Source organism: Engystomops pustulosus, chromosome 9, assembly GCF_040894005.1.
Source record: "Engystomops pustulosus chromosome 9, aEngPut4.maternal, whole genome shotgun sequence".
Lineage (NCBI taxonomy): Eukaryota > Metazoa > Chordata > Amphibia > Anura > Leptodactylidae > Engystomops > Engystomops pustulosus.
In genome coordinates, this window is record NC_092419.1 from 30,135,175 (window position 1) to 30,207,263 (window position 72,089).

At 43.6% G+C, this 72,089-nt stretch overlaps 2 protein-coding genes and 1 non-coding gene across 3 annotated transcripts; 1 reads left to right on the forward strand and 2 right to left on the reverse strand.

Moving 5' to 3' along the window:
• Window positions 1-270: 270 nt before the first annotated feature.
• On the reverse strand, window positions 271-12,735 carry NSDHL (NAD(P) dependent 3-beta-hydroxysteroid dehydrogenase NSDHL). Its single transcript, XM_072125850.1, has 8 exons — window positions 12,554-12,735; window positions 10,508-10,555; window positions 9,014-9,175; window positions 8,769-8,915; window positions 3,713-3,841; window positions 2,772-2,914; window positions 2,408-2,510; window positions 271-1,004 (listed from the first exon to the last, which is right to left on the reverse strand). The coding sequence occupies exons 2-8, from the start codon at window positions 10,526-10,528 to the stop codon at window positions 672-674; spliced, it is 1,038 nt and encodes a 345-aa protein (XP_071981951.1). The 5' UTR covers window positions 10,529-10,555; window positions 12,554-12,735; the 3' UTR covers window positions 271-671.
• Window positions 12,736-12,817: 82 nt separating this feature from the next.
• Window positions 12,818-20,409, forward strand: CETN2 (centrin 2). The gene is made up of 5 exons (XM_072125851.1): window positions 12,818-12,965; window positions 15,879-16,037; window positions 16,388-16,516; window positions 17,952-18,089; window positions 20,232-20,409. Exons 1-5 carry the CDS (start codon window positions 12,963-12,965, stop codon window positions 20,319-20,321), a joined length of 519 nt encoding a protein of 172 aa, XP_071981952.1. The 5' UTR covers window positions 12,818-12,962; the 3' UTR covers window positions 20,322-20,409.
• A 21,588-nt stretch (window positions 20,410-41,997) lies between these two features.
• TRNAR-UCG (transfer RNA arginine (anticodon UCG)) lies at window positions 41,998-42,070 on the reverse strand. Its single transcript has one exon. It is a non-coding gene; the product is annotated as a tRNA-Arg (tRNA).
• Between the last annotated feature and the right edge of the window lie 30,019 nt (window positions 42,071-72,089).

Here is a 72,089-nt window from a genome sequence, read left to right on the forward strand (position 1 = left end):
CATACCTATTAGATTAGCCAATCCTCCAAAGTGCCCAGAACACATGCACCCTCGGCTCATTTATGGAAGCTCATAATCAATCTATATTGGCTGCTCTTTTGGCGCCTTATCTTTCACGTGAACGAATAATCAGCCTCCAAATTGGGGAAATCAGCAGCTTCCGCACCCATAAAATTTCCTGTCCATCTACTATGACGCTCAGCTAATATGTACAGGCACTTACATGGGGCGAAGGGTATTATTTTTGTAAAAAAATAAGTCAGTAATAAGTCTCTTTTTTCACTGTTTAATAGCAATTTCCCTTACAATATTTAGGAAGGTTACATTCAATATGAACATTTACAGGTAAAAATTAGTGTAAGCAACAACAAAAAAACAAACCTAATTGAAGACATGTGCTTAAATTAAAGTTAAGAAAAACGGATGTTGCCTATAGTAACCAATTATTGGTTCTTCAAATTAAATTAAATGGTCAGCCGCATTGCAGGGATTTTAACCTACCCAGAGGCCACCCCCAACCCCCCCAAGAAAATGTTATGTATAGTAACTGGAGCCAATGCAGGGCTTGTTCCAGCCATGGTTACTAATGGCAACATCAGCCCCTCTTTAATTACAGGTAAAAAATATATTACATCATTGTGTGTTCCCCATGGCGGCCGCTTCCAGGACCCCTAACTTGCTCTCCTGAGATGTGGGTAGCTCTGGACGGCCTTCTCTATAGCTTTGTCCAGGCTGACCACTGGCTTGTAGCCCATGTCCTTCTTGGCCCGCTCACAGCTGTAATAGTGGTACGTTCCGGCCAGCGCAACTCTCATCGGAGTAAACGTCGGCTTAATCGTGACAACCGGACTCAGGATAAAGACCAAGAAGGAGAGGAGCAGCGCCAGGTAATAAGCCAACCAATAGGGGATCTTGTACTTGGGAGCTTCATAATTCAGGCCAACCAGAACCCGGGAGATGAAAGTCCAGAAGGGAATGGGCTCGTCATTTGTGATGTGGTACGCCTGGAGAAAAAACAAAAAAAATAAACCATAAAGATACATATATAAACATGTTTAAAAAAATTTAAAAAGATATCCGATTCTAGTTTAAAGGGTTTGTCCAGAAATTAAATATTATACCTAAAGTGGCCTACAGTGGGCAGTACAACAATACTGGAAACACCAGGGAAGGCTGCTCAGCCAAATCACTGGTCTCACGCTAATCTGCCTCAGCCAATGATTGAAAGATCTTCTGTAGTTTCCCGACTTGTCAAGAGAACACCAGGAAGTGGACAGGAACCGCGGTAACACAGCAGAAAGCGGTGACCACTTTATTATTTTACAACCTTTCCCCGTTAAGAACATGTGTTAGCCTTATGTGTGAGGCTTATTAAAAGTGAATAAAATAGTGGGGCTTATTTACTAAGGATCCGCGGATCGCACTTTTGTCGGATTTTTGAAGTTTTCGGGATTTGCGTCGCTGTGACAGGTATTTAACTGGGGATTGTGTTGCAAGCGATTGGATTGTGGTGCAGCTGTGCTGCTTCCATGCGACAGAAAATCGAGGGGGCGAGCCATTGGACGATCCGACTGATTCGGACTGAGCGCGGGATTTAACATTCAATTTGTGTCACAAGCCAAGCACTTACGTGCACCGGGACGAAGGTGAACCCCGGCGGACCTGAGCGGGGAAGCCACACATGCAGGATATCGGGCGCACAATCTTAGTGAATCCGGTCAGACAATGCACTTTCGGGGATCGCGACAGGACAGGTAAGTAAATGTGCCCCAATAAGTCCTTTCTTGCCAATTTAAAACAACAATACCCCAAGTTAAAATGGCAAATCACTCATCAATTTCTGCCGAGGTCAGAGGCCTGGTCTGGGTTTCCACTGATGGGTCTGCATAAACGAAAGCCGTGCTCTATAGATTACTTAGGGCTACTAGAGGAAATCTACCATCAAAACGAAATCCTGATAAACTAGGGACACTTACTCATAGATCCAGGCAGTGTGACTGTGGTAATCTTCTTATATTATCTATGGCCTATTTCCTTCTGAAATCAACTTAAAATTACTAGTAAAATGATGCTAATGAGAAGTTGCCTCGGTGGGGATTTTACCAAAGCCTCTCCATTCTGTAGCTTCACAGGCTGTCATACTGTGCAGGATCACCCCCCCTCTCCCCACTGTGTGCTGAAACATCCTGCTTCTGTTAGATTACATCAGGTAGAGGGAGGGGGAAGTGCCAAGGGAGCCAGCTCAGTGTAACAGCCGTGAAGCAAAAAAAAGGAAGGAGGCCATGGATAACACATAGAACAAGATACCACACGGTGCCTGGGTTTATGAGCTAGTGTCCCTGGTCTATCAGGATGAATTTTGATGGTAGATTTCCTTTAAAAGCCATAAAAGAAATGGAAATATCACCTTTCCACAAAGAGGAGAGTCCTTCTGTAGATATTCAGCTGCCAGGATATGACCATGTACTACATTCTCCACATAAGTGAAATCCACCAAATTTTCTCCATTTCTAGGTAAAAAAACCACACATACAGAGTTATAAAAAGAACAAATACTAATTTTAATATTTAGCATTTCCAGAAAAGTGAGGCTTATTTACTATAGTAGACTTGCTGTCCATGATAACCAATCACTGTGAAGCTCTTATATTTCCCAGCCAGGAAATAAAGGGGACTTCTGATTGGTTGCTGGGAGCAATAGAGACAGATTTAACCATGTAGGAGTATGACAGGATGAAGATACTGAAGGGTTAGAAGATATCACCACTCACCCAATCATGATTTTCATCTTGCCGCTTTTTGCCGTCTCCACCATTATGGGAATGAGTTGTGGGTCTCTTGGGCCGAAAATGCCATGAGGGCGAATCGCCACCGTCAGGAAGTTATTTGCTGGGTCATTTGCTCCCAAAACTTCCTGTAAGAGATTATAGCAATAAACTGAGAATAGGTTAAGATATTGCAGGACACGTTGGACATCTTAGACCTCCCCCTTTACTTTTAGCCACTTTTACAATGGTAACTATGATCAAAAGTTGTGCTGTACTCCTAAATATATCAAGACATGGAAATTAAATGGTTAAAAAAACATGGCTGCTTTCTTCCCAAAAGCAGCCCCACCCCTGACCATGGTTTATGCCGATACTACAGCTCAGCTGTATAGAGATGAATGGAGCTTATTGGAGGTACAGTTGGTCCCCTACTTAAGAACACTCAACTTACATACGACCCCTAGTTACAAACGGACCTCTGGATGTTGGTAATTTACTCTACTTTAACCTGGAGTTCCAATAAACAGCTTAATAGTTACCAAAGGCGTCTGTAATGAAGCTTTATTGTTAATCCTGGTTCTTATGACAATCCAACATTTTTAAAATCCAATTGTCACAGAAACCAAAAAAAAAAAAAAAAATTGTAAAATATACAGTTCTGACTTACATACAAATTCAACTAGAACAACCCTATAGTACTTGTACATAACCCGGGGACTGTCTGTATTGGATGCAATACCACCTACTACCTATGGTCAGGAGAGGAGCCGTTTTCGGAAGAAGGCCGCCATGTTTTTCATACTGTGAAAGGCAGCCAGGTCAATGGATACCCAAAAGAGAAGGTCAATCTCCTTGTGACCTACCATGTATGGGAATAAGGTTTCTAGCTCACCTCTTGAGCAGAGATTATAGGAATGACCTTGGTCCATACTCAAAGGTTTTACCTTTTCTTGAAGGATCTTGGTCTCTGTATAATAGTCAATGGGGTTCTGGGCATAGGGAAGGTCCTCCGCTCCATTCTTGATGTCTTTGCCTTCAAACACCACGCTGGCACTGCTGGTCAACACCAGTTTCTAGGGAAAAAATAATTTAAAAAATATATATATTTAATGGCAATCAATAGCTGCACCCCCTTCATTCAGAGGAGCTCCGGGGTTTAGGCCTCAGACCCAGTAACATGAGAAATCCCCTTTAAATCAAGAGAGTTAGCGCAAAACAGACATTAAGGGTGTGTTCACACATGACGTTAAAGCATACGTTCAGAACGTGTACTTACCTTGCCCCCGTTCCCAGGTCACACTGGTACTTCTGGTCTTCAGCACCAGCATCGAAGTGGAAGTGCTGGGGGGTTATGGGACCTGCGTTGGCCAGTCTGGGGTCTTCTCAGACCACATGATCACTTCTACAAGTTCCACTTCTCAGCTGTTGTAATAGGGGGCGCTGTCCCTTGGACAGGCACAAAAAGAAAACCCTACTGGCTCCAAATGGGGACAGTACTTCCAATTTTGTAGAAGTGACATCCCATGGTCTGAGAAGACCCCAGACTGGCTGACACAGGTCCCACAACCCCCCAGGCCATTCCAGTCAGATGCTGGTGCTGAAGACCAGAACTACCAGCGTGACCTGGGAACCGGCACAGGGTAAGTACATGTTCTGTACTGGAAAACCCCTTTAAGCCTGAATTCCTATATATAAAAAAATCCAAATATTATATCCCGATTCTCATATAGACTGAGCTCTTTACAATCATGGACGTCTTGATACAATTTGAATTCAAATTGTAACATTTAATAAAAAAAATACATAAAAGTAGCTAAAGGCCTGACCCACGCAGCAGCCCTATAAATATACAAAACCTATTAAAGTAAAATAGCTTGAGCAGAGTTCAGACACCACCTGCCTAAAGGTGGCAATCACTGGTAAGAGTAGTGATGACGCAAAGAAAAGTTCCTGTATTTTCCACACTGCGCTCCTAACTTTTCTTTACAAACACTGGGTCATCTCCGGATTATGAAAAGGTTTTTCGCTCTGGTTTACAGTATAAGAGGGACAAGATTAGTGGCCAGAGTTATATGTGTAGTGATGTGTCACTACAAGAAGATCCATGAACGTGACACTGCTGTCCCTGAAAGTGATGAACTGCAATAGAAAACAATCCTCCTCCTATTAATCACCACACAATAGATCAATAAGCGCTCTCCAGTGTCACAGATAATCTCCTTTTAGTAATGACTTGCAACACACTGCCCTACCTTCTACCCTTAATCATCCCCCACACCTCTGCATGTCACTTCAGGAGGGAACTCCCAGCAGCCTCCACCCTAAGGTATTGGGTATTCAGAGAAAGGAACCACTGGGTGACATATCAACCCAAACTCCACCAGAAAACAGCGTACACGTGTCCGGCCATCATAATAACTTATACTGCAGTATGAAACTCAGCTCTGCTACAATAAGAATTAGACTGCATCAAGACAGAGAGTGGAGCAGTCTCCTATAGAGAGTCAATGAGGATCCAACCATTCTGCATTACAGGCACATCCCTTTAAGCTGTGACATCATCTATTGTCAGTAGTGATGTAATGATGGGTCAGTGTTATCTATATAGAGTTTATTGTACAGGGAGGGAGGAGGAGATAAGCTGTGACATCATCTATTGTCAGTAGTGATGTAATGATGGGTCAGTGGTATCTCTATAGAGGTCATTGTACAGGGAGGGGGAGGAGATAAGCTGTGACATCATCTATTGTCAGTAGTGATGTAATGATGGCTCAGTGTTATGTATATAGAGGTCTTTATACAGAAAGGGGGAGGAGATAAGCTGTGACATCATCTATTGTCAGTAGTGATGTAATGATGGCTCAGTGTTATCTATATAGAGGTCATTGTACAGGGAGGGGGAGGAGATAAGCTGTGACATCATCTATTGACAGTAGTGATGTAATGATGGGTCAGTGTTATCTATATAGAGGTCATTGTACAGGAGGGGGAGGAGATAAGCTGTGACATCATCTATTGTCAGTAGTGATGTAATGATGGGTCAGTGTTATCTATATAGAGGTCATTGTACAGGGAGGGGGAGGAGATAAGCTGTGACATCATCTATTGTCAGTAGTGATGTAATGATGGGTCAGTGTTATCTATATAGAGGTCAGTGTACAGGGAGGGGGGAGGAGATAAGATGTGACATCATCTATTGTCAGTAGTGATGTAATGATGGGTCGGTGTTATCTATATAGAGGTCATTGTACAGGGAGGGGGAGGAGATAAGCTGTGACATCATCTATTGTCAGTAGTGATGTAATGATGGGTCAGTGTTATCTATATAGAGAGGGGGAGGGGGAGGAGATAAGCTGTGACATCATCTATTGTCAGTAGTGATGTAGTGATGGGTCAGTGTTATCTATATAGAGGTCATTGTACAGGGGGAGGGGGAGGAGATGTTTGGTTGTTTAGTCCATAGATGAAACAGACAGTTTCTGCAGCACAGTAGGGATGGATAAGTACATGATATAATCCGGGGAGGGAAGGCTCCACCTTACAGGCTGGGACATGACCGCTTGCAACAATTACACAATATCATGTTCTATTAAGGGTTATAATATGTAATAGTAGAAATATTACAGATCACATCTGGAATCCAGGTGACTGTAGTCCTCAGGTATGTACAGCGGCCATGATGGGTAATTGCTCGTTATGTAAACTGAAACCTGTTTACTCCCACTTGTTATTGTGGTAACAGAAACAGAAGATGCTAATGGGATATAAGTGACGACCAGAAGAGGTTCTGTGCTGGTGTGGGCAGGTCTAGGGTTCTATCAAAGTTAAGGTCCAATTGGGGGTCTTAAAAGTACTGGTATAAAAATAAAGAAACAAATAAAATCACCTGTTGAGGATCACCTACAACGACTGCTCTGCTCCCTCACCTCGTGTCTCCATCCCCTTCCCCCATATAGATTGTTAGCCTTGTCTTTATATACGTTAACCCCTTATTGATTGTACAGAATTAACGCTGTTTTATAAATAATAATATTAATTATAATAATAATAGAGTATTGCCTAGATGAGCTGCAATGTGAGCAATTGCAATATCATTAAAGGGCACCTACCACCACAAATCTACCTATAAAGGTAGAAGGGGTGGTAGGTGGATGGATGGGACGTGAGGATAGCCCTTTTTTGGGCTAATCCTCACGTCCCGGGCGTCTTTTACAAAACTTTATTACATCTATATGCAAATTTTTTTATGCAGCTACTGGGGCGTGGAGTAGCCGGACATGAGGCTACTAGTCGCGGCTACTCCACGCCCCAGTAGCCGCGTTACTCCGCCTACCAGGAAATCGTCGCCGCGCAGCTACCAGGCCCTCCACGCCCTCGTCCGAGTCCCCCGGCTACTGCGCATGCGCAGTAGTTCCGGCCCCGGAGCTGCGGCTGCGCAGCTACCAGGAGCAGCGCGCCGAAGATTATCTGGTAGGCGGAGTAACGCGGCTACTGGGGCGTGGAGTAGCCGCGACTAGTAGCCTCATGTCCGGCTACTCCATGCCCCAGTAGCCGCATAAAAAAATTTGCATATAGATGTAATAAAGTTTTGTAAAAGACGCCCGGGACGTGAGGATTAGCCCAAAAAAGGGCTATCCTCACGTCCCATCCATCCACCTACCACCCCTTCTACCTTTATAGGTAGATTTGTGGTGGTAGGTGCCCTTTAAAGGGGTTTTCCCACTTAACAAGTTTGGCCCTATCCTGTGATGAGACCCACGCAGAACAGGAGTACGGCGTTCTGCAATCTCTGTCAGCTCTATAGGGATGAATGGGACAGCCCTCCTGCTCCGCTCATTTCTAGGAACGACACAGGGTTTGAAGGGGGTACATTGGACATTCTCTTGATCTGTGAGGGTCTCATCGTTGAGACACCCACATATCAGCACATCAGGCTCTATCCTGTGGATGGGGCCTAACTTGTTTCGTGGGAAAACCCCTTTAACCCCTTCACGCCAATGCCCTTTAACATAGTGCATTTTTTTTTTGCTCCTCTTTATTATTTACTATTTTATCCCCCCCCCCCTTTGTGCTCCTGTACGGCTGGAGGAGCTGTACAGCAGCACAAAGTTGGGGGCCAAGAGCCGAGGAGTGAACAGCTTAGAGAAGTCTTGTGTTGTTGTGTTTTGAAATGCATCCAAACCAAAACCCAACCCCTGGGACTACACATAGGATTCTGTCAGGGTGCAAGGTAAGTTATAACCCACAATTATATCGTAATGCAAATGCTCAGAGAAAGCAGAAAGGCAGATGTGCACTGCAGCTGTAACGGGCTTCTGTAACCTGTGACAATGAAGTCCCTGGTGACAGGTTCCCTTTATCGAAACACAGTTTTTTTTGCTTGTTGGGTATAGTCATGACCCTGAGAACAATGTCTCCTTATTCTCTTAAAGGGGTTTGCCACTCTTTTACATAAATAGGAAGGCCCTGCAGCAGGAGATCAGTAAGACAGACCAGGAGGGGAAAAAAAAAAAAAAACACACTGGAGGCTGCCATTAGGGAAAACTGAAGGAGCAGGAAGTTGTGTATATATGCTGAGTGCAGCATGGGGAGAACAGGGAAAGGCTGAAGTTCTCTCAGGAGGCAAAGACACATAGAGACCCCTTTTAAACCGGTTCAAAGCTGAATGTTTTACCACTTCTTGTAATACCCCCCTATTAAATTCTAGGCAGTTATAAAGTATCTATACGTTTTACAAATGTGCAGGTATGAAATTGAGTCGCAAACGGAGGGCAAAGCCATTCTTATAAATCTGACAGTAAGAGAGATGTCCCAAGGAGGCCTAATGCTAATTGTACCCCAATGGGTCTGTGACTTGGCAGTGAGAAACAGCGGTGACATTATTAAATTGTGATTATATCACTGCGACTACGCCAAAAAACTGGCGCAGCAGCTCTGATAACTCTCCCCCATACTGTGTAACGCCATGGAACATTACATGGCGACATCTTGTACAGTCACCTGGACGCCGGCCTCCTTGCAGGCCTGGATGATGGTCCTGGTCCCCGTGTAGTTGACTTTGTAGAACAGCTCCTTGTTGTTGCTATGAGGAGCCGGGGAGGCGCAATGGAAGACGATATTCACACCTTGGAGTGCGGGAAGCAAATCCTGCGAGTACAATGAAGATGTCGTAGGTTAGAATGCAGCCTGCATAGACTGTAGAGCCTCCATGTGTATAACATGTATCACTATCTATGGCTTCTCACCGATTTACTACACAGATCACCAAGGAAAAACTGCACCCGCTCATTCTCAAAGCCCTGGCGGATGTCAAACACGTTGACCGAGTATCCTTTATCCAGTAGGCGCTCCACCATGTGCTGCCCCAGGAATCCTGAGCCACCAATCACTGTGCATTTCTTGCTGGCCTAAAACACAAGGGTATGGCCTAATAGGTTATAAGGGTTCAAGGTTGAAGATAGAACAAGATAGCAGCTATTTTTAAAAAGGAACCTGTCAGCAGATTTAACCCCACTAAACTACCACGTCCTCTCAGTAAGGTTATAAGGTGTCCTTTCTAGAATACACTAGCATCAAAATCACAGATAATAAAGCACGGACACTTACTGATAGATCCAGGCAGCGTGACTGAGGTAAACCTCTTGTATTTGCTATCCATGGCCTTCTTCCGTCTAAAATCAACTTGTATAGTAAGGATCATTAGCATAAAGGGCTCTGGAGGTGTTACCAGACCCCCTTCATGCTGTAGCTTCACAGACTGTTACACTGTACCCCCTCTCCTGCACTCAAAGCACTTGCCCCTTCACTCTGCCTGCTGTAATCTTACACAGTGGGAGAGGAGAAGTGCTCCTGCACAGTGTAACAGCATGTGAAGCTGTAGCATGGAGCGGCTCTGGTAACAACCCCAGAGTCCTTCAGGCTCATTAGCATTATTTTAAAAGTTGATTTTTAGAAGGAAGGAAGGATAACAAATAAGAAGATTTCCACAGTCATGGTGCCTGGATCTATGAGTAAATGACCCCGGTTTATCATCATAGATTTGGATGGTAGATTTCCTTTAAGTTTGCCTATAAAATAAAAATCACCTCCAAAGTCTTATGCAAATGAAAAGTCATATTTGCTTGAGATGCATCAATCATAATGGTTGCAGGGATAGTATCACTTCAGATGCCCTATTTTCAGTTTAATAGCACCATGAAACATGCTTTCATATTAAAGATAAGAATCTCATCTTACAGATCACATCAGTATTGAGGTTTTATGAGCTATACAACCAGAGATCCAGGCACTTAAAGATATAGTTGGAAAGTTGGAAAGTTCTTCCTGTGTTTCTTGATCCTATAAATCTGAAGACAAGGGTGTTTGAAGTGACACTCCTCCTGCAGCCTCTAAACGTGACTCATCTCAGGTAAAATATGACTCTTCTCTGATCATTTTTACATGACTTTGGAGGAGATTTTATATAGGTAAACATAAACCTTTTTCACATAAGAGGGAATTTCAGAAAAAAACACTTCACCCCTTACCTGAGGGGCAGGTAGTTTAATGGGGTATAAGTTGTCAGGTTCCATTTACCTTTTAAAAAAAAAAAAAAAAAAAAAAAAAACAATTCCCATCATAGACAAAATGAAGGAGTTTCTAATTCATTTATATGGAATGGGTTTTCCTGGAGAGCCCCTTTACAGATGGGGACATGCGACCCCCCATATAATAAATCCAGCGCAGGTCGCTCTACTTACAGGTCGTATTCGTGTCGCCATTTCGGATGTGATTTATCCAAGATTCACCTGAAAATACATGAGATATAACTAGTGATGTAAGAACTGTCCATCAGTTGTATGACCCCACACTACATGAGAGGTATCACCCCCATCATCTATGGTCACACGCCTGCCGGCTTATGTGTAACCTGTGTAGACATTGGAGACAAGATGATCAGTTCTGGAATAATGCAAGCTGAGTTCTGATTGGTTGCTCTCAGACACTTCTGATCTCCCCTTAGGAATCTTCCCTAACACTAAGGAGCGGCAGAGCAGGATTCCTGGTTTTCTATGGAGAGGTCACATGACCACATTTACTGCCTCTGCTGAGGTCATTGACACCGACATGTGGAGTCACCTGTACAGAGGCCTGAGGGACCAGTGACAGTGCACTTCCAAAACGGCAAGTGCTTTTATTCAGGCAGAGGAGCTTTCTCAAGCCAAATAGAAGATGGATGGACAGATATGAGATGGATAGAGAGATAATGTTCAGTCCATAAAGCAGTTGTGCCAAGTGTTATTGTTCTCCCCTGTGGACAATCTCATTAGTGGAGGATCCTATTCTCCGAATTTTAATGATCCAGCAGGTGGCGCACGCATGTTGTAGCTCAATTCTAATCTATGGGAGCATTGACAATTGCAGAGCACAGCGCTGGGGTATCTCCAGCATTCTCATAGATTGTGAATAAGAGTGCTGGAGACACCCCAGCATTGTGTTTGGCAATTTTCATCAGCCCCATAGTGCTGAAGGGCGCTGCAGGAGACAAACTCAATTCATACAGTAAAATGAGATCAGGACCCCCACTGACCAGTTTGCCATCCCCTATGACAACACTTTACAGGGGTCTTTTCCCAAAATCCATCATGATAAACCTGGGACATTACTCATAGATCCAGGCACAGTGACTGTGGTAATTTTCTTATATGTGTTACCAATAGCCTTTTTCCTTCTAAAAGCAAATTTTATAGTTATGCTAATGAGTCCGAAGGGCTCTGCGGGAGTACCAGAGTCCCTCAGTGCTGCAGATTCAGAGGCTGTTACACTGTGCAGGAGCACTTCCCACTGTGCACTCACTACTGCAGGTATTACAGGAAGTGCAAGGGGAAAGGAAGTCAGAGATGTACAGAGAGCCCTTCTGGTTCATTAGCATAATTGTAAAAGTTGATATTAGAAGGAAGCATAACAAATATAAGGAGATTACCACAGTCACAGTGCCTGGATCTATCCAACACTGAGATCCTGATGTGCACCAAGTAGGTTTACCCCCCTGCAGCCTAGAGGTCAAGCTGGTATTTTTTGTTATATTTTTATGGTGTTACATACACCCTATACTATAGTATAGAGCAGTGATGGCAAACGTTTTAGAATCCGAGTGCCCAAACTACAACATAGACCCTCTTATTTATCGCAAAGTGCCAACACAGAAATCTAATTTATGATTTATACTCCCTTCTCTGTCACAGTTTTCATTGATACCAGCACCCTGAGGACACCAATAAAGCAGAAAATAGTCCCAGGTACAGCTGTCACTTTAAAATACCTCTGCACAGCAAGTCCTGGGCTGTCTGGGACTGCAGGAAGATACCTGGAGTCATCTCTGGTGATGGCCTGAGTGCCCACAGAAAGGGCTCTGAGTGCCACCTCTGGCACCAGTGCCATAGGTTAGCCATCACTGGTATAGAGGATGTCAAAGATCAGAAATAAGTGTGTCCACGTGTGTCCACGAGAAACAGCGCCACTCCTGTCCATTGATCATATCACATCTCCAATGGACAAAGCTGCAATACCACGTACAATCTGTAGACAGATGTGGCGCTGTTTGTAAAAGTAAAACTAATCCATGCCCAGATAACATGGGAATCTATTCAAAGCAATGGCAGAAGGTCAGACATTGAGATTGAAGCAAAATACACACAAACGCAGGGGGGAGTTCCTCTAGTGTGAACATGAGCTAAGAGATGTGGCAGTGATCTGACTATCATACATGACAAAGAGCCCTAGTACCCCCCGCTGCCCGCTCCTACCTGCCCTCCGCTCCTCTGCTGGTGGCTGCACACCGCCCGGTCCTCCCACTACATCACACACATAACATGCCGGGCAATGGGCTGAGAATCAGCAGAGCTCAGGCGCCCGCACACGATTGGTTCCTCTAACATGAAGTCAACCAATAGAAAAGCATAACGGCGTCTCCCATGGTAACCAGCGTGTTACGTCACTCTCCCCGCGACGCGAAACCGTTCTGCGTTTCAAGCCTCGTCCTGATATATAATATCTCACAGTTTATTGGCTCCACCGTTGACAGCAGGCCAATAGGAATCCGTTGGTCTGTTTGCTGAGCGGGGATTGGTCGTTTTTTTGTGTCTCGCGTTTGTGATTGGAGCAGGCGGTTGGGCCGTGTAGTGGTGTGTAGTAGAAGAGGAGCTCCAGCCCAACATGGTGAGTGAGTGGCCTGACACCTCATACACAACTATAGCTCTGCTCTAGGGGCGTTTATACATTGTATACATACATCATATATAGTGTGTATATGTAAATGTATATATACGTTCATATTACATAACACCATTCTGTTACAAGCCGTATATATATGTGTATATTATGTATGTTTATAGTGTATTGTGTATGTGTTTGTACATTGTATACATACATTATATATATTATGTGTGTATATATGTACATGTGTATATACATGTACATTACATAATACTATTCTGTTACAAGCCTTGTATCTATGTGTGTATAATGTATGTTTATATATGTATGTGTGTATAATGTATGTGTATATTATGTATGTATACATACAGTATATATATATATATATATATATATATATATATATATTACACATGCATATTACATAACACCATTCTACAAGCAGTCTATATATGTATCTATGTGTGTGTAACATATATTATAATAGATATTCTTATACCTGCATGGACTTCCTGTAGTTATGGGAAAGTATCTGAACTGGTGGTCAAACTACAGAATCCCCCTAGTACACGCACCCTCAGTGTTGTGTGTGTGCACTTCCAGGGTAGTTACTTTTGTGGGTCGGCTGATGACCGTCATGTAAAGTACCGGGCTGGTGTCAGTCATCTCATACAACACAATAGAGAGGTAGGAATCATGTGTGACCTCCTCCCCCATTCATATGGAGTGCAGTGGGTTGGGTTCTCAGTGGTAAGACTGACTTAAATCCAATCATTTCCCGTCATGTTAACCGAATATTTCCGATTTGCGCCAATTTTCCCTGTATTGCCCCGGGATTTTGGCGCACGTGATCGGATTGTGGCGCATCGGCGCTGGCATGCACACGACGGAAATCGGGGGCGTGGCCGAACGAAAACCCGACGGATTCGGAAAAACTGCCGCATTAAAAAAAAAGTGTTGCGGGACTCACGCTTACCTTCACCAGGTATAGGCCAGTGAACTTCAGTGCATTCCGGCGGGCCTCGGCGGACTTCAGGGCAGCAGCGCCACCTGGTGGACGTCGGAGGAACTACCTTAGTGAATCCCGGCTGGACCCGAATCCACCGCAGAGAACGCGCCGCTGGATCGCTAATGGACCGGGTAAGTAAATCTGCCCCAATAAAGGTAATTTTAACCCTTTAGTTTACAATTTTACTTAGTTGTATTGCTGTTTTAGCTCCTATCACTCACTAGGCTGCTCAGTGCAAAATCCCGGGTGTGGGCGGGGCCTCTCTAAGCATACACATTATGATCCATCTACTTCTGTGGGGGGACAATCTGTTAGATTATCAGGGCACAGGTGCATTAACTCTTTCATCTGGCTTCTGACATTGTACTACCACACTGACACATAGAGAGTTGACATATGCATGAGATTACACACAGGCATGACAGAAACAGGCTGACAAACTTGTACACTGTTACACTTTTAGCTCTGCTACATCTCACAGACATGTGCCTGCCTCCCCCTTGCAGCTTTCCTCTGCTCACAATCTCCTGGCAGGAAGTGATGAGTGAGTGTCTGTGAGCTTTGTGCAGGGGGCGTGGCTACAGGCTCAGAGAAGAAAGACACAGAAAGACTCATCTGCACGATCTCACACAGAAATCCAACATGGCGGCCCGACCCAAGTCAGAAGTTACAGGGTCGTGATTAGGGGCAACTGAAATTGTGTACAGCAGGACTGATAGAGACAAGTTGGAATTATATCTGTGAAATGCTGCATTTTTGTTAATAACAATTAATTAGAGAATGTGTTATTTTGTTATCCTGAGTACATATAAGAAATGTGTCTTTGTTGGAATACCCCTTTAAAGAGAACCTACCACCACGAATCTACCTATAAAGGTAGATCGGGTGGTAGGTGGATGTAAGGGACGTGAGGATAGGTCTTTTTAGAGCTAATCCTCACGTCCCCGCTAACTTTAGGTACACTTTATTCCCCTAATATGTAAATGTCGTTATGCGGCTAATGGGGCGTGGAGTAGCCGGCACGAGGCTACACAGCGCGGCTACTCCACGCCCCGGTAGCCACATTACTCCTCCTACCCTGTTGTGTACGGCGCGCAGCTCCTCGTAGCTGCGCACCCTCATCTGACAAGCCGGCTACTGCGCATGCGCAGTAACTCGGAGCTGGGACTGCTCAGCCGTCGGCCTGCGTTCTGCGCATGCGCAGAACGCCATCATGACGGACGAGGGCGCGCAGCTACGAGGAGCTGCGGGCCGCACACAACAGGGTAGGAGGAGTAATGTGGCTACTGGGGCGTGGAGTAGCCGCGCTGTGTAGCCTCGTGCCGGCTACTCCACGCCCCAGTAGCCGCATAACGAAATTTACATATTAGGGGAATAAAGTGTACCAAAAGCTAGCGGGGACGTGAGGATTAGCTCTAAAAAGACCTATCCTCACGTCCCTTACATCCACCTACCACCCGATCTACCTTTATAGGTAGATTTGTGGTGGTAGGTTCCCTTTAAAGGTTCCCTTTAAAGGGATTGTCTCGTGTCTTTCCATTTGAATACAGTGGCCGGTGCATGTGTCTGCTGCTACACGCTGTAGGTCAGTCCCTTCTAGTTGAATGGAGTAGTAGCAGATTGGTATGACTGCTTCTCTGTCCCAATGGGGGAAGACGCAGGTCTACCATTCTTATAATAATTAAGGGACAAACCCTTCACTGGCTTGAAAACATGTAAAAGTACTGATGTAAATGTTACAGAAAAATAAACAAAAAAAAAATACATAAAATCTATACAAATCACAAGACTTTTGTGGTAGGGGAAGGAATATGATATCAGAACTCGATACTGATCCGTGATACAATCTGATATGTGCTGGCACAAGAGATAATTGCCCATTCTTCTTCTTCATTTGCTCCTTTTAGGCAACTAACTACAAGAAGCCTTCATTAGGAGGAGCAACGCAAAGGAAAAAGACCTGTCCGAAACCTGAACTGACCGAGGAGCAGAAGCAGGAGATCAGAGAGGCCTTTGAACTTTTCGATACTGATGGAAGTGGGACCATAGACGTAAAGGAGCTGAAGGTGACCTTGTATATATGACCTGGCCATAATGTGACTGTAGAGGACCTGTCACCCCTGCAGTGTCTGTAGTAGTGACAGGTACCCTTGTTACCATTCATGTATATATGACCTGGCCATAATGTGACTGTAGAGGACCTGCAGTGTCTGTAGTAGTGACAGGTGTCCTTGTGTCAATGTCACTGTATTGTAACACAAATGTCTTAAATGATAGTTATTATTTTATAGGCGAAGGTGTAGTATACTTTTATGAAAGCCTAAATATAATATAAAAATCCCATACCGGTGCTATATGTACCGTGTGTATGTGAGTCCCTCACTTCATAAGTTGTACTTTTGCTCCTCATGCGCAGGTTGCTATGCGAGCTTTGGGGTTTGAACCCAAGAAGGAAGAGATCAAGAAGATGATTGCAGATATTGATAAAGAAGGGACGGGGAAAATCGGCTTCAGTGACTTCCTTTCAGCTATGACACAGAAGATGGTAAGTGCATATCCATGGAGCCCTCTGGAGTATTCCTCTACATACCAAAATATTATATAGAGCAGTGTTTATTATCAGACTCCTAGTACACATTATCATGGGAAAATATTGGACTTCAAGAGAAAGTTTCAGCGCACAATGGGAAGGGGGATGTGTACCTGTACACTCAACCTGTGAACCTGCAGCACTGAGGGGCTCCGGTAAGATCCCCAAGTGCCCTTCAGGCTCATTAGCATAACTTTTACGTTTCATAAAGAAGGAGGCAGTGATCATCGATCAGCCTCTTATTCCACAGAATAGGCGATAACAATCAAAGTTAAATCAGCAATCACCAAACCTTTGTTGAACAATCAAAATTGGTACAACCCCTTTAACAATTTTCTATACTTACTATACAACTTTAAAGTTTTTTTTAATAGCTCTTGGGATGTAAAACAACTTATTGTTGGTTATTCTAGGTAATAACAACTTATTACCTATATAGTGCAGTTTCTTTGCTATCCTCTTTAGGTTAGCCTGGCTCTTGCACTAGGTTTTCTCCTGGCTTTGCTGGTCTCTCTTATAAACCTATATTTGTAAACAAGATACATAGGGAAAGAGGGGAGGGACTGCCGCTTCCTGCTCACAGAGAACAAAGGAGGGGGAGGTCATGTGACTGTGCTCTGTGTGTAACAGAGTTGAATGTGTTAAGTTAAGTGAGGTACAAGATGTCCGCTGTTCCCTATCAACCCCTCCATCCCAGTCTATGATTCTACTGAACTTTCTCTGTCTCATGCTGCTCCCCTCCCTCACCTTGTATTCGGCAGTATCAACTCTTTGCAGAGAAACTATTAGCACAGGCTATAGACTGCATGTAACAGTTTTACTTATGATTTCTACCACTTATTACATGTTCCCTGCTCCTCCATGTGATGGAAGCTGCCAGGCTGTCACCATACACATCCTGTATGTGCACCATACATGTCCCCTGCTCCTCCATGTGGTGGAAGCTGCCAGGCTGGTTAGCATATACATCTTGTATGTGCACTGTGCAGTGTTCAGCGGATTAATTTGTAAAAATATTACTGGATTTGCTGCTAAATTTTAATGGGAGAACACAAGGCATCATGGGTTCTGTGGGCAGAGTGTATTGTACTCAACCTGAGGGCAAATACAGAAAGGCGTTAGTCTCCGCCCACTTCAGAAAAAGCCATAACTTTGGAATAAAAAGGGCGAGCGGCACAACATGGGCATCATTTGGTTTGTTTTCAAAGGGAAAATTTGGTAATACCATTATAACTTCAGAGTTATGCTTGAAGAGCAAGTTAGTGATTGGTGTAACAGGGCTATTGCCACCATCTATATAGGCCGCGTTATTTTTGTTTTTGTGTATTGGATTAATTCTAGAAATTTGACCAAAATGTTTTTGCTTTTCAATTTTTTAATTTATATTAAGGCTGAAAAAGATTCTAAAGAAGAAATAATGAAGGCCTTCCGGTTATTTGATGATGACGAAACTGGAAAAATATCTTTCAAAAATCTGAAACGAGTAGCAAAAGAGCTTGGAGAAAACCTTACAGATGAGGAGCTTCAGGTCTGTGAACATTCATATCTTGGGTTAACATAAGGATATGCTGGCCTAGAGCTGAGTATCGATAATGAGGAGCTGAGACCAGGCCCACTATTTGCACATACACAGCCAGTGATAGGTACCTATGGAGCCCTAATAACTAACTGACACCATTCTTATAGCTCAAAATAGTTTCACTTACATCTCCATAAATCAACTTTATGTTGTATAACCTGGCATTAGAGGGGGCGTGTCCTACTACCCATGTTTCCCATGACTTTTCTCAGCATGTCATGTGACCAGGATGAGATCATCACAGGTCCTTTAGCCTCCTAACATCCACAAATTGTACACCATGCATATATCTGATCACGTGAAATCACAACAGCCTCCATGGACTTTATTTCTCCCCATCCTCCATGTAGGCTGCTGTAATCTCATGTGATCAGATACATACATGGGGTAGATGTTGCAGATGTTACAAGACCTTAGATGATGTCATCCTGGTCACATGACTTTTAACTGCCCAATGAGCTCTTTCTCAATGTTCCATACAGCAAAATATCTTAGCCCTGAGACCAGTTAAACAGGAACACGGAGGCAGCACAATGCAGGTAAAGTTTAATATGTAGGACTCAATTAGTGTGATGGACTCACATTTGGTGAGTTGCATATAAGTTTACAAACTGATTTTTGCAACATTGCAGCCAGGGATAAGGGTGATGATTTTGATGAAGTCTTTATTTTTGGTGGGTTAATTATGCGTGACAGATCCACTTTAAATCCCCTGATCCTGGACATGCCCTTTAATGTGTGCACTGAGAACTTTCATGGTGCAAATGGAATGCAATGTGAAAGTAGCCCAATAGAATCCATTTAAAGGGAACCTGTCAGCAGGAGACCCATTTTTAGCACTCCCCCAGTCCCCACAGAGCATAGTACATACACTATTTGTGTATTTGTATAAGAAAAATAGGTTTTACAGAAAAAAAGATATGTTATATTGTACCTTTCATTAGCATCTGCTGTGGGACTAGGCAGTTGCCAATTGGGAGGGGCTGGAAAGGAGCAGTCCCCCCCCCACCCTTGGGAAACATGTGACCTTTTCAAATATATGAATAACTCCCAACACTCGGGATTGGCTGTAGAGGAGCAGGGGGCGTCGCTAAGCCAAGTGATGGGTGTTTTCATATATTTGAAAAGGTCACATGGAGGAGCTGTTCCCAAGGGTGGGGGGGGGGTGACTGCTCCTTTCCAGACCCTCCCATTTGGCAACTGCCTAGTCACACAGCAGATGCTAATGAAAGGTACAATATAACATATCTTTTTTTCTGTAAAACCAATTTTTAATACAAAAACACTTTGGCAGTGTATGTACTATGCTCTGTGGGGACTGGGGGAGTGCTAAAAATGGGTCTCCTGGTGACAGGTTCCCTTTAAGGTGATTTCTACTGCTTTATGGTCACATTATGAAAAGAGAAGTAAATATGTGAATACTCCACCAGGTGGCGGCAGTGCACACATTTTGAGTATAAGAAAGGCATCTTATTGGCATGTCACAGTCTAAATACAACTATATCCACAAATTACTGTAAATTGCTATCGGTATGTTTATAGGTGTTTGTCTTGTCACATAATCTATACGGAAAAGTCATTTACTATGGGTCTTCCCTCTGATTCATTCCACACTTTGTCACCAAGTTGTGGTTGGTTGTTTTTTTTTCTATTTAAATCTTATTCATTTCAGATTATTAAATAGGTTGTTGCACAGGAATCGTGGCATGTAAATTTGGCTTTTATAAACGTCATTTAAACTTATGTTTCAGCAAAAAATACAATTATGCCTGCAAAAAACAAGTCCTGATTGAGTTTTGGCAACTGAAATAAAAACAAACAAGGTCTGTACCACATGTTTTCCCTGAAATTTGTGGAACATTATAGTTGGTTGTGATGCAGGGAGCTCCTCAACATTGATGTGATACAGTGAGTGCAGATTACTTTGCTTGCAGCCAGTGGGCAGTCCAGGAAACTCAAAATGAGGGCTTGTTTTTTGTGGGGCTAAAGCTAAGTATGTAAGGTCTGTGATTGTGAAAATTGGCCATAACCTTAAAGAGGTTTTTAGGGACAGAAGTATAAATAGCCCCTTATCTTTTTTTATATTTAAAGGAAATGATTGATGAAGCCGACAGGGATGGAGATGGGGAAGTGAATGAGCAGGAGTTCCTTAGAATAATGAAGAAGACCAGTTTGTACTGAACGCTGCCGAGCTCCCTGGTCCTGGACAGAGAAAAGAAAGATAAAAAAAAAATCCTTGAAACACATTAAAGCACAACAGTGTCCTTTTCCAGTGTCTCCTCCTTCTCCAGAATTGGGTAATGGAGATGTCTTAAGAAACCACAAGAGGTGCCAACCTGACCATTTTAGGCAGCCCTTTGATTTTATGTGTCATTTTGGAAAGATGTGCCTATATCGGTGACGCGAGGGAGGGGGATATATTGTATAAAACGCATGTGGTGTGTGGTGACGTTGACCGTTGAAAGCCGTGGTCTCCATTGTGTGGCCCCCCCGCCTCACGTGAAACTACATATCCCATCATGCCCCGTGGAGATTACCAAGTTCGTCTACATGCACACAGTATACGGGATACACACGCAATGTATACCGGCCACAAACAACCGGCTGTGTAACGTTGTTTGCGGCCTGATTGACACGAGCTAGATGTGCCGGGCCACGCCCCAATACGGGCGGGGAAAAGTCTGCTTTATATTGTGTTGCGCAGCCGCCCGGCACGTTCATGGTGCGGTGAGATGCGACGGTCTTACCACACTGCGACTACGCGTAATTCAATGGCGGCCATGAGCTAGGGGTCCCAAAATACGGTTGTGTGCATGACGTCTTAAAGAGGACCTGTCATCTGTAAAAACGGCACTAGGAGCTGCTTACTAAAGTCACTGCCGGCCTGTGGAGTAGACGGGGTGATCCACAGTCACCGCCCCCTAATCCCGCCCCTCATGAATACTAATTTCTAGTGTACAGTGCGGCAATAGCGTTATTGAGGTTTCTGATAACGCTACCGGTGTAACACTGCTGCGTCTGTTGTAGCACTAGGAGCTGCTTACCGTTTTTACAGGTGACAGGTCCTCTTTAAAGATGAATTGGTGACATCATCTCAGTTTTATTGCAAAATGTTTAACCAAATTTTGTGTATGGTGTGTTTTTTGTATATTTCATGTATATGTATATTTTATCTTTTTAAACCGTACATAACACAGAAAAGGTTGAAAAAAACAATTTCCTCAGTGGGGTTTCCCTGACTATCTGTGGTGAAGGCTGAGGTAGTGGCGCTCCTTATTTTTATATGTAGTGGATATGCCGAAGCTCATAATCTTAAGCAAACCTTTTGGGGAATTAATGTTACCCTGTGGTAGAGCAGGATGTGATGGAGAGTCTGGGTTACATGAAATCTGGGTTACATAGGAGACATAGCAGGAGTTTTGAGTTAAAGCATAATTAATCCTGACAGGACTCCTAGAAGAGACAGTGAGAGTCCTTATTACCCCGCCCCACAGAGTGATTGACAGTGAGGGTGCGTTCACATGCAAAGTTTTTGAGATGCAGTTTTTGATGTCCAAACTAGGAGTGGAGTGAAAACAGATGAAGAACAACTTCTCTCAATTATATGTTCTGACCCATTATAATCCACACCTGCTTTTGGCCTCAAAAACTGCACCTTAAAAATTGAACGTGTGAATGCACCCTGAGTTTCCTTACTGCCCTGCCCACACATAGTGATTGACAGTGGGATTCCTGATTGCCCCGCCCACACACAGTGATTGACCGTGAGAGTCCTGATTGCCCCGCCCACACACAGTGATTGACAGTGGGAGTCCTGATTGCCCCGCCCACACACAGTGATTGACAGTGGGAGTCCTGATTGCCCCGCCCACACGCAGTGTTTCTCTTAGGAGTCCTGTCATCAATTATTCTATTTGTGATCAGAAATATTTCTCCATGCTATGTAAATCTATATATTGACAAGCTCTCTCATCCTCCCCTTATCCTGCTCCCTGATTGGTCACCAGACATCTCTATTTTAACGCTTTGCTTAAAAGATTTAACTTGGGAAATAACACTTAGCTGTTATTTTTCCATGAGACAATCCATTATTGATCTATATAATTAATTGAAATTATTGGCATATCCGTGGTCACTACTATTTCCTGTAAGGAGCCCATTTTTTGTGGCGTAAAAAATATACATTCTTAGATTTGCTATTTTTGCTTGCTACTTTTTATTTTATTAAAATGTGTGATTTTTTTTTTAAAGTATATTTTATCGAAGTGAATGTCCATCTTTTTCAAGTGCATCCAAATAATTTCATAATCTGTATTTAAGGGGGTCGCTCACCTCTAGGGCTGCCATGCATAGTGTCATTTGTGGGACAATCCCTTTAAATCTGTGGGGAGTCTTTGTGCCCCGTGTCTGTAACATGAGGCTCAGACCCCTATACAGATTATCGAGAAAATAATCGGAACCAATTCCAAAAAGTAGAGGATGGTAAAAAGTTGGACCTTCACTCTAAAGGTTGGACTTATCTCAGTCCTCAGGTCCCGATTCTTCTGACTCCTCCTCCAAGGTCACATCTGGCCGATGGTAAGATATTGTGGGACGTGTGCTCCAGCTGTAGCATTATGAATATGTAGCCTTTGTATGTGAATGTTTTGTCTTCAGATGTTGTGATATATATTTTTTTATTTTCTGTATTTCTGTGCACTGCCGACACGGAGAAGATCTACTGAGCACATTCACCATGTTCCAAAAATAGTCATATATAGTGTGTTTTATATATTTCTATTCAACTTTATTCTGAAATGCCTTCTGTGCTGAATAAATGTACAGTATCATCCACCCCCCACATTTCTTTTATGTTGTCTGAGTGTTTTTTTTTATTAGCTATACATTTTTGGTATACGTGAAGGATAGCGCCATCAGTATGTGCCACAGACTCAAGTTTTCTGGCCTACTTCAATTTTTTTTTATGATTCCTTATGTTACATGATTTTATGTTTCTCTTTTATGCAGATTAAGGTTGGCTGGGAACCATCAGTGGGCCGCCATGATCAATGTACGATTGGGTTGTGGTCATGGTTGTGACCGGGCTACACAAGGAGATTCACAGAGTTGTCCATAAGCCTCTCTTGTGTTGTCTTGACTATGCGCTTGTTGGAAGGTGAATCTTGGGCCAATCCGTGGTCCAGAATATTCTGTATCACATTTCATTAAGAATATCTGTGCACTTGGCTATATTGAGCTTTCCTCAAGTCTAAAAAGTCTCTATGTCCCAGTCTCTTAACAACCCCCACAGAGATGTCCAAGATGTCAAAAAGTTCAATTTTGGGTTTATCAGACCAGAATCTTGATTTTCACAGTCTAAGGGTACATACACATAGTCGTATGGCCGGCGGGCATACAGCTGTGCGCTGGAGAGGAGGAAGAGCTGACCTCTCCATAGAGAAAAGCGGCGCACGGCCGCACACACAGGGAAAGATAGAGCATGTGTGGCACCGGGCCACCATTGCCGTCTATTTGCGGCCACATATACATCCCCCACAGACGGCCGTCTACATGTCCCCTAAGAGTCCCATAGATGCTTTCCCACCCAAACTCCTGACGGGCATTCACATGTCTTTTACATGAAGAGGCTTCTTTCTGCCCATTTTGCCATAAAGTCACAGATTGGTGAAGTGCCGCAGGGGTGGTTGTCCTTCTGGACATTTCTCCCATCTACGTGGGAAATGTTTGGAGCAGAACCAGAGTGACTATTGTGTTCTTGGTCACTTCTTTTACCAGGACCCTTTCCCCTTGTTATTTGCTAGGGAGGGAGGAACAGCTCTACAATGAGTCTCCGTTGTTCCATTTAAGAATTACAGTGTGGAGGCCGCTCTGCTCTAGGGAACTTTCAGAAAAACTTATTTCAATAACTGTGTCTCCATACAACAACTGTCTCTGATCTCCAAATCAGTTCTCTCCTACTTGTATCTCTGAACTCTACCAGCAATTATCATCTCCTTGTGTCAAAGCTGTACAAGAAGTTCTCTCCTCCTTGTGTCTCTGAGCTCCACAAGCAGTTTTCACCTCCTTGTCTCAGCGCCATACAAGAAGTTCTCTCCTCCTCGTGGCTTTTGACATCTACAAAGTAGTTCTCGACTCCTTGGTCTCTGACCTGTTCATGGAGTGCTCACCACCTTATGTCTATGAGCTCCACAAGCAGTTCTCTCCTCCTTGTGGCTTTGAGCTCTACAAAGTACCTTCCACCTCCTTGTGTCTCTGAGCCATACAAGCAGTTCTCTCCTACTCGTGGCTTTGAACTCAACAAGTAGTTTTCTCTTCCTCATGTCTCTGAACTCTACGGGCTGTTCATTCCACCTCCTACTTGGGTTTTTGCCATTATACACCTTGTCAGCTGTGAGACCTTGTATAGACAGGTATTTTCCATCAATTCATGGTCAATCATCTGAATTAAAAATGTAGGAAAAAGTGCAGTATTACAATATTCAAAAAACATAGCTTTCACGTATGCATTAAAATTGGGGCTATTAAACATTAAAATCCACAATTGATAAGCAGGAAATAAAAATGACTGCATAATAGCCATAGGGTAATAGCCAAGGGTAACCAACCATATACACAATGTATCAATAAATGGTTCAATCTTACCCAATACCGTGGTGGCAGCTAGAGAAGTGAGTACTAGCAGAGCTTAAGGGAACACAGCAGTCTGGACGGGATTAAATATCCCTAATGGGCCCTTGTATTCAAATTATCTAGGCCCAGAATTAGCTCCTGCCTTTACCAGGGCAGTACCGAACTCTCACCCTGATACTCCCTTAAAACATCACGACACATTTCTGGAGCGGCCCTAGAACTGCCACCTTCATCAGGGGAATCCACATACAAAACACTTTGCCTGGGTCTGCTATTTGTATTCAAAGGTGACAGTGGTGACTCCATGTATATACACAGGACCCTCAGTAGTGGCTGTACAGCCCACCAGTGATGGTCAGTGTAAGATTTAGCAGTGTGGGGTGGCACCAACTGAGCAGACATTTCCTCATAGCCCTCTGTGCTATGAGATTCTGTGTGCAGACAATGTGCTCAGATTAGCAGGGTACAGGGTTTAGCAACACTTTAGCTTCTTTATCTTCTGAAGATTCTACTAGTTTCTGACACAGAAAAAAGAGATGAGACAGATTGGAATCATGACACTGCTATGCTCCCCCCATCCCTCTGATCCAGAGCTTATCTTGTGTGTAGAGCTGCTGCTGAACAGGAAGTGCCTGTGTCTGTAGTTCTTTTTGCCTCCTGCCCCTGCAGTACAAGAGAAGCTATTCGTGCCAGAGGAATCTGCCTGACCATAGTCACAAGTTTCTGGTCGTATCCAAGAACAACCAAAATGAATACACCAAGACTGATAGAGAGAGGTTGGAATTATATTTGTGAAATACTGTATTTTTGTTAATAACAGGGAATCAGAAAATGAGTTATTATGTTATCCTGAGCATATTTAAGAAGCTTGTCACCACTGCCCCTGCGACCCATGTTCTGTGTCACAGGCGAAAGCTCTGCAGATTAACTTACCTCGCGGCGCTCCAGTGACTGTCTCCTATGGCGCATGAAAGCCGTCTAAGATTTAAAGGGCCAGTGCACCAATGATTGGTTCTGGCCAACCTCCTTCCCAGATAAATTCCCGGCTTCTTCCTGTGCCCCCTACTGGATCTTCGTGCCTTGTGCCTTAGAGAAAGCTTGCTCCTGATGTCCCTTGCGTTTATGGTGATTTCCCATTGTGACCTTGGCTCCGTTCCTGACTTCACTCCTTTGCTGCCAGCCCTGACCTTCTGCTACGTCCCTGACGTTAATCCAGTGCAGCCTGTCCTGACCTTCGGCCTGACCACAACTCCGTGCCTGCCTTCTAATTCTGTACCTTGTCTTGGCCGCTACCTGAGCTCTGGTGAAAACCGGGTGCCACTTAGACTCTGCTCCTAGGTGTCGGCTTACGCCATTGTCCGCAGTGGCTCAGTGACAATAGCCCTTGTTGTCTTATGGTTTTTTTTAAATAAATTTGCAAAAATGTATATAATGCTGCTTACTCTATTTATAGGGGTGGGGTAAAGACTTTACAAACCCCACCGAATCAGCAGTCATGTTGTATGAATAGAAGGAGCCCTCCCTTTTTTAACCACTTAGATGCTGACAGCGGCATCTAAGGGGTAAATGCCCATGGTCAGAGTTATGTGTTTTATTTTGGGCAATGATGATTCCTGATAAACTACAACCTTTTTTTCCTCCAAGGTGCAAGAGTTCTGCTTGGTTATAATGCCATTAATGCTGGAATACAGTAGAATACATAGAAATACTTAATTTATTACCAATAAAGTGTGACAATAACTCAATACTATATTTGAAGAATTTTGAGACATCAGTTTAAGGAAAGGGTTACTGTTCATTTGCGTGTGAGGCAACACCTGCTGCATCTTACTGTGACTTCCAGACTCCTATTAGTGGCCTCCAGAGATATCCATAAATTTACTGAATTAGGGGATTGGAGCTTTGGGATGTTGTGATCTCCACAATGGTTCATCTCTAAGGACTGCTACAATTATGTGATTTTCCTAAAAAGAATTAAAGTTTCATGTAAATATCTAACTCACTGGGCCAACAAGGTACCATTGTAAAGCTTATATAGTATCAAATGTAGTGAAGGAGGTGATGCCCTAGACTCGCCCACAACCCCTGTCACCTACCTAACAAGACTAGAAAATCGTATTGGTTTGGGACTTTTGGTCGACAATCCCTACATTGAGTGCACAGGAAAAAATTCCTGGGATAGACAACAGATAACAGACAGACCAGGAAAGTCTACAGAACCTGATCAAATCCAAGATGTCGGTGAAGCACAGAATCAAATAACAAGAGAATGATCAATTAACAAAGCAGAGGTCAGGTACAGTATAGCAAAGCAATAGCAAGCACAAATAGGGAAAAGTAGCAGGAGACTAGTAAAACCAGGTTTAATGGTATAATGGAACTGTCAGATATGTAGAGGAGTTCCTGGACGCTTCCCCCAGCAGCAGACTGGACTGGTCATTCATCATTTAAGTTAACCGTTGTTGAGCTGAGCTGCAGGGAAACTGGGTGTGGTTCAATCAGTCCTGATACAGAAGCAACCTTAGCCACAGTTCACACACACACACAAAACAAAGGAGGACAATAAACACCTTCCAAGCCGCAATGTGCGGACAGAAGACAATGCTGGCATGGACATAACATATACCAGATATACTCGTGTTAGCCGAGCTTTTCAGCACAAAAAATGTGCTGTATATTTTATATTTGTAGATCCAGACAAAAAAAATTTGGCCCCAGTGACAATTGGAGTTTAAACATTTTTTGCTGTAATGGGACCAGGGATTATCAATAAAGCTTCATTACAGACACCTTACAGCTTATCATTGCAGTATGGGACTATAGTAGAGCATTCAGAAAGCTTCACCAGAGGTCAGATGGGTCTGTCTGTAACTATGGGTTGTCTGTAAGTCGGGGACCGCCTGTATATAACCTTTGCCTACTGCAATATCGCTAATAGAACAGGGAAAATTGTCCTGACCTTGCTGTAGCCTGTTATAGAGTGAGTAATAGGACAGGCTTTAAAATGTGCATTGTCACCTCCTATGTATTGAGGTTATGTAGCAGCAGTGCTGAACCTATGGCTTGGGTGCCAGAGGTGGCACTCGGACCTCTCTCAGCGGGTGTCCAGGTTATTTCCCCAGCGCAGAGAATGCCAGACAGGACTCAAGGCCTCCCCCTAAGATCCAAGGCATGGTTTGGAGAACATTTGTGAATAGCAACTTTTAAGTCAATTTTCTATTCCATTTTTTCAATGGAATTTAGGTCTGGCCTTTGGGTCATTTGGACACCTGTATTTCATTTGATATAAACCATGCCTTATGTCCCAGTCTCAGATTTTCCACCATCATTGTCCTGAGGTTGTAGACAGTGTGAGAAAAACCAAACACTTTGTGCACAAATAGGTTACTCTCATGAAAGTTCTCGGTAAAATCCATATTGTTTTCTTGCCAGTAACTCAATAATGGAGCTGCACTGTATATGGCAGATGAATCATGAGATGGGAGTGCTCCGCCTTCCTACTTACAATAATTTCACAATAAGAACTGACAACCCAGTTGATAATTCATGAATATTCATTCAATGTTCTCAGCAACAGTTCACTTCAAAAAGGTAAATGTCTTCATTGGATTTGGGAAGGGTTGTGCTAAGCCTTAAGTAAATATGTTGGAATGACTTAAATTTGGAGCTGGAGTGCTGCTTCTCAATGGGGCAATAGTTTGTTTTGACATAGCACAAGCACATAGATAGGAATGTAGAAGTTTCTGGCATATTTTATACCTTTTCACACAAAATACAGAGCTTGTCACTAACCTATTGCTTGTAGCCGTCTTCTCCTAGAATCTTTCTTCTCTGCAGCCTGTCCATAATTTTCATTGCCACCATGAACCAAGACCTAACAGCAGGGCCGGATTAAAGGAGGGGCTCATGGGGCTCGAGCCCCGGGGCCCCCACCACTTTCACTTTTTAAGGGGCTCCCACCAGTTTCCAACAGAGTCGCTGACTGTTTCTGTGTACAATGTGCAACGGCCAGGGCCAGATTAAGGGTCCCAGCGTTATGGAGCACCTCATTTAGGATGGGGCCCCCCCAGCTCAGCAGCCAATGCGGGGCCCCCTCCCATAACAATATATGTAAAAGATATCACATAGTTACACAGTTTCAAAGCTCTAGAGATATTAAAAACAAAGATATCTTTAGTTTTAGATAAATTCCTATATTTACTAAATGATTTCCAATTTTGGTCCAGGACAAACTAAAAAATACTACCAACATATTATTACTGAATAATGATACCACAATACCGTTACCAAAAGAACTAACATAATTCCAATATTCCAAACAATAGCGCTACAATTTGCAAGTGATCCCTTGAAACTGACCCACAGGATTACCACAACATGACCAGTATTACCAATAATTTACCAACTATAAACTCCATTTACTGATGATCTTTACAGCCATATTGTTATAATACAAACACCACCGTGCACAGGACAATATCACTAATGATACCTCTGTACTAGGCCCAAATAATAACATTACATCAGGATTATCACCACTACAAAATGACTACAATACTAAATGATAACCTACACACAGACCAGTATGTACCACCATATAGTGACCATATAGTAGTATATACCAGTCCTGCACAGAGGCTGCAGTGTGATCCAATGACTTACAGGTGACGTCCCTCATGTTGTCTCTTCCCTTCTCTCTGATCTTCCAGGAGACTTCTTCCAGCCATGACTCATCTCTGCTGGTTTATAAAACAGACATGGTTGACATCATCCTTTATTCTCCTCACACCTGACCCTCACATACACAACAACCACACTGTGCCCCCACATATATACCCCTCACACCACAACTGACCACACTGTAGCCCACATGTATCATATATACCCCTCACACCACAACTGACCACACTGTGCCCCCACATATATACCCCTCACACCACAACTGACCACACTGTAGCCCACATGTATCATATATACCCCTCACACCACAACTGACCACACTGTGCCCTCACATATATAATCTATACCCCTCACACCCTAACTGCCCACACTGTGCCCCCACATATATCATATGTACCCCTCACACCACAACTGACCACACTGTGCCCCCACATATATCATATATACCCCTCACACCACAACTGACCACACTGAAGCGCACATGTATCATATATACCCCTCACACCACAACTGACCACACTGTACCCCCACATATATCATATATACCCCTCACACCACAACTGACCACACTGTACCCCACATATATCATATATACCCCTCACACCACAACTGACCACACTGTGATCCCACATATATCATATATACCCCTCACACCACAACTGACCACACTGTGATCCCACATATATCATATATACCCCTCACACTACAACTGACCACACTGTGCCTCCAAATATATTATATATAACCCTTATACCACAACTGACCACACTGTGCCCCCACATATATCATATATACCCCTCACACCACAACTGACCACACTGTGCCCACATATATCATATATACCCCTCACACCACAACTGACCACACTGTACCCCCACATATATCATATATACCCCTCACACCACAACTGACCACACTGTACCCCACATATATCATATATACCCCTCACACCACAACTGACCACACTGTGCCCCCACATATATCATATATACCCCTCACACCACAACTGACCACAATGTGCCGCCACATATATCATATACACCCCTCACACCACAACTGTCCACACTGTGCCCCCACATATATCATATCTACCCCTCACACCACAACTGACCATACTGTACCCCCACATATGTCATATATACCCCTCATACCACAACTGTCCACACTGTGCCCCCACATATATCATATCTACCCCTCACACCACAACTGACCATACTGTACCCCCACATATGTCATATATACCCCCCACACCACAACTGACCACACTGTACCCCACATATATCATATATACCCCTCACACCACTACTGACCACACTGTGCCCCCACATATATCATATATACCCCTTACACCACAACTGACCACACTGTGCCCCAACATATATCATATATACCCCTCACACCACAACTGACCACACTGTCCCTCCTATATATATATATATATATATATACTCATACCACAACTGTTCACACTGTACCCCAATATATATCATATATACTCCTAACACCACAACTGTTCACACTGTACTCCCCACATATATTCTGCTCACCCACATATATCATATATACCCCTCACACCACAACTGTTCACACTGTACCCACACATATACCCCCCACACTGTACCCCTGACCAGTGTTACTACACACACAGTGATGTCACAGGACAGAGGGTTAATACACACACACAGATGTCACAGAACAGGGGGTATTACAGTGAAGTCACAGCACCAACATTATCAATAAGATAAAACCATAACAATTGATGACAATAACCCCACACCCCAATGCTGCCTCACTATAGACACTATGAATATAACAGGACATGTACAGTACAGGCTGAGAGCTGTCTCACACTAGAAGGTTAGTCAGTGAGTACAATACTGATCTGACAAAGGCAGAAGTGTGCTCTAGTACCTCACAGGTGACATGTCTTCTCCTTCAGGGCCAGAATCGGCGTAACTTATGGCTGAAGAATCTTCCACCAGATGTCTCCAGCTCCCGACAGCACATGCCCCACACTGTGCACCTAAAAATACCACAGTTACTCACAGTACAATGCCACCTGGATAACAGAAATATGCCCCCCCCAAATATAGCCCATAATAAAACCTGTGTTCCCTGCATATATTACTATACTACAGACCTGGAGTAATACTGCACCCCTAATTATATGTCACCTCCCAATTACACAATAAATGGTTCCCCCATGACTTAATTTATACATTGATCCCTTTAATGAATTAATTTCCCTATTTATGGCCCTTTTTAATATACTGGGGTGCCACATGAATTTTTAAGGCCCCTCAAGTAATTATTTAATATACTGCGCCCCCCCTCCCCCCATTTAGTTATTTAATATACTGCCTCCCCCACCCTTTGAACTATTTTACATACTGGGCCTCACTCCCAATACATTTCATACACTGGTCTCCTCTGTAAATTATTTTATATTCTGCTCCCTCCATTAATTATGTAATATACTGGGCACCCAAATGAATTTTGTACACTTCACTCTTTGGGTCAGTAAGATCAGAGGGATACTAAATTTATGCAGGTTTTATTGAGTTAAATTAAAACCTCATCACGAAAAAAGGGGGTTTTGTCATCTTCTGACGCTAATAACTTTTTCATCCATATGTACTTGAGTATAAGCCAAGCTTTTCGTGTTATACTCGAGTCAAGAAAAAAAAAAAGAAAGTCAAAACTCACCTTTCCGACCTGAGCAGGTCTTCTTTTGTTCCGTCGGCAGCGTATACAGACCTGCCGCTGCTGATGGAAAGGTGGCGTCGGAACGGTGAGTTTTGACTTTCTTTTTTTAAGTGCTGGCTATATATGGGGTCAGGTGCAGGCTATATACCAGGGCAGGAGCTGGCTATATACAGGGGCAGGAGCTTGGCTATATCGGGGGCAGGTGCAAGCTTTATACCAGGGCAGGAGCTGGCTATATACAGGGGCAGGAGCTGGCTATATCAGGGGCAGGAGCTGGCTATATCAGGGGCAGGAGCTGGCTATATCAGGGGCAGGTGAAAGCTATATACCAGGACAGGAGCTGGCTATATCAGGGGCAGGTGCAAGCTATATACCAGGGCAGGAGCTGGCTGTATACGGGGGCAGGGGCAGACTATATCAGGAGCAGGAGCTGGCTATATAGGGGGGCAGGCTACATCAGGGGCAGGACCTGGGTGTATATGGGGACTGGCTGGCTATATAGGGGCTGGAGGGAGGCTATATACAGGTGCAGGAGGAGAGCTATATCAGGGGCAGGTGTTGGCTATATAAGGGTTGGCTTATACTTGAGTATATAAGGTACTGAGATGTGTGAGGAGTCATTTTTTTGCCGGGATGAGCTGAAGTTTTCTTTGCTACCATTTTGAGGACTGCGAGACCTTTTTATCAGTTTTTGTTACATTATTTATGTTATGTAAAATGGTGTAAAAGTCACATCTCGGACATTTGGGCGCTATTTTCAGCAATGTGGTTCAACATCAGCAATAACCGTTTTTATATTTTGAAAGACCAGACATTTTGAGACACGGCGATACCTAACGTGTTTGTGATTTTTACTGTTAAATAAATTTAATATCAGTTCTAGGGAAAGGGGGTTGATTTATTTTTTTACACTTTTTTTTTTTTACTATTTTTTAGACCCGTTTCTACCATATACTGCAATACTACTGCTACACAACTGTATTGCAGTATATGCCACTGGCACATTGAAACGAATCTGCAGAAACCATGCAGCCTTGGGTCTGACAAAGACCCAAGGCTGTCATGGCAACCGATCGCTGCCCCGATGACGTCGTACGGTGACGTTGTAAGATGATTGCACCAACGTGCCACCATCCTTTAAATGTTGGCGGCGGCATCAGACCGGTTAATACCCGCGGTTGGTGCTAGCACCAATCACGGTTATTAGCAGTGGGTCTTTGCTGCAACATGCAGAAAACCATACCTCTGTTTGAAGAGGGCTCAGCCCGTGAGCCCTCTTCATACAGCCCCCGTACCGCTACGCCGTACACGTATGCTGAAGAGGGTGAAGGAGTTAATAGTTAATATTCTAAACCCCCACATACAATTAATTATTTAATATGCTGTCCCTCCCAGAATTATTTATTTAATATGCGGCTGCCCCTCAAATAAATAGTTAATATGCTGCTGCCCCCCCAAATAAATAGTTAATATGCTGCTGCCCCCCCAAATAAATAGTTAATATGCTGCTGCCCCCCCCCCCCAAATAAATAGTTAATATGCGGCTGCCCCTCAAATAAATAGTTAATATGCTGCTGCCCCCCCCCAAATAAATAGTTAATATGCTGCTGCCCCCCCAAATAAATAATTAATATGCTGCTGCCCCTTTAATTCATTAATTAATATGCTGATGCCCCCCCCCAATTGATTTAATATGCTGATGCCCCCCTTAATTAGTTGATATGCTGCTGCCCGCCCCACAATTAACTATTTAATATTCAGCTCTACCCCAATTAATTATTTTATATATTTAGGGCCCCCACCATCTTTTACTGCTGTTCTATTAAAAAAATAAAACCTTATACTCACCTCAGGTCCCGCGTCTTCTTTCTTCTTGCCGCGTCTGGGCAGAAAAGGGTGCGCGGCTGCGTGATGACGTAATCACGCGGCCGCGCATCCTAGTGCATGGAGCGATGTGCGCCGGGGTTGTCTTCCGGCCACATCGCTCCAGTTATAGTGCTCGAGCGGCCGGAAACGGCCGCATCGAGCACTATACAGTGACGGGCAGGAGCTTCCGGTCCGGACGGACAGAGGCTCCTGCCCGACTGCCGATATGCCCGCCGGGGGCCCCAGCAGGAGCTTAATCATTGGCGCTATTGGAGTGCCAGGCTGGGGGCCCCTAAGTAATAAATCTGGATCCGGGGGCCCGGCGCTGGCGCTCCAAGAGCGCCAATGAGGATCCGGCTCTGGCAACGGCCCGTGGCCACCCGCAATGCACGTAGGGGTCTAGTGAGACACAGCTGCCTTCGCTGAGGGAGATCGCCGAGATCGCCATTTTCTACAGGGGACTGTAGGCTAAAGTCTACAGGGGTCTGGTGGCTGTATACTACAGGGGTCTGGCAGGCTACACACTACAGGGGGCTGGCAGGCTACACACTACAGGGGGCTGGCAGGCTACATACTACCCGGGGCTGGCAGGCTATATACCTCCAAAAACCTTGTTGAAAGGGCCCCCACCAGTTTGCGCCCAGGGGCCCCCACCACCCTTAATCCGGCCATGCCTAACAGCTGTGACTCACTGATGTCCCTCCCTTCTCTGTAAACTTCCATGTAATCTCAGAGTAAGCTTCGGGCCATCTTGCTAGTGATAGAAACTCATTTATTCAGGGAGGCAGTAACATGAGAGGAGGACATGAAGGGGCCGTCCGCTCTCCTCAGTTTTGTTTTTCTTTCCTTAATTTAGGCAAAGTTTGTTGAAATGTTGGCGAACAAGTTTTGCCATTACTTTATCATCAAGAAATTGAACCTCAATCAAGGGGAGAATTTTAGAATTTTTCTGTTTTCTTATTTTTTAAACTTCCAATTTTTTTTCAGGTCCTCTAGGGTTTTTCCCCAGGCGTTACGATTGTTCATACAATATATTGTGACTTTCCTGGTTCCTTATATCAGGGTGTAATAAGGATGTTTGCCTGGCAGCTATGGCTCTTAGCAGTCATAGTGAATGTTTCCCATCCAGATTATATCATGACTGCGGGGGGAGGGGGTGCACAGGGGACCAGTACGGCTATATGTCCCACATGTATGGTGTATGTCACCAAAAGGTAAAGAGCCCCAATTACGGGAAGGTTATGACTCTCTAGTGGGGCAGGAGGGACGGAAGAGCTGCAGTGTTTGCATTGTTGACTCTATTCCCTACATGACACAGATTCAGCACTTTTTAGTATGTGCAGGAGAAGAGATAATAAACTAATTCTGTCTTTTTCTCAACCCAATCTGTTCCTTCTAGACAAGAAATGCCAAAATATGTCACTGCTCAAGATATTGGGAGTCCAGAAGCAGGGGAAAGTATTGTCCTGTACAGGGAAGCCAGATGCGGACCTAAACTGCTCTTCTTTTCAGCTGTATCTATCTTATGTTCTGTATTTGTGTTTCTGCCTTTGTCCTGACATTGCATTTGTTCATTAAAGAAAACCTACCATGAGGAATCAAAAGTAGATATGATGGTAGATTCCTCCTGCTGCCTCTGCCCTAATCTGTAATAAAATACTGGAACCTAACTTGTTAAAAACTTTATTTTAGTAATATGTAAATTAACTGTTTGGGCTACTGGGGCGTGTACTATCCTCAGCTCCCAGTGCCCGGCCAGGCTAGTACAAGCCCCAGTAGCCTTTGCAGTCAATTTACATATTGCAATAGAGTTAACAAGTTAGGTTAAATTTCTGGATTATTAAATTACAGATTAGGGCAGAGGCAGCAGGAGGAATCTACTATCAGATCTACTTCTAATAGTAGATTCCTCATGGTAGGTTTCCTTTAAGTTTTTGTGGGATACTCAGATACAAGTATCTCTATACCTAACTTGCATATGGCAGAAAGTGTGAGATGTGCTTAAAACGCTTTATTATTCCTCTGCACACAAAATAATGGGGCAGATTTACTTACCCGGTCCATTCGCGATCCAGCGGCGCGTTCTCTGCGGTGTATTTGGGTCCCGCCGGGACGCTGCTGCGCTGAAGAGCATCGGAATGCACTGCCGTCGTGCATTCGTGGGTGAAGGTAAGAAACACTTTTTTTTAAATGCACCACAATCCGATCGCGTGCACTGAAATCCCAGGGCAATACAGGGAAAATCGTCGCAAAACGGAAAGATTTGGTTAACCCGTCGCAAAAATGCTAATCGGGCCCTTAGTAAATGACCCCCAATATGTGTAAAGATCCCACTATCATCCCAACATCGGCCAATAGGAATATTTTGCTCAGGTAGATGCCTAGTAGTAGTAGTGCAGGAAGCAGGGACACATGCAGGGTTAAAGTCCAAATAAAGTGTTTTATTCACACTTCAAAGAAAAACATAAAAACAGCCTTGGTTTTGGCACATATAAAGCAATACAAAAATAAATCCTGCCCGGCTGGGCACTGCCTAATACAATATCAGGTCCTAGCTATACGAGTACCAGGCTGCCTGGCACACGCTCTTGGCCAGCAGTAGTACAGGAGGCACTCAGCACTCGGTCCAGCCTTCAGCTCTCTAGGTAGTGCCTCTCCTACTGCTTCTGGCCTGCAGACTAAATCAGGCTCTAACGAGTCCTGTGACCTGCACCTGTGGGCTATACAAAAGCCCAGGACCGAAGCCCGGGTGGAGTAGGAGTCCCACTACCAGCCTACCCCTACTCCATAATAAGCAGGCCCAGTACGGACATTACAAAGGTGTCTATGCTAGCTAGGCCAACATGGACCAAACGGACTATTCTTGCTTATCATGTCTGCATTAACCCTTGGGTTACTGCAGACAATTCCAGGGCTTTTACCCCCTGCATTTTATCTGCCTGTAAGACAGATAGCAGTTTTCCCACACAACACCTCTTACTTTCTCACAAGAGTCACACACAAAAGACGGCCACGGACATTGGGGATGTTGCGGCAGGAGGTTCTTCTGCATCCTTGTGCATTACTATCTGTTTTTTTGGAACATTTGTAAACGGCCATAAATGTGGGTCCGGGGGTTGGTATTTCAGGTTTCCCATTTACCTTCACATTCTCCAGCTTCTCCTCCTCACTCTTCCTGGTAACTAATGATCATGTGCACAGTGATTTTCTTAGTGGAGCACAATATACCTGCTATTCGGAGCCGAGCCACACCCTATGATGTGCATTGACTACCATACAATGTTACAGCTACTTTTACACTCTTGTTTCTTTGGTTCTTCTACATCAGACACAGGATGAAGAAGATGTTGCCTCTCATTGTGCTCCTCTTTCATCTGTCTGTGGTGTACTCAAGTGAGTAATTATTATACCTTATATAAGATTATTGTGTCTGGTTTATGTAATATGTTGTGTCTTGTCATTTCACTTTATATATCAATGAGACCTGTCACTATCACTAATTTTTCAATAATGCCTCTAGTGTTCTTCTGCCTGTCCCTGTTATCAGAAGAAGAGAAAGTGTGTGACTATAAGGAGTATGCTACAATTATTAGACTGCCCAAATAAAGTTAAGCCCCAACCACCAGGAGCACGGGCCCCTTTAATCCTGAACCAATATTCGCCGCTAATAAACACACGGAGACTTGTATTCATGTTGAAAATATGTGGGTTGACACGAGGGTCGGCCACAGCTTTATAAAAGTTAACGATCATGTAAACATTTCTTTATATTTTTTGTATTATTTTCCAAAACATAAATTGGACAAATAAACAAATTTAAATAACAGCATACGCAAAGTGCAAAACCCTCCCATCTGAATGCCGGCCAGCCAATGGGCATGTAGGCAAAATAACCAACTATCCGGGTTGGTTAGGGCGGGTGGGAAACGCGATCCAGAAAGAGGGTGAGTGATGGCTGCAGCTTGTATTTAAGCTATGCTCACTTCCTGTACCGCCCACGACACAAGCCCGCCCCTAGTCACGTAGCCCCCACCACCATGGCATACACCGGAAATCAGAAAGGAAGGGAAAAACCACCTAAGTCAAAGGGGCCTATTCCTGTACTTAAACCCCACTAGCTAAGACCCCCTTTGTGCAGTCATTAGCCCAACGGCTATACGCCTCCGGGCTTGCAAAAGGAGATGTCCACTCTCAGCAAATAACTCATATTGTTTGTATGATGAAAAGTTATACAGTTGCAATTCCAGTTTCCATTCCATCTCTATAGGAAGCTTCATTGTTTACTTCCTGTGGATAAAACTCTGTCCATGTTGGTCTCGACTGTTGAACCTCCCTCCCCCCACAAATCAGCAGAATGTAATATCACAAGTCCCCCTTATTCCTTATTAAAGGACTTCTGTGTTTCATCCATCCTATTAGCGAAGCCGGAAGTCTCACAGAAGTCTATAGTGCACCTCTCATGTCCTCCTTTGACTTTGGATCAGGGAGACTTGCAATACCCCATTCTGCAGATTGTTGGGTGTGTCCGATAGGTAAGACCCCTATGATCATTCATTTATATGCATAAATATTTTTAATGATTCAACCCATTAAAATTGTTTAAAAAATAGAGTTTAAATTTGAAGTAAGGTTAAGGGTGTATACATACCGTATATACTCGAGTATAAGGCGATCCAACTATAAGCCGAGGCCCCTAATTTTACCACAAAAACCTGGTAAAACCTATATTTTTTTTACTTGAGTATAAGCCGAGTTTTGGTTTTCAGCACATTTTTTGTGCTGAAAAACTAGGCTTATACTAGGCTTATACTCGAGTATATATAAGTAATAATAAATACCTTGTTTAGACAAGTCTGTTTTGTATTTATTAAATTATGTAATGAAAGATCCTTACTATTATATATTATATAACTTACAGTAATCAGGTCTGAACCTACTATTGCACCTAGCTGGGTCGATAGATGACACCCTTAAAAGTAATTGCTGTACTGTAATCTATTTTTGATGTATTCAGTATGTAACAATCTGTATTTCTCTCTCAGACAGTTACTCTCTACACTATTATTTCACAACCAGCTCAGCTCCAGGGTACGGACTGCCAGAGTTTTCTATAGTTGGATATGTGAACGATCGGGAAATTGTATATTATAGCTCGGATAGCGGAATACTGCAACCCAGGGTCCATTGGATGAATAAAGCAGAACCTGCCTACTGGCAAATAGAGACCAAGAAATCTAAAAATAATGAGGTTGTATTAAGACATAACCTTCAAACAGCAATGAGCATCTTTAACCACACCGGAGGTGAAAAATATAAATTTGTACATGTTACACACAACAAAATTTTTGTTCATATTCATATACACCTTACACATGGCACACCTTACACACTGTACCTATTTATATTACATATTCACACATGCAATGGGTGAAATAATTATTGGACATGTCACCAATTTTGCAAAGTAAATACTGTGTTTTTCGGACTATAAGATGTACTTTTATAAACCATCTTGCTAAAACGTGTCTGCATCTTGTGAAGGTCAGGAAGATCTAGCACCATCATACCCTTCTGATCACTGACCTGAAGGTTGTGTGTTATATGGGACATACCTTTTATATTGTGAGTTATAATGGGAGGCTGTATATAGTTATTATTATAGGAGGCTGTAAATAGTTATTATTGGGGGCTGTATATAGGTATTATAGGGCACTGTATATAGTTACAGTGGGAGGCTGTATATATTTACTATAGGGTCGCTGTATATAGTTATAGGGGGACTGCATATAGTTATTATATGGGGCTGTATAAAGTTATAGGGAAATGCATAAAGTTATTATAGGGGGCTGTCTATAGTTAATGCTAGGTTGCTGTATATAGTTAATGCTGGGGGTTGTACATGGTTAATGCTGGGGGGCTGTATATAGTTAATGCTGGGGGGCTGTATATAGTTAATGCTGAAGGGTACATATAGTGATCACTGGGGGGCTGTATATAGCTATTGCTGGCAGCTGTATATAGTTATTGGTAGGGACTGTATATAGTGAATACTGGGGGCTTTATATAGTGATTACTAGGGGCTGTATATAGTGATTACTGGGGGCCGTATATAGTGATTGCTGGGGGCTGTATATAGCTATTACTGGGGGAGCTGTCTATAGTGATTACTGGGGGCTGTATATAGTGAATCCTAGGGGCTGTATTTAGTTATTGCTGGGTGCTGTATATAGTGATTAAGGGGGACTGTATATATTTATTGCTGGGGGCTGTATACAGTAATTACTGGGGGCTATATACAGTGATTGCTGGGCGGCTGTATACAGTGATTGCTGGGGGAGCGGTATATAGTGATTATTCTGGGGCTGTATGTAGTGATTGCTGGGAGAGCTGTATATAGTGATTACTGTAGGATGTATATAGTGATTTCTGGGGGAGCTGTATATAGTGATTGCAGTGGGGATGTATATAGTGACTATTTGGGTCAGTATATAGTGAATACTGGGAGCTGTATATAGTTATTGCTGGGGAGCAGTATATAGCGATTGCTGTTCCCTGTCTGGACTACATTTAATAGGGAACCCCATCAGATTTTGCGCCCAGGGGCCCCCGCCAACTGGCCCTGACTACTACAAGCAGCTCCTGACCTTTCCAGCCTGAAACTACAGAACTGGGCTGTGAGCATCTTTTGCCTACCAGCGACCTTGGACCTGGACAGACTGAACTCATGATTAGTGTTAGTGTTCTACAACCAGCATCTTGTCATATATGTAATAATTAATAAATATTTTTTATCAGTACACTTTAGATTTTCAGTGTGGATTGGTATTTTGTATGTATACTGAGCCTCACTCAGCCAATGGCGGCATTAAAAATTCAGAAACTAAAACAGTCTTCTGTTCCCTGAAATATTCCCTATTTTATCATCCTAATCAGCCCCCTCATGGTTATTTTATATACAGCCCCCCTATGCCCCTATGGATTCATGAGATACAGCTGCCTCACTCCCATGGATTCCTTATATACTGCCTTTTCTGGACCCCCCCCCCCCCGCCCCCAGCAGCTCTGGGCCCTGGCACTTGCCCAGGTTTGCCCAGCGCTGATGCCGGCCCTGGTATGTGCACATGACTGCCCTCTGTTACTGAATATATACAATTACTTATCTTACATGGGTCTAATTTGTGAACTTTATGCATGTCACACACATATACACTGTACATTACATATGTGCCTTGTGTAACATTTTCCTCTGCTTGCTGCAGGTTTTCATTACTACCAGCTCATGCATGGATGTGAGCTGAGAGATGACGGCACAGTCGCAGGGTTCCTACGGTACGGATATGATGGGAGAGAGTTCATGTTCCTGGATACACAGACATGGACATTAATCCCACAAATGCCCCAGGCAGAGAACATTACACAGAGAGCAAACAGTCCTGATCTTCTAATAGGGGAAATATACAGGATTTACCTGGAGAATGAATGTATCGGGCTGCTGAAAAATCATATAGAGGATGGGAGGGAAGATCTGGAGAGGAGAGGTGAGGGCTTATTTTTGCAGAACCTCGTGTCTTTGGCTTGATGTTACCATGAATTTGAGATTCTCGCCTCAAATCCGAAATGTTTTTGCTTATGGCATATGTTCAGAATAATTTTAAATAAATCAAAGAAAAACTTATTTCAAGCAAAAATTAGGATAGGCGATAACAAGCTGATGGGTGAGGGTCTGTTACAAGAACAGGACCCTCAACAATCTGGGGGAGGAAGATATAATTCTAAGTGATGGCTGATCATGCACCCTGCTGCTCCATTCAATTGTGTAAGAATGGTTATTCCCCCACCGATCAGCTTGTTATCCCCTCTACTGTGAAAAGGAAATACCTCTCTTATATCCCTCATGAAACAATATTAATTATTAACTTTTACTCGTTTTATCAAAATCAAAAAATAGCACTTAGACTGCGCTCTATTAATTCATCAACCACGAAGGGACTTGAACCCTCAATCTTCTGATCCGAAGTCAGACGCCTTATCCATTAGGCCACGCGGTCCTGATGGTAGGCACCGTGGACTTTACGTTGAAACAGGAAATACTTTTGTGTCTTTGGTTTCATTTGAGGTAAAAGACAAAACAAAACTTTCTTTCTAGTATACATCAACAAATACAGTAGACCTACATGACATTCCAGATTTCTCTGTAATTTTTTCACATACTGCACATAACGCCTGACCATACGGTAAACCACACGGCTAAGGAATGGACTAAAATGTCTTTGCCAGTATGTCAGAATGGCCGAGTGGTCTAAGGCGCCAGACTCAAGAGCAAATTCTTCCCCCAACATGGGTGTCCTGGTCTCCAAATAGAGGCGTGGGTTCAAATCCCACTTCTGACAGATAGTTTTTGGCAAAGCAAGCTTTCTTACATGAGTCATTGTAAACGCTAACTTATACTCGTGTAATCAAATTCAAAAGATAGCACTTAGACAGCACTCTATTAACTCATCGACCACAAAGGAATATATGACAGAAGAGTTGAGCCTCAATTGGTTCTCTTTTAGGGAGAGAAAAGTGACCTTAAAGGAAATCTACCATCAAAATCCATCGTGATAAACAAGGGTCACTTACGCATAAATCGAGGCACCGTAACTGTGGTAATCTTCGTATATTTGTTATCCCATTGTTATCCTTTTAAAATTATGCTAATAAACCTGAAAGGCTACTGTACCAGTTCCCAGAATACCTCTTTGCTTCAGATTCACAGGCTGTTACACTGTGCGAAAGCCCACCCAATGTGTTTGCTAAAACTTCGTGTGCTGTGCTTATATGTGAGGAGCACAAGAGTCTCCTGAGTATATACATTATTATTTATTTTTCATGTAGATTTTAAGGGCCTCTCCTAATTGTACAGACTAGCAGTAGAGGATGGATAATCCAGAATACAGAGTTCATTTATATCTTCTTACTTCTTTCCTCTCAGTTCAGCCAAAGGTAAAGGTAACCGGTCGGGAGAAAAGTGGGATGACGACACTTCACTGCTTGGTGTACAGATTTTATCCCAGACAAGTGGAGGTGAAATGGATAAAGAATGGGGTGGATGACATTCCCTCATATGAGTTTCCACAAATCCTCCCAAATCCCGATGGCACCTATCAGATCAAGGTCTCTGTGGAGGTGATCCCCAAAGAGGAGGACAGCTACTCCTGTTATGTGGACCACAGCAGCCTGAAAGAGCCGCTGAACATTGTATGGGGTGAGTTGTATCAATACTGGAGGGATGACAGGAGGAAGACTATGGAATATATTATGATCACTGTTGTGACATGTCATAGTGTAGTCCATTCAGGGGTGAACCTAAATTCTCTGGTACCTAAGGCGGGCTATAGAACAGCCCTCTCAGGTTATGGGTTCCCCATGTAGTGTCTCGCATCAGGTGTGAAGAGACACTACTTTTAAGCAGCAGCTCCTGTGCCACTGATGGTGCCCACTATGTTGCTGCTTGTTGTTCTGCCTGAGGCAAGAAGCTCAACTCACCTCATGGCAGGTGCACACCGAGTCCATTGACTGATCACCAACCTCTCTTAAACAGTTGTGGATTTAGAAGCAGCACTTAGCTTTTTATGTGCTTCTTATTTTTAGAAGTCAGTTCACACATATGAATAATGGAATGAATCTGTTCATGTTGCAATCAGACCTCCAGCTTTACTGAGCCACCAAAGAATTCTAAAAAATGAAAACATTTCCAGTGTAATGCAAAACTAATGGGTTAGTGTTCTGCTTCAATACACTCTTGCCAATGTTAAAGGGAACCTGTCACCAGGAGACCCATTTTTAGCACTCCCCAGTTCCCACAGAGCATAGTACATACACTGCCAAAGTGTTTTTGTATTAAAAATTGGTTTTACAGAAAAAAAGATATGTTATATTGTACCTTTTACTAGCATCTGCTGTGTGACTAGGCACTCGTCCACTGGGAGGGGCTGGAAAGGAGCAGTTCCCCCCCCCCACCCTTGGGGAACAGCTACTCCATGTGACCTTTTGAAATATATGTGGGGAGGTATTCATATATTTATATAAGGTCACATGTTTCCCAAGGCTCCTTTCCAGCCCCTCCCAATTGGCAACTGCCTAGTCACACAGCAGATGCTAATGAAAGGTACAATATAACATATCTTTTTTTTTTTCGGTAAAACCAATTTTTTTATACAAAAAACTGTTTGGCAGTGTATGTACTATGCTCTGTGGGCACTGGCGGAGTGCTAAAAATGGGTCTCCTGGTGACAGGTTCCCTTTAATGTTATATTGTTACCACAACTTCCATGATGAGCGACACAGAAAGAGTCAGAAGGTAACAGACCTGTGTTTGGGTCCCTTTCCATAGAGCGTACACACTGTAGAAAGATTCACAAATAGCAATCGGTTACATGCAGATTTTTACTGTGTATTTCTCAAATTATATTACAAAAAATAAAATCTGATTTCACAATCAAGGCTAAATCTCAAATATAGGGTTCAGCATAGAAGTGAATATCTGCAGGATATTCTCAATCGGCATTTAGAGTATAAAAAATTTTTTAACAAAAGCCAGTAGTGCAGAAGATATTAGTAAAGTTTGGGATCTACTATTTTTAAAAGAAAAAATTTTCCTGCGCCTTTCTTTTCCCCTGCCTTTCTTCCTGCTTTTAGGACTTAAAAAACAATAACTTTTTTCAGATAACTTTTGTAATGACTTAGAGGGGTTATCAAACTTTATTAAGTAAAATAGAAGTGGGTTGGGGGGGAGCTTGTCTGTAAAAGATTAAAAAAATGCTGTACTTACCTTCTCGGGTGCTCCCGTTGTCCAGGTGCTGGGACGGGGTGGGTGGGTTTGCAAGGCAGGGAAAAGTTGTTGGAGCCGATGTGCCGTGCCCCTGTTAACAAACAGGGGCACGGCTCCGATGCAACGCGGCTTAGGTCATAGGAATGCCTTGATAAGGTAAGTATAGCTTTAATTTTTTTTATAGGCGTCCCCCACAGACCACCTCTACATTTTTGGAAGACCTTTTTAATGCTTTATAGACAGTCATTGGATAGTCTTATCTCCATACAGAGTTGATGCATTAAGTGAAGTATTCTCTATTTATGTAAACAGTTTATCATTAATCTGTATCTTTCTGCTGTCTACACACTTGAGAAAGCTTTCAGTAACACTGCTCACTACTGGAGAAGAAAGGAGCAGGAAAAAACTATTTTTATATTATATTAACGATATTAAATTTGTATATTTAAGGTTTAGTGGTATCATCAGTTCTATCAGTTATATTGGTTAAGTTGCACTTTAAAGTATCTGCAAAGGAAAAATTCAGTTTTTCTTGAAATCACTTTGACAAGCATAATGGTACATACAATATACAGATGTCATCACTAACACAACACATTCACCTTTCTGTTGCAGAACCCTACAATCCAAGTGTCTGGATTATCCCTCTGACCATAGCTGTGGTGGTCATCGTTGTTCTTGGCTTTGGTGGATTTATCCTATATAAAAGTAGTTGCACTTATTTTCCAAAAAAATCCCTGCCAATTCCTCTTCATATTTCTACAGATTAATGTTATATGCTTTTTATTTGTAATTTGTTATTTCATCTCTTTACATGTTCTGGTTATAAAGGTGACAGCAGGAGATGACCCCATTACTGAATATATATATAGTTGAAGTTTATCTACTTTTGCAAGATGTCCTAATGGCATATTACTAAGTGATGCACTAAAAGACCAAGAATATTAAGATGAATTCCCCACTGTAATCCTAAATTCTTAGCTGATGCGGATTAGGACTGCCATGGGCCCTGAGCTGTGTGAATATTATAGCCCCTACAAGTCTGGAGTCACCTCCTACATCCAGTACTAGAACCAAGCTTCTTGGGAAATTAAGGATGGGTCCGTTCTGCTTGATTTCAATCTGAGGTTTCAGGACCTGTGAAGGTCTTCTAAAGGTCCTGAAACCTCAGATTGAAATGGCTCTTGTGCACATGTGTATTGTGATCAGGAAAAGATGTACAAGGATTACATGGGTGAAGGTCCTTCTCAGTATAAAATTTGGTGGGTGGTTTGGATGGCCCCTAGAAGTCCTGGGCCCTTTGATACTGCCTAAATTGCCTATATTATAATCCACTATTGGTCCTTAGTATACTGGCAACATCTCCAACAACAATGGGGCAGATTTACTTACCTGGTCCTGTTGCGATCCAGCGGCACGTTCTCCGACCAGGATTCGGAGCTCGCCGGTATTCACTAAGGTTGTGCGCCCGATATCCACTAGGTGTCGCTGCTGCGCCGAGGTCCACCGGAGTTCACCATCCTCTTCCTGGTGCATGTAAGTGCGTGTCAAGCGACCCTTTTTTTAAAAAAAAATAGCGCAATTTTTCCGAAACCGTCGGATATTCCGACGGCCACACCCCCCGTTTTTCGTCACATGCAAGCCGGCGCCGATGCGACACAATCCGATCGCGTGCGTCAAAAACCCGGGGCAATTTGGCGCAAAACAGTAAAATTTGGAAAACCTGGCGGAAAAACGCGATTCGGACCCTTAGTAAATGTGCCCCAATATTCTCTAAGCTTCCAAACCAAGTGTTATCAATGACAACCTAATTGGTGGCAACTTGGCGAAAATTTGCACTAATGGACATGTTCTGTAGTATTCAGTAATAAATGTCGATATCATTGTGCCCACCATACAGTATAATACAAAATGTTCTGTATGCCATATAGCAGTGGTGGCGAACCTATGGCACGGGTGCCAGAGGTGGCACTCAGTGCCCTCTATATGGGCACTCTTGCCATCATCCCAGGGCAGAGTTTGCCAGACAGGATTTAAGGCCTCTTGCAGTACCAGGCAGCCCAGGACCCTAGAAGAAAGCTACAATGATAATCCAAACTTTTTCTTCTTCTTTCTACTGTATTGGGGTCCTCAGGTGCCTATACCTGACAGAGCAGGGAGTAATAAGTTACTGCTTAAATTGTCGGATTGGCATTTTGCGGAACATATGTGGGTTTTGGTTGTAGTTTGGGCACTCGGTGTCTAAAAGGTTTGCCATCACTGCCAGATAGTATGTAGTAAAACATGAACACATACAGCACTGTAGTGATGTCCATAGAGGGGCTAGATATATCCCCAAACTCCATCAATTTTGACCAATAGAATATGTTTATATATATAGAAAGAGGAGGCCGATCCTCTACAGAACATACATGTGCTCCTTCCTCCTATCTCTTTCTCAGTTATGTTCCATTTTGTTTCTGTTAATGGAGGGGATTGAGGTGGATGACATTTGTAGGAAGTTAATATTTCTCCTAAATTTATCTTCTCTTCATATTTTAGAAAGGACAGATAACCACAGGACAACTAATAGTGAGTATCAGTAGGAAGTTCTGGTTCTGCTATAGATATGACTGTGATTTTCTTGCACCTGTGTGATATCACATGAGCAAGGACATAACGACCCTTGCACCTGTGTGACATCACATGACCAGGAACATAAGAAGCCGGGCACCTGTGTGACATCACATGATCAGGGCTATATAACAAGCCGGGCACCTGTGTGACATCACCTGACCAGGAACATAAGAAGCCGGGCACCTGTGTGATATCACATGACCAGGGTTCTATATAAAAAGCCGTGCACCTGTGTGACATCACATTTCTATCCACTGAAAGTAAACAAAGAAGCTTTCTATAGAATGACAGTAAGCAGAGATTTAGAAAACCATGAGAAATTCATATACGAAGTATTTTGGAAAATTGTATAACTTTTCCTCACACAAACAATATCAATTATTGGCTGAAAGTTGACAACCCCTTTCAAAATGGACTCCACTTTTTTTACCTCAATTTTTATATATATTACCTCATCATTTTATATTGGTTCTCAATGCTGCTCTATGCGTGAAAACTTACAGTCCAGTTTCTCCTGCATATATCTAGTCTGGCATAGCCCCACATGATCCCCTTTCTGGGATTTGATCTGATCATCTAAATTGGAAACCAAGACCATGCAAAAAATGTAAAAACATTTGGGAAAAATACTCTTGAAGGTGTACGTGACCTTTAATGCAATTTTTTATTGCCTTTTTCAGTTTTTATTTTTCCATTGTACTCCCCATCTTCCAATATCCACAATGTTTACATTTTTTAAGTTAAAAGAGCAATGTGCAGACTTGTTTTCTGAAGGACAAATTGTACTTTCTAATGACACGATTTAATATTCCATACAATGTCTTGGAAAGTTTTGAAAAAACAAATGCAGGGGCTTTAAATGTGGTTGTGCCACTTCATTAGACTGTGCACGTCCTCTTGTTTCTTTGGGGCAATACAATTGAGACAGTAAAAGGGGTCTTTTTTGCAGGTCCAGCTCTAAATGAAATTTATACTATTTATACATTTCTATAGAATGACAGACTGGAGAACCTTCCAGAGTCTCCCGAAAGTTATGGTAAATAATTACTGATACCCTATGAGGTTCATTGGGGGGGTGAGATTACCGCCAATAAATTACTTCTACATCTAAACTGGCATTGGACAGGTTGTTGGAATGGATTGGGGGTTGTATATTATTTTCTAGAATCTTTCAGAACCTTTGATACAAATTCTGAACAAAACCGTAAAAGGCAGAAATTTGCTTTAAACTGCGTCTTCCTATTACAGCTCCGGACACATCACTAGAGTTTCCCAATAACGGTAAGTGTATATTGGTCTAAGTACTGATACTGCTGACATGGAATGAAATAGAAAATCTGGGATTAAGCATTAGGGGAAACTGTTTTGCTGAAAATAGCTAAGTGCGGGAAATCTGAAGCTTTTTTTATACAAAATATCTTATAGTTCTAAGTGTTAAAAACACTTTTAAGGTAAAGATTAGAAAAGTATAAATTATTTTTCTGTAGGACAATGTATTTTCTTTTTTTCTCCACATTCCACAATGTATCTTTTTGTTCTGGGGATGAAACCAAATCAGGGCTTATTTTTTTAATGTTGATTGTGTTATATTTTTTATTTGCACCACTGTATGACATTTTTTAATCAACTTTTGATAGGGTCGGTCCGGGTTATCCATCCTTGGTCCCTTAACTCTCTTAAAGTTAGTTTCCACTATCCTTTTACAGCATACTCTTTTCTCCAGCCCATTCATGATCCATTCATTCTGTTATACGGTTCCCAAAAAATTTGAGGGGCCTGCTGCAAGTAGTTTCCTGCCTTAACATCCAGAGTATTACCCAGAGTGACCCCACTTTCCTCAACCTCCCTATCTAGCAGTCCCATAAGATTTGTTGACAAAGTATATATCTTGCGTATAGGTCCCAGAACTCCCCTCCAGAATGGCCTTATAATGTAGCGCTCCCATATCATGTGCATACACAGTGACCCTGCCTGAGCCTGTAGATTGTGTCTCAAATTTCATTCAAACCCCATTATGGGAACACTCCCCAGACTACTGAAGATCATCTTCCAGGCCAGTCTCAGTCTACTCACTGCTCTATCCTGTCTCCTGTTGCAAATCCTGCAACTCCTTTTCTCTCTGTTTGCAATCTTCTATTAAGACCTGCTGCCAGTCTTATCAAGAACCTGTTGTTCCAAGACATATTAGAGTTAGTAGACAGGTTGGGAATATTACATATTAATGGTAGCTTCTCACATATTTGCCCGCGTACATTTGCAACATCTCCCATCAGGGCCTGAGACTTACAGCTGCATTACCATGATTTCACACTGGAGGCCCTCTGTGAGTTGATCGCTCTCACAGATTAACCCTTTTGCATAGAGGAGGATATGGAGTTTCACAACACGTGATAACCCTTGCATTGGCAGGGGTGTTGCACATTGTTCTTGTAACCGTGGTATTTGCATTGCGATCACCACTCCGGAATGGGAATAAAATAAAAAAAATATACTGCCAAAATTTGTTTTGAATTTATCTCAGAGAATCTGCCATGTTATTTCTTTAATATGGAACCACATCTATTAGTAAATTACACTAAAATAACATATATAAAGTGTTCCTATAAATCTGGAAGTAATACAAAACATGTCTCTTTTTACCCAGAACACACTGCATAAGATTCACACAAGTTTCAAGAGAGAAGGAGCTAAATTCTGTGATTTGCCTGATGTGTCTCATCTCCAGAGACCCACATCAATTTCCAGAAGTTCTTCTTGCAGCAGTTCTCCTGTGATATTTGGCTAGTTCCTTTTTTTCGTTTATATTTGTAAGTGTTAGAAACGGGTAAAATTGAGTTATTTCAACATCTTTTTTGCATCAGTCAAAACTAGAAGTGGTCAAACAGGAACAGGAAGAATTCCATTATGCCTTATCTCTGTGGATTGTTCACACTTAGCTTTGAATAACTGATGCAAAAAACTGAAGACGTCCGGGTTACGTGGAGCTGCCGAACGCAGGACAACGAACCCAAAGTTCAGCCCATCTTTAGCCGTGACAGATCCCATGTTTAGTTGCTAAATCTTTGTGCCCAAAGGTCTCTGTCCAGTTCACATGTTATGTTTCAAGTTTCTGTAGCATTAATCTCTTTGGGGGAATATATCAGAGCCTGTACACCAGGACAGATGTGTGGTGGGCCCTCCTTTAATACCTGTGCAAGCAGTTTGCACTGAAAAGAACGTGCAAAGTCCGACAGAAAACTGGCGCAAGCACCTTAGTAAATGTGGGCCATGGTTTTCATGCTCTGCACCTGTACACTAGCTATCGTCTGCAGCAGGAACTAGTGCAGGACATAGCACAATTATAAGCAGAAGCAGGTGTAGAACTAACCTGTCACATGGTGGCCGCTGGATATAACGGGAGGCTGACCTGAGCTTCGGACCTGAGCAGGGAAGCGACAGATACAGGACATGGGGCGCAGGATCTTAGTGAATCGCGGCAGAGTGCATTATTGTCGGACAATGCACTTTCTGTGAACTCCTTGGACCGGGTAAGTAAGTGTGCCCCATAATTCTAATACTTTATAAAACACAAAAAGATCTTTATAAAACAGTAGCTTGACGTTCTGGCACTACATACAGTATCAGCAGATAATGGTGTTTAGGCCTCTTTTCCAGTTAATGGGTTTTTCCCACAGGATGGGGCCTAACTTTCTGATCGTGGGGGTCTCAGTGAAGGTCCCAGGTACCTCAGTCAGACCCCTCTTCACTCCCGGAGATTAATGGGGCAGACGACCATGCATGACCGTTCTTCTCCATACATCTCAATGGAGCTGATGGAAATTGACACGCACCGTGCTAGGCGATCTCCGTCAGCTCCATTGAGAAGGATGGAGCAGACAAACATGCATGGCCATCTGCTCCCCTCATCTCAGGGAGCAATGAGGGGACCGACGGAGGAACCTCGGACCCCATGTTCTCATGATCTGTGGGGGTCTCATCACTGAGACCCTGACCAATCAGCAAGTTTCCTGGGAAAACCCCTTTAACTTGTTGAAATTGAACAACCTATTTTAAACATGTATTGAAATGAGCGATGTTGCACCTGTATCTTATTGTGTGGCTGTATAGTGTGTTTTGCTCTGTGTCTTATAGTTTTTAGATTTATATTTTCTATATATGTATAAAGTGTTTATATTCTACATATAATAAAATGTCTTGATGAATTATACGTGGTTGAGTCCTTTGCTTTTTTATAGTTTATTTCTTGTTTATTCTTATCACACTGACTGCTCCTCATTCCATTCTCTTCGATAGACTGCACCTTTTTTCCTCACACAAACTGTTACCAAGAGTGACCCTTCATCAGACCTGTGACAAGGGATTTTGGTGCTCTAGGCAGACAAGCAAAAGTGCAATAAACGTCTCTAAGATTGGAGCAAAAATGTGGCAGAATCAGGGACGATCCTGAGGGGAAAAAATGAAATGGTTTCCCCCATTATGCTACATTCACAGCCATAGCCATCTATTTATACCACAAATGTAAATATACACCAGCAATGAATGTAGCAAATACATAAATACATTCCAGCAATGAATATACCATATATAGGAAGCCAATGCCAGCCGTTGATCCCATTATATAGGTAGTCCATACCCACAGTATATTGGTAGCCTATGCAAGCCCATACCCCCAGTATATAGGTATGCCTCCATAAATAGCCAGCCCATGCTCCCAGTATATAGCCAGCCCATGCTCCTAGTATATAGGTAGCCTCTGCCGGCCCATGTCCCTGATATGTAGCCAGCACATGCTCCCCGTATATAGGTATCCCATGCACCCAGTATATAGGTAGCCCATGCCAGCTCATGCTCCCAGTATATAGGTATACCAGCAATAAGATACTCTGTCAGCTCTGCTGTGCCTCCCTCCCCATCCCCTGGATAAAGACCTTATCTGTCTATAGCTTGTAGATTTACTCTCCTCTCACTGCTGTTTGCCGGGAGAAAGTCTATGTTTGTGTGTGAGCTCATCTTGGAATGCAAGGGTGGGGGCCAATGCAGAGCGGAGATCAGTGCATATGTGCAATTAAGTACACCAGGACTGATAGAGACAGGTTGGAATTATATCTGTGAAATGTTGTATTTTTGTTTATAACAGTGAATTAAAAAATGTGTTATTTTGTTATCCTGAGTATATTTAAGAATCTTGTCTTTGTTGGAATACCCCATTTAGCTCTCCTGCCTATGATATACCTGTGATATGCTGGTCGCCTCTTGAACACATCTCTTTGGGGAGGGCGTGGGGGATTTAGGGACTGGGTATTCTGGGTATTCGTATACACGTCTTGTTTTGTGGTCTTTTTTGACCATGTCCAAGTAAAATCTGTTAAAAATAACTTTTCAATGAAAATTATTTTATTTAGAAAATATATAATTAGTTAGTAATAAAATATAATTGTTTAGTAATATCATTTGTTAAATAAAATGTTTCTTTGTCTATTTTCGTTCACTGCGTTTCATCAAGCTTTTAGCAGTAAATCAACTTTCCCTCCCTTACTCACACAGACAGGAGAATTTGATAAAGTTTGCAATAAATTAACTACAAACAGACCATCATTACGTAGTCTAATCTACATAACAAAAACAAGCAAAATATTCTCTAGGTATGGAAAGAGTTAACCTTAAGCTTCTTTACCTTATTCTGTGTACAAGACTACAGATAAACTGCTCACTATAGGAGAATGAAGCAGAAATAGGCAAAAAGAAGCTGTCATCACGAACGGCAATTTTCAGTGATTTCAGTGATGACCTTAAAGGGAACCTGTCACTACATTTGCACATATACAGCCAGTGCCAGGTTCCTATAGAGCTCTAATAACTGACTGACCCCCTTCTTTTAGCTAAAAATTGTTTTGCTTACATCCACAGAAATCACCTTTTATCTTATATTCCTGGGCATCAGAGTGGTGCATGTTTTGCTCGGCCGGCCCCTCCCACCTAATCCTCCCAATGCCTTATGCCTCCTTACTGGTCACAGCTCATGTTATGTGAACAGAGTGACATCATCTCAGGTCCTTTAGACTCTTAATAATAGCAAATTGTACCACATGCTCTCTACGGACTTCTACTCCACTCCATCCTGCATGGAGGCTGCTGTGATCTCATGTAATCACATACATGGTGTACAGTTTGCTATTCTTAGAAGGCGGAGAGACCTGCGATGATGTCACTGGTCACATGTCATGAATGTAACACAAGGCACCATGTATAAAGATTGACACGATATTTCCCATCTGCACATAGCGCTTTATGTGTCTGTAGTTGAATATTAGCAGATGGTCCCTAAGTACAAGGAGGCAGATCCCCCAGTACCGAGGATCGCGGGTGTAACCGTGACAGTACCTCCCCTTTTGGGCCACTCTTTTTTTCTTCTTCAGCCTCCTCTTCTTCTTCCTCTACTTCCTCCAATTCTTCTTGGTGATGAGACACCTGAGGAGGAGAGCAGGAACAGTGAAGGAACCATGTGGCGCTTTGACCTGGCATGGAATGAGCCGAGGACATCTTGAAGACATCTAGAACGTCTTTTGGCCGGAGGTTGGAGTTGCCCTCGGGAAACCGCAGGCAGGAGCGACTCTTGGGAAGCTGGGGAGACTGGTGCAACTCTTGGGGGACCGCTGGAGCAGCACAGGGAAGCTGTGGAGGCTTGGACGACTTTTTGGCAAGCTGCTGGCGCAGCACTGAAAAGCTGCGGAGGCTGGGCCGACTCTTGGGGAGCCGGTGGCACAGCGCTGGGAAGCTGAAGAGACTGGGGAGACTCTTGTGAAGCCGCTGGCGCAGCACTGGGAAGCTGCGGAGGCTGGGGCGGCTATTGGGGAGCCGCTAGCGCAGCACTGGGAGGCTGCAGAGGCTGGGGCGACTCTTGGGGAGCCAGTGGCACAACACTGGGAAGCTGCGGAGGCTGGGGCGACTCTTGGGGAGCCACTGGAGCAGCACTGGGAAGCTACGGAGGCTGGGGCGACTCTTGGGGAGCCGATGGAGCAGCACTGGGAAGCTGCAGAGGCTTGGAGAGCCACTGTAGCAGCACTGAGAAGCTGCGGAGGCTGTGGAGCCTGGAGCGTCTCTTGGCACACCAGAGACTGGAGCGGCTCTAGGCACACCGGAGACTGGAGTGGCTCTTGGCACCCCGAAGTGGCCTCTGGGAAGGCTGGAGGAGACTCTGGAGCGGCCTCTGGGAAGGCCAGAGGAGACTCTGGAGTGGCCTCTGGGAAGGCCAGAGGAGACTCTGGAGCGGCCTGTGGGAAGGCCGGTGGAGACTCTGGAGCGGCCCCTGGGAAGGCTGGAGGCGACTCTGGAGCGACCTCTGGGAAGGCCAGAGGAGACTCTGGAGTGGTCTCTGGGAAGGCCGGAGGAGACTCTGAAATGGCCTTTGGGAAGGCTGGAGGAGTCTCTGGAGCGGCCCCTGGGAAGGCCGGAGACAACCAGGGCAGGCACACTGGAGACTGGAGCGGCTTTTGGCACACCAGAGACTGGAGCGTCTCTTGGCACACCAGAGACTGGAGCGGCTCTAGGCACACCGGAGACTGGAGCGGCTCTTGGCACACCGGAGTGGCCTCTGGGAAGGCTGGAGGAGACTCTGGAGCGGCCTCTGGGAAGGCCAGAGGAGACTCTGGAGCGGCCTCTGGAAAGGCCAGAGGCGACTCTGGAGCGGCCCCTGGGAAGGCCGGAGACAAGCAGGGCAGTCATGGAAGCCAGACTTGAGGTTGTTCAAACATGGACCAGACTTTTTCCAGAAACGTGGTATAGATAGCCATCTATCCTAGATCACCACTATCCTAGAAAGGAGTAGCCAGACCAGGGCCTCTCCGGAGAGCAAAGAGAAAACAAATGCCAGCTTAGTTCGTTCAGTGGTGAACTGGGAGGACATCAGTTTAATGTGCAGCGAGCACTGAGAAACAAAGCTCCTGCAAAAATTGGGGTTGCCATCAAATTTGTTAGGCATAAAAAATTTGGGTCCAGACTGCTGCCGGAAAACATGGCGGGGTGACTGGATCAACAGAAGGAGTCGTGGGAGCCTGCTGCTCGGAGGCAACCATCCGTCGAAGAGTGGCAGCGAGTTTGTCCAGGAGCTCTTTTGGAAAACAATATCTTGAGACTGCTGGGCGATAGTACTTGGAAGGTCAGCCAGTAGCTGGAGAGAGTCCTTGGCACAGTCCATGGCTTTAGCAGAATTCATGACCTTGGCGGAGTCCATGGTCGGATATTACTGTCACAAACGGGGTTGTGAGAAGAGTCTCTTAGGGCTAAAGTCTGTGGACTCCCTGGACCACCGCAGGAGATGATGGTACTAGCCACAACCCAGGATTGGAGTCTAAGTGGAACCCTGGTCTTCGCCAGAGACCCGTGGAGAGACCTGGTGGCTCCCAGGCCGCCAGGCCGCTCCATGTGTGTGACTGGGCCCACGGTGGCAGCCAAGCTAGGGACACATGGAAGGCAGGACCTCAGGAAGGCAGGACCTCGGGAAAGCAGGGCCTCTGGAAGGCAGGACCTCAGGATTGCCACCGGAACACAGGACCGCCACAGGAGTACAGGACCACCACAGGAGTACAGGACCGCCACAGGAGTACAGGACTGCCACAGGAACACAGGACCACCACAGGAACACACGCATGCCACAGGAACACTGAAACACGGAGACGTCTGGAAACGCACAGGAAATACGGAGGCGTCTGGAAACGCATGGGGATTTCTCTTCAGTGGAAAGACTTGAAGATCCAGCAGGGGCTGTTGGGAGCTGCCGGGCTCTGTAGGAGTCCGGAAATGCCAGCCCAATTAGGAGGATGCTGGCCGTTTAAATATTGAAAGAGTCGGCGCACGTGCCCTAGCGGTGGGAGCGCGTGGCCTAGCCAGGAAGCAGAACCGCGGCCTCGACGGGACAGCGATGGAGCTATCAATGGCCCGGAGAGCTAAGTACCGACCCAGGGGAGAGGGGACCACACATGCAGGCACGGTGCATCCTAGGTAACCGTGACAGTATCTCTGACTCTTCTCCTCTCTCAGTCTGCCAGAGAGTCAGAAAAGTTAATTTGCATATCAGAAAAATGGATGTAATTAAGGTACAGTGCCCCACTGGCAGCTAATTTTTGTTTTTGTGATTGTTAGTCAGTAATTTAACAACATCCAGAGGTCCGATTGTAACTATGGGTAGTCTGTAAGTCGGGTGTTCTTAAGTAGGGGACCGCCTGTACTTAGAAAATTGGTCACTTGTTCAATACTTTCACCCACTGAATGTGTTTAGTGGCGGAAAATCTCTGTGACACACACCAAAATGGTAAAACTGCATGTATAGATCACTCAACTTTAAATGGTAATGTATGGAAACAAGGTAATAAGTTTGGATTTGTACTGTACATTGAATACAAATGTGAGTAAAATATAAAAATTATAATATTTACTTTTTTTTTCCAAACTTGCAGAGTAATAAGTCACTTAGCTGGGAATAATCTCTTATGTATTACAATCAAAGACATCATTACCATTTCTCCAAGGTATAATAAAGTAGGCCATAGCAATATATATATATCTGTGAACGTGTCCCTGTAAGGATCTGTTATCCAGTATAACTGGTATTATTACTATGCACCTAGATTTTTTTAATGGAGCTCCAAAGTCCTTAGATTTTCCAGCAGAAGGTAAAACTGTACAGATACAAGTATGAATCTTCTTTTTGGCTCTTGGGGGACTCCGAAATATCTAAAAGGCAAACTCCTTCTTGTGCATTGCTGCTACGTTTGCATGTCGCACTGCACTGTCCTTACTCTTTACCTGCTGTACAATAAAAATCCTTGATGGCTGGAGATGATGTTTTGCTGCCAGCACCTTTTTGTGTCATGAATGAGCCTGAGGGACCTGTCCAAAGGTTTGTCTGTTTCATTTTCAAAGTTGCTGTAATTGCTCTAAGTTATTCATATTAAGGGTCATTGGAGGCTCAGTACAGGCTATAAGGAGTAGATATGATAGTAGATTACTCCTGCTGCCTCTGCCCTAATCTGTAATTTGATAATCCTGGAACCTAACTTGATAAAAGCTTTATATGAGTAATATGTAAAGTTAAAAAGTTTTGTTTTAGTAATATGTAAATTAACTGCAGAGGCTACTGGGGCGTGTACTAGCCTGGGCAGTCACTGAGAGCTAAGGCTACGCCTGCCCCAGTAGCCTCTGCAGTTAATTTACATATTACTAAAATAAAGTTTTTAATAAGTTAGGTTATGTTCCAGGATTATTAAATTACAGATTAGGGCAGAGACAGGCAGGAGGAATCTACTATCAGGTCTACTTCTGATACTAGATTCCTCATTGTAGGTTTCCTTTAAAGGAAATCTACCTTCGAAAGTAAGAATGATAAACCAGGGACATGTATAGATTCAGGTACCACAACTGTGGAAATCTCATATTGGTTCCTTCTAAAATCAACTTTTAAAATTATACTAAGGAGCCTGCTCTAGGCTGCACTAGCTCCTCCGTGACCTGGCTTTACAGGCTGTTACACTGTCTCACCCTTTTCTCTGCTTCCTTAGCACATTTGCAGTGAGCACTGAGGGAGCAGGAGGGGAGGACAAGACAGTGTAACAGTCTGTAAAGCCAGATCACAGAGGGGCTCATTACCATAAATGTTAAAGTTTATTTACTATGATTTGAAACCTCAAGCTGAAAGTAAAGGGGTTAATCCTTACTGCCAGAGCTTTAAACACACACAGGGAGATGAGATGTCAGCTCATGCAGCCCCTATAGACACACACTGCACAGGCATCTCTATGGGGGGGGGGGGGGGGGTAACGGGAGTTGATTTTTTTTTAAACTAAGCAGAATGTTTTAATGAAGTAACTAAGAAAAATGTTCATCACATCCACCCGCACACAAGATAAAAAATTATCTCAAATGACAGTTACACTTTTATAATAATCTACCATCAAAAATCCATCCTGATAAACCAGGGACATTACTCATAGATCCAGGCACCGTGACTGTGGTAATCTAATTAATAATTTGTACTAATGAACCTGAAGGGCTCCTGGAGGTGTTAAATGGGTTGTCTGAGACAAATGCAAAAATACATGTGTGGCTGGCTGCTTAAAAAAAATAAAGTTGTACTTACCTCTGTGGTCCTCCCCAGTGTCCTGCGCCGCCACCTCTGCGCAGTATTTTTTATTTGTCTCGGACAACCCCTTTAACAGAGCCTCTTCATGCTGCAGATTCACAGACTGTTACACTATAATCTCCCCTGCTCCCTCAGCACTTCCCTCTCCCTGATGTAATCTCACTGCAGCAGGGGAAGTTTCAGCAGGGGGGAGGGGGGAGTGCTCCAGCACAGTGTAACAGCATGGGAAGCTACAGCACAGAGGCAATGTCCACCACCTGAGCTCTTCTGGTTCATTAGCAGGAATATAAAAGTTTATATTAGAAGGAAGGAGGCCATAACAAATATAAACAGATTGCCACAGTCACACTGCCTGGATCTATGAGTAAGAGTCCCTGGTTTATCATGATGGATTCTGATGCTAGATTTTTATCCAAAATGTATCCAAAATTACAACCTTTATAGACCTGCTAAGAAAAAGTTCTATAGGACATATGAGACTCTTGAAGTATAAGCAGCTATACACCTATTCTAGACTATTACCTCACGTGCCGTCCATGCTCAGTGTTGCTGAGTATATATAATATTCCTCCATTATATTAGCCTTACTGGCAAGAAACATATATACACATGAAAAAAATGCCAGACTTCAAACAGCAATTTAGTCAAAGTATATTCATACACTTTTTATTAAAGGAGACAGACGTTTATGTAACACAAGTGCACTGCATTGGAGGGACACACAAAAAACATGAGGGTGACACTGGCGGAAGAGGGCACACATGGTAAGCAAATTCATATATATGCAATGTAGCAATCCTGTCTTTCAAATATGGTTCAAGGAAAATAATAGGGCAAATATTCTATAATATAACACGTCCAAGAACATCATTTCACTGAAACATTCAGAGATTGAAGGGGTTGTCCACTCTAAGAACATTGCAGCAAATAATTGATATTGTTTGTGTAATGAAAACCACATAGCGCATAATACCAGGGTCTGAGACCATCAGTGTCCACCCGGATGACTGACACCCCCAAGTACGTTTCGGCACGCTGCCTTCATCCGGGGGTTCCCTTTTTTATGCGATTAAATAAAATATGTACAAATATACTTTGAGTAAATGTATAGATAGAGTAGAGCAGATTTTTGCCACCCTCTTGCTGGGGTGATATTGTGCCAGCCTTGGGGACTTTTGCTGTGCTGGTAATATATCAGCTTGACATGTTTACATCTTAAAACGGTATCAGCAAGAGAAAAATGTAAAAAATTGCAGTTGTTTGTGCAGATAAACCCAATACTTACAAATCCAAATTGACATTCTAATTTTGGCATTCAGAACTTAATAAATGTCCATAAGTCCACTAGTAAGGCAAGGGTTCACATCATGTTTTTGGCCATGAGTTTTTTGGCCATTTGTATCCCACTGTATCCTTATACACTGGAATATGTTGACCCTTGCCCCCCCCCCCCTTATATGGACAGTGCCATCAAAGGGTTCCCCCTCCTGCTGACCAGCATATCCAATTGGAGAAGATTGGGGGAGGGTTACAGTAGGGCTCATTTACTAAGGGTCGCATGCTGCACTTTTGTTGGACTTTGCACATTTTTTGGGGACTGCATGGCTTGGACAGTTATTTAGCAGGTGTCTGTGCTGAGATTGTGTTGCACGTGATCAGATTGTGGCGCAGACATGCTGGCAAATTGGGGGGGCGTGGGCGCCAGACGATCCGACTGATTCGGACTGAATGCGGGATTTAACTTTCAATTGTCTCGCAAGATCAAGCACTTACATGCACCAGTATCCATACAAAGTATCCATCTGGAGCTCTCCCAACGTATATATGCTGAGCGTGTACATAAAAAGAGATGTGAATCCAGCCTCACCAGAATTTATCAAGCTGTTTTTTTTAATTTTCCACCTTATTGGGGAATTGTGTTTTTTTTTTGCCTTATTTATATAGTATTTGTGCAAGTTATTATTATTATGTCACTGCATTTGCCAACACATAGTAACATGATCACACTTCTATACATCTCTTCAATGCAATAAAAAAATTAATATATTCATATGAATCAGCCATTAATTGTGAATTATATATACAATTATTTATGCAAAAATTGGCTGATTATGTGTCACATTGTCCACAAGAGGATTACTTTTACAAACGCTGAAGATGTAGAATTTGTAAACAATATTCTGAGAATCATTCGATAATTTTCGGGATTCTATTGAGAAAAGTTTTTTTTTCTTTGCAGAACAATATGGTGCACAACAATCACACGGTGGTGACCGAGTTCCTCCTTTTAGGGTTTTCGGTAGTGAAGCAGGCAAGACTCGCCCTCTTTCTCATTATCGGTATTGTGTATGTGGTCACCATCTCAGCCAATGTCTTCATTATTATCATTCTCAGCACAGAGCAGCGTCTTCACAAGCCCATGTACTTCTTCATTGGGTCGCTGTCGTTCTTAGAGATTTGGTATACTTCAGTTACTGTTCCCCGACTACTGTGGGCTCTGCTCACAGAGAATGACTCTATATCCCCTGCCGGTTGTGTAACTCAGTTCTTTTTGCATTTTTCATTTGGTGCAACAGAAAATTTCCTTCTTGCTATCATGGCCTATGACCGCTATGTGGCTGTCTGCAAACCTTTGAGATATTTACTCATTATGAACCCTGATCTTTGTAAGAGGCTACTAGTAGCATCTTGGGTGCTGGGTCTTGCTATACTTGCTATCCCGAGTATACAGATGTTCAATCTTTCATTCTGTGACCATAAAGAGATTGACAGCTATTACTGTGACTTTGCCCCCATTATCAAGTTGTCGTGTTCTAATACAATGAGCATTGAGAAGCAATTTTTTGCCATAGTCTTTGTTGTAGTACTGGGCTGCTTTATTATAATTATTGTTTCTTATATTTGTATTATCTGGACCACAGTTAAGCTTCCATCTGCCGGAAGACGAAAAACTTTTTCAACGTGTGCCTCTCACCTAGTCGTGGTCCTTCTCTTTTATGGCACCACCATGTTCATGTTCATGCGGCCAAGAGCAGGGGACTTCTTATACATGAATAAGATCATCTCAGTGATTCCATCGATGGTGACTCCTCTCCTCAATCCTGTTATCTACACTCTACGGAACCAAGAGGTAAAAGAAGCCATGAGGAAAGCAGCAAAGAAATTGACAAAATAAATGCGGAATGATGAAGAACGATCCTGCATTCTGCTAAGAGACAGCACCCCCTTGTCTTTCCACCATATTTTTTGTATCGACCATTTATATATTTATATAAATTAACCTTAGTTGTCTCTCCTGATGACTGACACCCTTCATACCCCTTATCATTTTTGTGGCTCTTCGTTATACCCTCTCTAGCTCCAGGGCTTCCTTTATATCGACTGGAGCCCAGAACTAAACGGCATATTCCAGGTGAGGCCGAACCAATGCCTTGTTTAGTGGTAATATTACATCCTTATCATTTTTGTGGCTTTAATTTGAACCCTCTCCAGCTCCAGGACTTCCTTTTTATGGACCTGAGCCCAGAACTGAACGGCAAATTCCAGGTGAGGCAGAACCAATGTCATGTACAGTGGTAATATTACATCCCAGAGTCCACATCACTTTTGATACATGATGAGATCCTTCTGGCTTTATAGGCAGCTGACTGACATTGCATGCCGTTATTTATTCTATGATCCACATGTGGTTTATTAGTCCCCGGGCGCATAACCTTACATTTATTCACAAATCCAAGATAGCAATAAAGTGGGATACTATTAAGACTCGTATATATATTTCTGGAAAGGGAATATACAAATTAGGTTTCCAGAAAGAAATTAATAAATATGTGACTCCATTAGGTAGTTACCAAAATATCTGATTTTCTGGTATCCTGGTGACATGACTTGGGATTAACCCACAGCATTCATTTTCTTCCAGAGTCATCAATGCAGACGAATGACCTAGATTTGTTAGGTTAGATGCCACTGCAGTTTCCTTAAGGAGCAGGGCTGTAACTTGAGGGAGGGTACATGGTACGGACGCAATAGGGCCCATGAGTCTAAGGGACCTATAAAGCGTTACTTTCACATTTGACAAGACTAGTGCTATAAACCATACATTATCGTCTTTGTACAAGTTCAGATTAGCTAGTAGCATTGAATGGGCTTCTTGCTAATTGTTAAGGAGGTCGCACTTGTTTCGGACGCCATCTTGACTACTGTCCGCCATCTTAGATACAGCCGCCATGTTCCCTGACCATTGTCAAGTTAATGTCATGATTCAAACTTCATTTTATGTAACATGTTTACTCGCCTGTCAGCTAATACCCTTTGACATTTAATGAGAAGCCAGTCTGTCCTCGATGCTGCATGATATTATGATTCTGGAGCCACTTATCATCTCCTTCTCAGCATTAGTATAAACAATATCTGTGTACAAGGTCTCTGAGAACTGAGCACAATTAATTCACTTTTTTCCCAGAATGTGCTGATGACCAATAGGTTTGGAGTATACTATTCACGCCTCTTTGATGATTCTTCTGTTATATATTATGCATTTTGATTATTAAAGGGAGAGAAGATCTTGACTAAGAGATTGACGTGTGTGGCTTAGTCTTTATGTTCAATCATGGGTTAATTAGGACTCACCTTACAAAAGTCAAGAGGGCTGTTGGGGCCCTGGATAAAAATCCCTAACAATATTGTTGGTGGTAGAAGTCTACAACCAGCAGTGAAGTAGTAAAAGTCTAAAACTAGAATAAACACAGCGCCTACTGGCTGCACACTGGACCTTGGTGTACTAGAGACCAGAAGCAAGTCTATGGAGAAGACGAGAGAACAGTCAGTGTTCATGAATGAAAATTATTGACCCTGAAAAACTTGTTGAGCAGTTGCAGGGCACTTACTGCACTTTGGGAAAGCCAAGGAGAGAGTGCTTCATAGTCATAAATGGATTCCTATATTCTACAAGTAGTTTGTGCCATATACTGGAGGCAGACAGGGAGTCCTGGTACTGCTGCTACATTGTGACCAGAGACTGGGATTGTACCAAGCAACAACCGTCCTATCGGTATAATCTATCATGAGTTGCCCTATGGTTTTAATATACTCCTAAACTGTGTGTCATTATTCTAGCCTTCAATCCGTATAAGTGACTTGTAACTGCAAAACTGTATGGCAATCGAAGGTTTGAAACCATCAAGCTTTAAAGGACATCTACAATGAAAATCAAGCACGATACACCAGGGACATTACTCATAGATCCAGGCACCGTGACTGTGGTAATCTTCTTATATTTGTTATCCATGGCCTCCATCCTTCTAGAAATCAACTAGCCTGTAAAGATACAAAAAAGGCTTCTGGTAATACACCCATGAGCCCTTCTGACACGTCAGTATAATTTTAAACATTGATTTTAGAAGGAAGGAGGCCATGGATAACAAATATAAGAAGATTACCGCAGTCACGGTGCCTGGATCTATGACTAAGTGTCCCTGGTTTTAAACAAATACGTACAAAAATTTGCTAAAAATGCCCTGGTCATTAAAGTCTTTTCAGGCCTGGTCATTAAGGGGGTAAACAATACACAAGTTGGAAGTTGGGAACACCCCATTCATGTCTATGTAAGGGCCGATAATAGCCCAGAGAATAGACTCGGTTATTAGGTCAAATGAAGGTGCATGAGCATTGGAGGTTGGAGTTATTACAGACATACCATATACACGTAAGATTTTTACTGCTTGTCTGGAGCATGGCCACCATCTTGAAAGCCACTAAATTGGATCATGGGCAAGTCTTCCAATGGAAAGGTGGTCATGTACACTAGAAGACCATAATTGTCACAGGAATCGATTACCACAACCAGATTTACAATATGTGGAGTAAGTTATCAGCATGGAGTTTCTCCATAGATTCTCAAGTGGGTTCATAATGATAGGATTCAGCTCCGTGTTCAGCACCATGGACAACACTCTAAATATCTTTGTGGTAACGTTCTGGGTTTTTGTTGTAGCTTTCTGTGCTGACAACTTCTGAACCTCATGAGATATTGCAAATCTAATTGTGGCAATCAATTTCTGAGAAACCTCTGGTCCCCTTTGAAAAGCTACACGACAACTCTCCATAGGAAAAAATTGTTATAGAATATGGAGGCTTTTATGGTGGTGGCCATGTTCTGGACATAGCCTTAAAGATAATCCCTTTCTCCATTACTTTCTGGGGTCCTAGGGTTTTTACTCCTCCTTTATCTTGGGGTTTGTTCAACAATCTGACTGGGAGTAACAGTCTTACACGTTTGGAAGAACTGGAGGCCATTGTTAAGCCTCCAGCTGCTAAGCCAGCCTTAGAGGTTGACCATAGCCATAACCATAGGGGCTAAACTGCCCTGATGAGAGTTCCCCCTGATGTCCTCACATGGGGATAACTTCCGCGATTGGTGCCAGCTCTGACTGCAGCAGTTACAGGCGGGTGTCAGCTGTGTCATACAGAAGACACCCACTGTGTATGGAGAGAGCTCAGCCCAAGACAGCCATGGACATGCTATGCTCAGGGCTATTTTAACCGGTTCAGGACAAGGCCCTTTCCTGTTTTTTTAATTTCCATTTTTCACTCCCCACCTTCAAAAATCTATAACTTTGTTTATTTTTACACATAACGAGCTGTGTGATGGCTTGTTTTCTGCGTAACAAATTGCACTTCATAGGTTTTTTTTTTATTTTGCCATCTTCTGGCGCTAATAACTTTTTCATATTTCGTTGTACGGAGCTGTGGGTGGTGTCATTTTTTGCGACTTTTGATGGTATTTTCAATTATATCATTTTTAGGACTGTTCACTTTTTATCGATTTTTTTTAAATATTTTTCAAAATGGCAAAAAAGTGGCATTTTCAACTTTAGGCGCTATTTTCCATTACGGGTTAAATGCAGTGAAAAAACATTATTATATTTTGATAGATCAGGTATTTTCGGACACGTTTTTTTTACTGTTTATTTATATCAGTTCTAGGGAAAGTGGGTGATTCGAATTTTTAGGTTTTTTTTAATCATTTTTTCTTTTTCTTATTTTTTTATTTTTATTTTTACTATTTTTCAGACTCCCTAGGGTACTTTAACCCTAGGTTGTCTGATTGATCCTATCATATACTGCCAAATGACAGTATACTATATAGTTCAGTATCCCCATACTATATGGGGATTTTACTCCTCATTCATTGCAAAGTTGTCACGGTTCGGCTGGGCGAACCATCAGAGAGTCTCTGTAGAAAGAGTCTGTGGACCCTCTGGACCACCACGAGGGTTGGTAGTATGTTCACGGTGGCACCACAGGAGTACAGGACCGCCACAGGAATACGAGACCGCCACAGAAATACGGGACCACCACAGGAATACAGGAACACCACAGGAATACAGGACCACCACAGGAATACAGGAATGCCACAGAAATACAGGAACTCGAAGGAACATTGGAGTACAGACACATGGAGTACTGGGAACGCTGGGAATGCTGGAACACTAGGAAACACAGGAGGGCTTTCACTTCAATGACTTCAAGATCCGGCAGTGAGTATAGGGAGGTGCCGGATTATAATGGCGCAAATTGAAGCAAAGACTTACCGGCTTTGGAGAGGGCTCAGCCTGTGAGCCCTCTCCATGCACCGTGACCCCACCCCCGCCTTGAATACACAGCGGGCTGTCGTGAACCAGTTAAAGCGACACCTCCTTGGCTGCCAGGACTACATGAGAAGGTGTGGATAAAGATAGTAATCGTTGGAGCTCCTGCTCTGGGTCCCCTCATTCTTTCTCTTCAGAGGACCCTGGAAGGAAGCTATAATCAGAAATTCTCCATCTTCTTTGTAGTGTATTGGCATCCTCAGGACGCCAATACAATTGAAACTTGTGATACAGCTGGGATCAATAGGTTGCTGCTTAAATTGTCATGTTGGCACTTTGCGACACAAAAGTAGGTTTTGATTGTAGGTTGGGCACTTTGTCTACAAAAGGTTTGCCATCAACAAGATTTCACAGGGCATAAAGTTATGTCTTTAATTACAAATACTACTAAAAAGTGATAAATACTTCATGCTATACCAGGCTACACCATATAAATAATTCCCACTTCACTTTTTACTAGAAAAGAAATTCCCCCTAGTTTTTAGACTCGGCATATTCATTGATCTGGTCTCGCTGACAATATACTCTGTTACCCAGTTAGCTGCTCTTCCTAGTTCCTCATGAACGGTCACCTTTCCATACCTGCACCCGTGATTATCAGAATGTGTCAGACTAGGGTTTTCATGGTTCATCAGAAAAAAATATTCTGGGGGCTCACTCTGCATCCTCCTAAATTAAATAGACCCTACTATCCTTCCATAAGTTGTCTTCTGCTGCATCTATTGGGCTAAGGTTAGAGCCTCAGCTCAGCGAAGGATCCTCTCGTACTCTGGTGAGAGTGGCTCCCAATGAGACGAAAAATCCTCTCCATGTTGTCATCTTTATGTTCTGTTCAGAATTGATAATTAAATCCAGATTCTTGGTTCAGATGACATTTTTAAGATAACCTGCACAACAGTATGGCCTTACTCGTCCATGTAGGGTTCACCTCTTAGATCTTGCCAAACACATAAACAATAAATTACTTTAAATACATTTCAACTGCACTTTAACCCCTTAAGGACGGAGGGTTTTTCGCCTCATTTCTCGCTCTCCAACTTCAAAAATCCCTAACTTTTTCATTTTTCCGTGTACAGACCTGTGTGAGGGCTTATTTTGTGCGTAACGAATTTTACTTTCCCGCAATGTTATTTATTTTAACATGCCGTGTACTGCGAAGCTGAAAAAAAATTCCAAATGTGGAAAAATTGAAAAAAAACCGCACGTGCGTCACGTTCTTGTGGGCTCAGTTTTTACGACTTTCACTCTTCGCTCCAAATAACATGCCTACTTTATTCTTTGGTTCGGTGCGATCGCGGTGATACCAAATTTATACAGGTTTTATTGTGTTTTAATACATTTTCAAAAATTAAACGAATGTGTACAAAAAAGAAAAATTTTTTTTTGCCATCTTCTGACGCTAATAACTTTTTCATACTTTGGCGCACGGAGATGTGTGAGGGGTCATTTTTTGCGAAATGAGGCGACGTTTTCATTGCTACCATTTTGAGGTCTGTGCGACATTTTGATCATTTTTTATTTCATTTTTTATGTTATGTAAAAAGGTGTAAAAGTCGCATTTCGGACATTTGGGCGCCATTTCCCGCCTCGGAGGTCACCGCCGGCCGTAACCGTTTTTATATTTTGATAGATCGGGCATTTTGGGACGCGGCGATACCTAATATGTTTGTGATTTTTACTGTTTGTTATGTTTTATATCCGTTCTAGGGAAAGGGGGGTGATTTGAACTTTTAATATTTTATTGATTTTTTTTATTTTTTAAACTTTTTTTTTTCTTTTTTTTTTCACTATCTTTTAGACCATCTAGGGTACATTAACCCTAGATAGTCAGATCGCTGCTACCATATACTGCAATACTACAGTATTGCAATATATGGCATTTTTGCAGCACATTCATTACAATGAGCCACTGGCTCATTGTAACGAATATGCAGCTGCCAGATAGCCTCGTGTCAAAAGAAGACACGAGGCTACCATGGCAACCGATCGCCGCCCCCCGATGACGTTCGGGGGCGTGGCGATCGAAAAAAAGATGGCGGCGCCCGCGCGCCGCCGTCTTTTAAACGCCGCCGGCGACTTTGCCGGCGGCGTTTAGGGGGTTAATAGCCGCGATCGGTGCAGGCACCGACCGCGGTTATTAGCGGTGGGGGTTTTGTGCAAAATGCAAAAACCCCCACCTCTGTATGAAGAGGACTCAGCCCGTGAGCCCTCTTCATACATCCCTTATACCTCTGCGCCGTAGAGCTACGGCGCAGAGCGTTAAGGGGTTAATAACCTATAAAACCAGTGTAAACAAAAAGTCCAAACAAAATCCTTGAAGCTTTAGTAGACCTTTGAACTTAATTTTCCACTGAAATGTAAAGTTCAGGAAAATAATAATAAATTTTGCAATATAATCTATAGAGGAAAAAGCTTCACAATCCTCTATTTTACTCCTTTATTTTCCTGCAACTTTCTCAAGTCCAAACACAGCAGATAGATAAGGAGAGGAGGATAAAGTTTCCTTTTTACATACCTAAAGAATATTTCACTTGGTTTTACCTCGTCCAGTGACAATCCAGCAAAGCTCTGTAATGAGGTTATGTTTTAGAAACTTTATCAGCTTCTCCCTATCTATCAGCTGTCAGCTGACACTTCAAAAAGCTTTACGGCAGGGGAAAAAAACAGGACAAAGAAACATTTTCTTTAACCCTTGTGAGACACTGAAGGGGTTAACTGTGGATGGGCGGTATGTTTCCCCTAGGTTTTGCTTCTATGCAAGGCCTTAGTGCTGAGGTGGGTTTGTCCAGCACCTTGGACACAGGTGATGGGAACAGCCTATTTAGCCTGGATAAAATGACTCAGCAGAGTTGAGTGGGTTGTCTCTCTGTGGAAGGAGGCTGAGAGGACACAGCCCTGACCTGTGTGTCTGGAGCAGCCACGTGATCTTTGTTTAGTGTGAGTTAGTGGACTATTTGTATAGTTAGCACCCTGACGGGTAGGTTTTCTTTTGTTTGTTTGTTCAAATACCTGAATGTAAAGGCTGGTTTAATTTTGCTGCAATAAACGCAGGCGAGACCTGTTTGGACTGTACCCTGGTGTCACTGTCTTGAACTGCATCCCAGCACCCCGCTACCACGGTCTCTACTGGGCCAAATCCCCACATATGGTGCTTCGGATTGCGGGCAGTTCAAAAGACACACACCTGAAAGGCTCGCTACATCCTGCAACAGTGCATGGCCTGGGTGAAAGCAGCAGGCAAATTGCAGGATAAAGCCAAGATGGAGGACTTTATTAAAGCCATGCTCCAGCAGCAGGAGGAGAGGTCCCGCCAGCAGCAGGAAGAATCCCAGGCTAATCGACAGCTGCAGCAAGCCATGCTCCAGCAGCAGGAGGAGAGGTCCCGCCAGCAGCAGGAAGAGTCCCAGGCTAATCGACAGCTGCAGCAAGCCATGCTCCAGCAGCAGGAGGAGAGGTCCCGCCAGCAGCAAGCCATGCTCCAGCAGCAGGAGGAGAGGTCCCGACAGCAGCAAGCCATGCTCCAGCAACAGCAGGCAGAGTCCCGAGCCATGCTACAGCAACAGCAGGAAGAGTCCCGAGCCATGTTCCAGCTGATGATGGAAAAGTTTTCTGGCGTTATGGCAGCACCGCAAGCAACGACTACTGAGGGGTCCCATACTGGTTTGCAAGGGTACCCGGTTGTCCAGCATTCCGCACGGGCTGCAGTGCAGAAGGCTTTACAAAAGATGACGGCGACCGACGACGTGGAGGCTTATCTCACTGTGTTCGAGCGAGTAGCTGAGCGAGAGGAGTTACCAGCTGAGCAGTGGGCAGATGTCCTGGCACCGTTCCTGACAGGCGAATCGCAGAAGGCCTACTACGACCTGAGTGAAACTGAGGCCCGTGAGTACCCCCAGCTAAAGGCGGAGATTCTGGCTCGTCTTGGGGTCACCGTTCAAGTTCGTTCCAGCCGGGTCCACCAGTGGGCATACTCTGAAAAACTACCCCCACGCTCCCAAATGCATGACCTGATCCATCTTGTCCGGAAATGGCTACAACCCGATGACTGCACCCCGGCACAGATGGTCGAGAGAGTGGTTCTTGACAAGTTCACCCGTTCTCTGCCCTCTCGGCTCCAGCGGTGGGTTGGACAGGCCGGTCCCACAAATGCTGAGGAACTCGTGTCCCTAGTAGAGAGATATCGGGCTACGGAGGATCTTCTACTTATCCCTCCCACACGAAGCAGTGCCAGTGACAAGGCCATTAAACCATCTGGTAGGACTGCTACTGCAGAAAAAGGGAAACAGGTCAGGTTGGGAGGGGGTACACTGGGGGGCTTGGATACACAGAAACCCAGTGAGGCTCGTGACAGAGGTCATAGCCGTATCCAGTGCTGGCGATGCCATGAAATGGGCCATATTGCTGCCAACTGTCCCCTGTCAGTGGAGCCAATGGACTGCAACCAGACCCGGCGAATGTCACTGTTTGCCCGGCCGGTTCTGGCTGCCGAGTCAGTCACGGATGCAGAACCCCAAGTGTGTATGGTCACAATCGGTGGTCACACGGTGGAAGCCTTGCTAGACTCAGGGAGTCTGGTTACCCTGGTGCGGGGAACTTTGGTTGATCCTGGACTGTACAGTGGGCGTAAAGTCGGAGTGTTGTGTATACATGGGGACACTCGCGAATATCCCACTGCTGTCATCAACCTACATACACCTTGTGGTACTATTACCCATGAAGTGGGGGTGGTGGGGACCCTGTTTCATGAGGCTATTATCGGCAGAGACTTACCGGTGTTTTGGGACCTCTGGAGGCGAAGACCCACCTCAGGTGCTGTTGCAGATAATGGACGTCAGGTATGTCCGGCCTTGGCCCCTGAACCCTTTGAGGCCGATGTACCCACACCAGCAGTAGGCGTGACCCCATGTGATGAATTCTCTCCCCTAGAGGTCCTAGCTGGTGAGGTCGAGGGCCACGAGGAGGTGGCCGACATGCCGGACCTTGAGATTTCCCGTGAAAATTTTGGGGCTGCACAGCTACAGGACCCTACCTTGGTTAAAGCACGGGAGAATGTTAAGGTGATAAATGGGGTACTCCAAATACCAGGGGCTGATAAAATATACCCCCGAATGGTGATTATTGGGGAACTGTTGTACAGGGTCGACCAGATACGGGGTGAGGAGGTTGAGCAACTTGTAGTACCCCAATCTCACCGTAGGCTGGTGCTAGAGTTGGCACACAAACATGTGCTGGGAGGGCACTTAGGTGCTGAGAAGACCAGAGAAAGGATCCTGCAGAGATTTTTCTGGCCCGGGGTGTGGGAGGAGGTAAACCGGTATTGTAGCTCCTGCCCTGAGTGTCAACTTACTGCCCCGGTCTCCCACTTCAGGGGTCCTTTGGTCCCGCTACCGATCATAGAAGTGCCCTTTGAACGGATTGCAATGGATCTGGTTGGCCCCATAGTCAAATCCTCCAGGGGGCACCAATACATCCTAGTTATCCTGGACTACGCTACGCGGTATCCCGAGGCGATTCCATTAAGGAACACCTCCTCCAAAAATATTGCTAGGGAGCTGTTCCAGGTGTTCTCACGCACAGGCCTCCCCAAGGAAATCTTGACTGACCAGGGTACCCCATTCATGTCTAGGGTAATGAAGGAGATGTGCAAGTTACTACAGGTAAAACAGCTCCGCACCTCTGTGTATCATCCTCAGACAGATGGCCTGGTCGAGAGGTTTAATAAGACCTTGAAGGGGATGCTTAAGAGGGTGGTCAGCAAAGATGGGAAGGACTGGGATTGTTTGTTGCCCTATTTGATGTTTGCCATACGTGAAGTTCCCCAGTCCTCCACGGGTTTCTCACCCTTTGAGCTG

Coding starts and splice junctions, on each gene's coding strand:
- NSDHL (XM_072125850.1), bottom strand. CDS start 10,528: ATGGCGACACGAATACGACCT. Junction 9,176..10,507: donor TGGCGACACGAATACGACCT/GTAAGTAGAGCG, acceptor CTTGTGTTTTAG/GCCAGCAAGAAATGCACAGT. Junction 8,916..9,013: donor GTGATCTGTGTAGTAAATCG/GTGAGAAGCCAT, acceptor TTGTACTCGCAG/GATTTGCTTCCCGCACTCCA.
- CETN2 (XM_072125851.1), top strand. Junction 16,038..16,387: donor TAGACGTAAAGGAGCTGAAG/GTGACCTTGTAT, acceptor CCTCATGCGCAG/GTTGCTATGCGAGCTTTGGG. Junction 18,090..20,231: donor TTACAGATGAGGAGCTTCAG/GTCTGTGAACAT, acceptor TTATATTTAAAG/GAAATGATTGATGAAGCCGA.